General features: G+C 43.9%; 1 long non-coding RNA gene across 2 annotated transcripts; it reads left to right on the top strand.

Annotated features, from left to right (window-relative positions):
- The first annotated feature begins 25,053 nt into the window (after positions 1–25,053).
- On the top strand, positions 25,054–49,925 carry LOC132592348 (uncharacterized). 2 transcript variants are annotated; one of them, XR_009557819.1, is made up of 3 exons: positions 25,054–25,277; positions 48,268–48,522; positions 48,619–49,925. It is a non-coding gene; the product is annotated as an uncharacterized LOC132592348 (long non-coding RNA). The 2 variants fall into 2 exon arrangements; XR_009557818.1 differs by having other exon boundaries at positions 25,054–25,281.
- Positions 49,926–72,089: the final 22,164 nt, after the last annotated feature.

Raw genomic sequence — 72,089 nt, 5'->3', positions numbered from 1 at the left:
CAAGAATAACCGCCCTTTAGCACATGTGGTGTTGGCATTTGGGATTTTCTTTGACATTTAAAGCCTTCTGTTACTTTCTCAAAGGCCAAAGAGATGAGGAGTTGTATTGGGTGGGTAGAGAAACACCCTGCAATTGACCAGGCACTGCTGCTGCAATGCAGTTTCCTTGCTGGTTTTCTTTATGTATGTATTAAACTTCTTGCCTGACTCACTCCAAAGGCTCAGGATGAGTAGCAATATATAAAAAGCATGAAACCCAACAGGCTGTATGAAATAGACCAAACCTTATAAGCATTAGAACTCAAGCCTTTGATTCTCAGAATAGAGAGTGACAAAGGTCCTCTTGCTTTTGAATCTCTGGACTATAACAGGTCTCGGAGAAAATAGCACCCACACCCACCCACACACCCAGGCATGGAAAGGAGTTGCTCAAAGGACTTCTTCACCTGGACTGCTCCCATGGGTGTTTCTCACTGTTTTGGCTCTTGTTAGGCAGATGCGAGAGGCACTTGAGGAGCAAGGTGAGAGTGTTATGGGTTGTACAACCAGCATCTTGAATTGATACCCACCATTGATACCCACCCAAGGCCCATCTCATCCAACCCCAGGAATCTCAAGCAAAGCATCCACGATGCATGGCCATCCAACCTCTGCTTAAAAACCTCCGGGAAAGCAGAGTCCACCACCTCCCAAGGGAGTTTGTTCCACTCTTTTGTCTGAGGGTTCTTTCTACTGTTTAGTCAGAATCTCCTGAAACTTCAACTGGCACAGAATTCAGCAGCCAGGTTGCTCCTTGGGTCAAGATGGCTTGACCATATGACACCAATCCTAGCCTGACTGTACTGACTGCCAATTAGTTTTCTGGCTCAATTCAAAGTGCTGTTTTTGACCTATAAAGCCTTACATGGCTCAGAACCACAGTACCTCAAGGAACGCCTCTCCCCATGTGAACCGACCAGGACTCTGTGACCATCATCTGAGACCCTTCTTCATATGCCTCTTCCGTGAGAGGTCTAGAGGGTGTCAACATGAGAAAGGGCCTTTTCTGTGGAGGCTCCCTATTTGTGGAATGCTTTCCCCAAGGAGGCTCGCCTGGCCCCTTTGTTACATATCTTTAGACACCAGGCGAAAATGCTCTTCTTCTCCAAAGTCTTTGGTTAGTTAAAGCATTTATGGCCTTTTAAACTATGTGTGTGGTTTTTGTTTGTTACTATGTTATGTATTTTTGTGCTTTTATATTGTAAACCACCCTGTAATCCACAGATGAAGCATTTGAATTAAATTATTATTATTATTATTATTATTATTATTATTATTATTATTATTATTATTATTATTGATGTAAAGTAGATGCACATTTCATTGTCTGGACACCTGTATCTATATGCATGATATAACCCATAGGCAATGTGCTTATTAAAACTAATAATGAACCATAAATGAACTGCACAAATTTACTCCCTGGTTTCAGAAGTAATAATAACAATCTACGCAGACTTTCCATTGAACCAATAACCACGTAAATGCCCTTATGAAATATAGATATGAATATTGATTTGGTTTTCATCCTAGACTTTGATCTGTCAGGAAGCTTCAACTGAGGCCCATGTATTCAATAAGTTCTTACAAAAATCTGCTTCAGGAGCTTCCAGGCCAAAGCATGCAGTGGGGAGTTTAGTGCCCTTCCCCCTTTGCTCATTCTTCTGCCCACAGCAGACTCCTCAGAATTAATGAAGGCCAGATGTGAGTGTGTGATCACTACATTTTGCAGTAGGATTTGGCATGCTGCCCCTTGTCTTCTGTATCCTCAGCACAACTAACAGCAGGCAGAGCCTGCCTCCTTTAGCTGAGGTGGACCCATTTCAGCCTCAGTGGCTCTGCAATTTCAAAGAATTTCTGCTCCCCTCTGCCACATTTGAAAACCAGAAGATTTCAATCTCTCAGCCATAGATGTTCTTAGAAGCCTCTGGAAGCAGCATGCAGGAGGAGAGGCAGATGGATTTGGCATGACTCAGAATGGCTCACGTGTTTGCCACTAGAACATCAATGTTACAACATTTCTTAATATGAGAATATAAGAAGACTGCTACTGAGTTGGGCCAGTGGCCCATCTAGTCCTGCATCCTGTTCTCGCAGTGGCCAACCAGAAACCCACAAGCAGGACCCAAGCAGTAGGATATGCATCATTGTGCATCGTTGGGCACACTTTTTGTCACCTCAGAATTCAGATGAGAGAAGTGCAATTACCCTTTGGTTGTGCAAATGTCTTCCTAAAATATGCATGTCCAATATAGAAGCCAGTATCCAAATGAGTATTTGATACATTTGACTAGTCTATCCACTTCTGCTTCTCCTTTTTCCTATTTGAAGTTTAGTTTGCTTCATTTCTGCATCACTTTTTTTTTTAAAAAAAAGTTTGCATAAAAATTCTAGTTACAGGTAGGTTACATGCACACAAAAGCCCATACCAATGACAAACTTAGTTGGTCTCTAAGGTGCTACTGGAAGGATTTTTATTTTTTATTTTTTTGCATAAAAATTAATGTGCATTTTTGTGAAGTCAGTTGTTTCAGTTCACTTATTGCTTCAGGGAATGCGAATTAGATACAATGAATTTCTCTCCCATATTAACCTCAAACTGCTGAGAAATGCACTGCATCATTCAAAGAAGGACAAAACCCTGTGCATAAGTAAGTTCTAGTCTGTATCTGAGAAGAGTGGCTCAGAGCATTTTATTTAGGAATTTACAGAGATTTCTCAAGCATCCTTACATTCCAGGTGGTTGTGGTAGCCTCATGGGAAGCTTTTTTTAAAAAAATGACAGGAAGGTGGGTTATAAACATATTGAACAAACAAGCAAACAAACAAACATCCGACTCAGCTTCCCTTCTGCGCCTGTGGTTCCAATGTACCTCTGACCTTTAGGCAGGTTCTGCCTTGGCATGGTGATCCATCTGGCCCGCAAGGGAAACTGATCCAGATGTTCCACAGCTGTAAGGAGAAATGACCATGCAGAACTGAGTTTTAGGATCAACCGCACGGCTAAGGTACTGCTTGAATCCATCCTGTGTCTTTGAGGGAAAGGTATCATCCCATAAACATGCGGTAGCAGTTGGGCAAATGACCTCAACAACACATAGACACCACTGTTTCTCGGCTGCTCACGGAGTCTATCCAAACTCTTAGCTTGACTTGGAAACTCACTAGGAATATTTAATGAGCCATTTTACCCAACTCCTTCATCTACGTCTTTCTTGAGCTTCGGACACTCCCTGCATGTAGGACATCTATGCCTGTGTTTGTCTGTAGGTATGGGGGAGAAGGGAGTAACATTTAAACACTGAGCTCTCTCTTTCTCTCTGTTAGACCCTCTCACTTTCTTTCTTTCAGTCACCTTGTTAGAAATACCTGTGGGCAGAAATAGCATTATTGGAACAACCGCTTTGACTACGCTAACATTTTCCACTCAGATCCCTGACTTTTTATTTCATGTTTTCCTTGGACGGGCACACACGCAAACGGGTGAAAAATATTTTCAGCCAATGTCTCTCCAACAATTGGCCTTCCCCGATTCTGTCCCTAGAGGGCAGCTGAAATATAACGTATCTATTAATAATGTGTTCCAGTGCAAACACTATACTTCTATAGCAGGGAGTCTTGAAAGTTCGTCAATAACACACTCACTAAGAGTTGATTCACAGGGTCACTTCCCCTCCCTCCAGAAGCAAGCCGTGCTCCCGAGTTTTCCTTGGAAGGCTGCTCTTGTGGGATATTGGCATGGATGTTGCTGCAGCAATTCCTGGAACAGCAGTGCTGCTTTGACAGTTGGGATTGCTCCTGGCTGCGTGGCATGGTGCATTGCCACACTTATGGGGGTACCACATAACTGTGAGCACCCGTGAGGCCATGGACAGCTACAGTCGGTGGTGCAGCTAATGCTGGACCTCGGGGCAAAAGCCCAGGGGCTCCCCAAAAGGCCACCCAGAGAGCAGCAGTGGATGGCACCAGATCTAGCACCAATCAGCAGCTAGCTTGGCATGGGCATGCTGGAACGCACCAGAGCTGGCGTCCTTCCTCCTCCTCCTCCTCCTCCTCCTCCTCCTCCTCCTCCTCCTCCTCCTCCTCCTCCTCCTCCTCCTCCTTCTTCTTCTTCTTCTTCTTCTTCTTCTTCTTCTTGACAGAGGTTAGCTAGCTAGTTAATGAACATGGTTAAGTTGGGTCTGTTACTTTCAATAGGTCTACCTTGAGTAAAGCTTCATTGAATACCAGCCTTACTACCTTTTTCTACACCTCCTTCCCAAGTTTTAAAATGCATGCAGAGCAAATGGTGTTTCCTGCTTGGCAGGGGGTTGGACTGGATGGCCCTTGTGGTCTCTTCCAACTCTATGATTCTATGATTCAAATGCTCTACTCGTGAGCTACATCCTAGGGTTAGTGGGGTTTTTGTTTTTTTGTTTTTTCCCTCTAGCATATCAAGAAGGTAGAAGCGGCTGTAAAGCATGGGATAGTTGGTGAGAGGAGGAGCGGGAGAAGGGAAATGTCAGTTGTGCGTTTATTACGTCCAAGGTCTGCATCACTGCCTACCATTTCTCATGGTGGGGAGCAAGCCGCTGATGGATGTGGCCTGAGGAGGGGGGAATAGCTTAGGGAGAGTCCTGAGAGCAAAACAGAGAAGCTCAGAGAGGCCCAGATCTGTGGTGACCCACCACTGGTCTATAGAAATAATATACTGCTGTGGTTAACTGTTTAAACCCTGATCCTACTCAGTGGAGTGCCAGTCTAGCCCTGGCTTCCGAAGGGGCTTCAAGGGGCATCACAGTTCTCCTGCTTCCACTCCCACCCTATACTGGAGTCTGGAGATGATGTAGTCTTTTATGGTATGGTATGGTAGCACAGGGAAAGGAGGCTTCACCCAGCACTCAAGTTAATGTTTGGGTAGCTCCAGCCATTGGGTTTTCAAACTACAGTGAACTTATTTAGGAAATGATACTTCTGAAGTAGAATGGTGCAACTGTAGGTTTTTTTTATCCAGCTCTGGGAATGTTGTGCAAGTTGAGGAATTTGAAGGCATCTAATTAGCAAGATTTGACCCATCTGTCCAGGCTTGGTTAAATTTACAGAAACATGAATAAGCATCTGCCTGCTCTCATATGAACCCATCCATTGACCTTGGAGGTCCTGCTCTCTGCCTTGTTCTTACATAAGATCAGGCAGGCAGGAGAGTCAGGGAAAAGATTAACTTTTCCGCCAGAAAGTGGGTGGGAAGATTCTTACGCAAAGTTGTAGATATGCAGCCAGGAGGTTGCTTTCGAAGTGACTTGTGTAGCTGTCCCTTAATACCAATCTGACCAGCAGCAATTAGCAGGTGATAATGTCATGAAAACTTTTAGCCTGTGATCTGTCCATATCAAACCCCTGTTAAAGGCGTTAAGAGAAGGCCAGGTGATTTTCTCCGTCCCCACCCCCTGTTTTCAGGCCAGTTGGCAGTTGACGCAGCCAACTACTGCATGAAAGCATCTCTAGATTGTGGTCAGCGTGCTTAATGCTGGAGAGCCTGGGGTCCAGGTTAGTTGTTTACCTTCTTTCCTTCTGGCACCATCCTGGGCATGCATTTAAATGGACCAGAACCAGCCTAAGCTCAAAGGTAATTTAATGCTTAAAAGAATTAAGGCTGCAATACCAACCAGACATATTTGGGAATAAGTGAAGCTTGCTTCTCTGTAAACATGCATAGGGCTGGACTGCAAGCGGTTGGGTAGCAGAGGACCCCCCCCCCCACTCACCATCAAAACATCACCACAGCTGCTGGAGAAGCGAGGGGATGTTGCAATGCACCCAGCAAGAATGTGCCACACATTTGGGGGGTAAGATAGGAACTGATGAAACTGTCCTGTTTGTGGCAGGACGAGATGACGAAAACAAGAGCAGGGAAAGCAGTCGGTGCAAACCCCCAAAGCCGTGTATTTTCTCTGTTTGGTTGCTTTTGGAACAATGTGGCAACAGCCATCCAATATCCTAGGGCTCTTGTTTATCTGGGTTTTTTGTTTTTTTCCCCGTAAATGAAAAAAGACGAAAAAATGAGAGAAAAACAAGTGTTGCTTCCAAACGGAGAGTCATGTGTTTTGATTCAATCTAATTATACAAAATGATATTTTTATAACCCCTGGAGTTGCCCCTGCTTCTTTGTGTCTTTCTTCATTTGTTTACGTTTAGCACAGTCGAGGATCCAAGTCTTAGTGACTTTTGAAGGAAGGAAGGGGAGGGGGAAAACTTTGCTGGCCTTTGGTATTTGCTACTCTCCATTTCTTCTGGCCTTGTAAACAAACATTATGTTTTCCTTGCTTCACGGTCCTCCTTCCTACTTGCTGTGGCCTCTATTTTCATTCTTCTCAGGAGCACCTGAACAGCTTTCTAGAGCACTGAGTCAGTCCCTTGGTGCACTGCCCCCTCTCAGCCAACTGGCATGTCGGTTGGACAGCTCCCATGAGGCACAGAGCATATGTGGAACTGTGCTATGCGTGTTATAGGCACCATCAACTGGAACCTTAAGGGCCAAATATGCACCCTCAGACCCACTTGCTAGCCTTTGTGGCTATCCAGGGACAAGTGAGGTGTGTGGAGGTGATTGAATTCCTATCTTGCTGTCCATTTCGGAGAAGTGGACTTGGTCTTCGCTCTTTAAAATGACTCTTCTGTAAAAACTAGGCCCCGTCTGCACTACACAGTGGAAGCAGGATGGTACTGCTTCAGAAAGCCAATGACTTTCCCCAAAGCATCATGGGAACTGTATTTCGTTAAGCATCCTGAGAGTTTTAAAGAGACCTCAATCCCCCCCCCCCACAGAGCTACAGCTGTTTAGCAGTCAATCCCTATTCCCAGGAAACTCAAAGGATTGCAGCTGTGTGAGGGGAACGGGGACCTCCTAGCAGTTCTCAGCACCTTTAAGAAATTGCCATTCCCATGATTCTTTGGGGGAAGCCATGACTGCTTAATATGGTATGTCACTGTTAAGGAAATTATTGATGTGCTTACCTTTTTCCCTTACGGGCTCCTCTTTTGCCTATTGCACCTAAGATGGGCCATTCTGGTTGCTAACTGTCCTATTTGAACTCTGTCCCTCACATGCATAGTGTGTTTCACTGAAGCACAAGGCTTCTACTTGGCTGGTTGGGTCACATATTTGTCTCAGGATATTGTAGGCTTGTCCTTGCTTTCCTGCTGTTTTCTTCAGCTGTGCATCCTTTTCCTCCTCTGCTGATTGTTTGGCCTGGGCTAGGTATTTTATTGATAGTTCACTTAACAAGAATTGCTGATTGGCTTGCTTTATGCCGATGCAGGGTTGGTGTTATTCATATTAAATGCTGTTGATTGACTTACTGGTGTGCTTTAGGCTTCCGACCACTTTCAACATGATTTAAATCAGGGATGGAGAACCTCTGGTCCTTCTGATGTTGTTGGACTACAACTCCCATCGTCCCTGAACATTGGCCATGCTGGCTGGGGCTGATGGGTGAGACAGAGGTTCAAATGAACTATTCATTGCTGAACTGTCAATGTTACATTGTATTATAACATTTGTTAAGTATTACCATTTTTGTGTGCTACTTTGATTTTCTATGAGCTACTTTGAAAACAACGTGTTTGTAGGAACTGTAGTTTACAAATGTAACCATCACCTATAAAGATCAGTTGGTGTTTATTGGGTTCCCCAGAAGACATCAGCCTCTGCTTGACCACAGGAGGGCAGTAGTGCTCTACATGGAAATGCCATAGGGAGACGATGGGACATGAGGAAGACGTCCTTTTGCCTGTGGAGATCTAATAAATGACTGAGAAGTTTGAAAGGTAGGTGGTCTCATTGGCTGGTATCTTAGCATATCATTCATCCTCAGTTCGGCTGATAGCACTGAGACCTTCCAGATAAGGTCAGGTGTAGAAGGCTTCCTAAATCTCTGTGTATCTGCTTACTAAGAGAAACGATCTGTAGTTCCTCTGAAGCTGCTTTTGCTTTCAGGCAAGGGTGAATGCAATTCATGGTCGCAAGAATCTGATTGCAAAAAAAAAAAAAAAACCACCCCCAAACAAAGCTATTTTGTCAAGCAGATCACACTCTGCTTCTCGATAATATTTGTATTGCTTCATCTTCATAGAATGGTTGGAAAGGGACCCTGAGGGTCATCTAGTCCAATCCCTTCAATGCAGGAATCTCAACTAAAGTATCCACAACAGGCCCAATCTTGGCTTAAAAGCCTCAAGTGAAGGAGAGTCCACCACCTTCTGAGGGAGTTTGCATCACTGTTGAACAGCTCTTACCACCAGAAAGTTCTTCCTGAGGTTTAGCTGGAATCTCCTTCCTTGTAATTTGAAGCCCTTGGTTTGGGTCCTACCATCCAGAGCTGAATAAAACAAGGTTGCTCCATCTTCCATGTAATGTCCCTTTAGATATTTGAAGATGTCTATCATATCTCCTCTCAGTCTTTTCTTTACCAGGCTAAACATATCCAACTCCCTCAACTGTTTCTCATCAGGCCTGGTTTCCAGACCCTTGATAATCTTGGTCACCCTCCTCTGCATTTGTTCCAACTTGTCAATATCTTTCTTAAATTGTGGTGCCCAGAACTGGACACAGGACTCCAGGTGTAGTCTGACTAAGGCAGGATAGAGTGGTACTATGACTTCCCTTGACTGGGACGCTATACATCTGTTGATGCAGCCTAGGTTTTCTTTTCTTTTTGCTGTTGAATCACACTGGTGACTCAAGTTAAGCTTGTGGTCTACAAAGACCCTTAGATCCTTTTCATTTGTACTACTGGCAAGTCAGGTATCCTCCATCCAATATTTGTGCAGCTGGTTGTTCCTGCCTAGGTGTAAAACCTTACATTTGTCCCCATTGAAAATAATTTTGTTACTTTGGGCCCAGTTCTCCAATCTGTTAAGGCCATCTTGAATCCTAGTTCTGTCTTCTGTGGCATTAGCTGTCCCTCCTACCGTAATTTGGTGTCATCTGCAAGTAAGCATGTTGCTTTGTAGATCCAGTATGACTCTTTGCAGCAGGCAGTCCTAAATTCTGAAAAATGGCATTGAAGCTGGATCTAGTTTAAGTCCTGCTGAATTCATAGAATCATAGAATCATAGAGTTGGAAGAGACCACAAGGGCCATCCAGTCCAACCCCCTGCCAAGCAGGAAACACCATCAAAGCATTCTTGACATATGGTTGTCAAGCCTCTGCTTAAAGACCTCCAAAGAAGGAGACTCCACCACACTCCTTGGTAGCAAATTCCACTGCCGAACAGCTCTTACTGTCAGGAAGTTCTTCCTAATGTTTAGGTGGAATCTTCTTTCTTGAAGTTTTAATCCATTGCCCCGTGTCCGCTTCTCTGGAGCAGCAGAAAACAATCTTTCTCCCTCCTCCATATGACATCCTTTCATATATTTGAACATGGCTATCATATCACCCCTTAACCTTCTCTTCTCCAGGCTAAACATACCCAGCTCCCTAAGCCGTTCCTCATAAGGCATCGTTTCCAGGCCTTTGACCATTTTGGTTGCCCTCTTCTGGACACGTTCCAGCTCATCAGTATCCTTCTTGAACTGTGGTGCCCAGAACTGGACACAGTACTCCAGGTGAGGTCTGACCAGAGCAGAATACAGTGGTACTATTACTTCCCTAGATCTAGATGCTATACTCCTATTGATGCAGCCCAGAATTGCATTGGCTTTTTTAGCTGCTGCATCACACTGCTGACTCATGTCAAGTCTGTGGTCTACCAAGACTCCTAGATCCTTTTCACACGTACTGCTCTCAAGCCAGGTGTCACCCATCCTGTTTTTGTGCCTTCATTTGTTTTGGAAAGTTCAGATTCACATCATGAATATTTGTTGCATATGTATATTCCTCACATCAGAGTTGTGCACCAGCATGGAATGTGTAGCGTTTCCTAATGCGAACAGTTACTGTGCATTTGTATTTCATGTTCCTGTATACTTTATTAAGTATTCATGTAAACAGGCATAATGTTCAGCCACATTAAGCGTGTAACATATAAGTGTCTAAATGGTGATTAACCTTTGATGTTTATGTTTTGAAAGCTGTTACATGTAGCAAAGATGCTCTTCGTTAAGATTACTTGCTCTGGAGCAACTACTCCCCATTGCTTCTGAATATTAGTGCTAACACAACTCGGAACCACCTCTTCTACACCTAAGCATGCAGTGGAAAATCTGTTACTCTACCACTCTGGAAATATAAGCGGGTCTGTAGCCTAAGTGATTATGCAACAGGCTTGCTGTGGTTCAGCTTATGGAGGGGGAAAGGGCATCACCATGCTCCCTCACTATCACTACCCTTGCAAATTTCATAGAATTGTAGAACTGAAGAGATGGAAGGGTCCAAAAGGATCATCTAGTCCAACCCCCATTGCTGCCACCTTCATTCTTGACTTTGAATTTGGATTACCATATGGCCAGGTATCGATGTGCCTGAATTTATTCATTCTACAAACCAATTAATTCCCTGACTCCTTTTCTTCCATGAAAATCCTAGTCCTATACAGTATTTCTTCTTCTTCTTCATACCTAGGCAGTACCCCTTTGGAATAAGTGGGCCAAAGAGTTCAAGAGAGGTTTTTCCTGACAATCTCTCCACAATCAAACACATACAACCCAATCCCTTCTTCCACCATTCATCCTGCTTCATCTTCCCAGGATTTTGGAGTGGAAGGTACTGACTGATTCCATCTGCTAGCTTGACTGTGCTTCAAAGGCAGCAAATCCTGGGGACTTTTAAACTTACAAACAGAAACATGCATTGGAAAAAGGCTGAAAGAAAAGAGCAGCTCTCTCTAGGCAAGCTGGCTTGAGACCCAGAGCAATCTAAAGCAAGCCCTCCCAGGATCCAGTCTTCGGTGACAGCCATGCAACTTTCTTTTTGTCAATAGAGCCTGTGCTGCTTGATGCATCCAGTTTTACTCCTTAGGTGCTCTGTGTGTGTGATATAGAGGATGCAAAGGGAGGAATAAAGAAAAATGACTATATCTGGTGTTGTGAAATGTACTTCCATAAGCAATATTTTAAAACTACATATACTGTACAACTTAGGATGACTAGGAAAAGAGGATCAGGCCTGGAACATCACCACTGACCTCATTAGATTTTCATTTCCCCAGTTTGTGAATCATACGCATCCTAGAAATTGAACAGTTAAGACCTATAGAATGATTGATCTCCTGGAAGGGAGCCATATTCTCTTTATTCATATGGAAACTTATGGACAAAAATCAACCCCATATGCTGCTGTTTTACTATAGTTCCTCTAACTGCGTCATTTCTTATCTCAAGATTACATGTTACAGCAAATTGCACATCCCTTAACATGGTCCAGAGATGTCGTAAGTTTCTCCTAGTTGGCCCTCAAAGGCATATTGCTCAGGACCATCTGAACAGGCTTTTTTGAAAATAGAAATGGAACCCCGGTTGATGAAAGAATTGGAGACACATGGCCTTACAAGAAACATGAAAGGGTTTTTGTTTGTTTGTTTGGTTGGTTGGTTGGTTTTTAGTAATTCCTAATGGAATGGAATACATGATAAAAAAATAAATAAATTAGCTACTGGTATTTTATACCAGTCAGGTACCATATAGTCAGAGGGCATATAGGCCAATTCTTTTCTGGGGAAAGTGTGAGCAATTAGGAACATATTAACACACATGGTGGGACTGCCCCTTTGTCCAGTCATTTTAGGGGAAAGATTTAGGCAAGAAAAAATTTCAGCTGCGAAGTGAGACAGGGTCCTAAATTCAGTCTCCAGCTTTTTTTTGCTCAGCGATGTCCTACCTAAATGCAGAAGGAGCTTATTTATAGTCCAATGATAGCAGATCATTGTAAATCAAACAGGGACAGGAAGTCCTTCCAACAATTAAATACTTGACAGTGATTCCATTGGGAAAACTAACACATACCAGATCAGAGATGTCAGAGAATGGGGTCTGATGCTGATTTCTTTGTCTCCTGGCTTCCCTTTATTTTGTACACAAAGGCTTATTACATAGATCAAAAGCCTCCAAAATAATATATAATTTACTTACAGTTGAATACAATCTAAGGAAGCTCAAATCTGTACAAAACCACTGACATGTTTTAATACAAATGACACCCTATTTTCCATTTAGCAAGCATCAATCTGAGGGTTGATTGCAGTCTGGAAGCTTTGATTTTTTTATATATATATAAAAATGTCATTGTTTAATTATATTTGTTGTCATTATCAGGCTTTGACAATATGCAGAGTCTCTCCCCGCAACCCCTGAATATTCCATGATAATAACTGACTGTGACATCAGCACCAGCTACAACCTTCTATCACTTGCTGCTGTGCTTACTGGTATTAAACAAGAGATCTTGCCAGTCCCCTTTAAAAGCCCAGAAGCAGTGAGCAGGGATGATGACTGGAACTCCCATTCTATCCCCACCCAAAACCCCAGCACTTTCATTCAGCCTCTTCTCCAGCCAGATATGGGGCAAAACTAAAACTGTGCTTGCTACTGCAAGCAAAACTGTGCTTGCTACTGTCTTACTGACAGTAAGAGCTGTTCGGCAGTGGAATTTGCTACCAAGGAGTGTGGTGGAGTCTCCTTCTTTGGAGGTCTTTAAGGAGAGGCTTGACAGGCATATGCCAAATAATGCTTTGATGGTGTTTCCTGCTCGGCAGGGGGTTGGACTGGATGGCCCTTGTGGTCTCTTCCAACTCTATGATTCTATGATTCTAAGTTGAGTCAAAAGTTGGGTGGGTGCGTTTTGGTGGTTCAGTGGGTATATATTCTGTCAGAAAGCAAACTACATATCACAGGTTCCGTATTTCTGTAACATGTCCATCCAAAATCTTAGCCACCCACCCATAGTGCTTAGCATCTTGGAGTCTAATCTGCCTCCTGTTGTTCTTCTGGTTGCTTGGAGTATAACCTGTTTATACTTCTATATATATGGTGAAGCAACATTAACCCTGTTCACATATTACAGTTGTGTACACTCATTGAATGGGATGGGGGAGGGAGAGAGGAGATTTCACTCTGCTCTCCCTTCCTTATGCAAATTGAGCATATCTCATGAAAACATCTTTACACCTAGAAACTGTACACACAAGCTGTGGAGATGTGATGGGAAGCCCTGTTTTTGCAGGGTTCTCAACCTGTGAAGAGCTCATGCAAATGCCTTTCATATCCATATATGCTATTTTACCAGATGCTGAACTGACAAAAGGAGGGAAGTTTCTATCCTTGCTCTATGCATGCCTCTGTGTACATGACTGCAAGATTTGCAGAGGGCTAATGTTGCTTTGCCCCGTCCAAAGAATAGTGTGACCAGGCCCTTAACTGCTAGGAGAGGGGGAGGGGATAGGATAGACTCCCAAATATTAAGTGTGTAAGAGAGGGGCAGAACCCAGTGGGTGTGGGACTGTGCCCTCCTCTATGCCTGTTCAGTGGACATGATCTCAAAATACATTGAGTTTCTCTGGAGTGGCAGCCAGCCCTGTGAATGCATCCTCAGACTTCTGTGTTTGTAGCTCACCAGCTTCCCAGAAAACCCTTGGCTTGAGCCAAGAGGTAGTGAGCCATGATCTTCTTGGTACACATTGTAGGTGTGTTGGAGCAATGACAAGACCAGGCAGCACACTCAAAAGATCAGCTTTGGCCTTGAGGGGAAAAAATAGTGGATTCATGAGTCCCGTCTCATGAACTCACTCCTGTCCTGTCCTCTTCTCAACCTTGTCTCATGGGATGTTCAGGACTCAAGGGGAAAATACATTGTTTGCTGCCACACTCTAGTGTGTTGTGGTGTTGTGAGTGTCTGCCAGGTTAGGTGCCAGGATGTTACAACACTCGTGTGTGTGTGTGTGTGTGTGTATCCACTGTAGCATCCAGGAGTCTTTGAGTCCTTTCACACCCACCCAAACGCTTCTCTAACATCATACAAATGGCATGCTGTTCCTGTGCTTTCAGCATGGCCCTCTTGGGATGTGCTTGGTTTGTTTTCCAGTAGGTAAAATCATCCATGACTCAATTCAGCTCTTCAGGAGCTGTGGGATTGGAGAGGAGGTGGAGAAGAGGACTAGGCACACAATACACAGTTCTATGAACCAATAAGCCACAGGCATGAGTCTCTGGAATGAAAAAGGCCAGCAGTCTGTGTGTGTGGGGGTGTTCACAAGAGCTTTCCAGGCTTGCAGAACACAAAGGAAAGATCTGAAGTATCATATGATCATTGTCAGTAGAGCACTGCAGGCTACCAGGCAGTACTGGCACCAATGGGGATTTGTTCACTAAGCTTCCTAGCTGCTTGAGGAGGGTTCATTCTGATTGTGCTGGGGAGCGATGTGATAAGCACACTGCAGTCCAATGAGGATCCCTTTTCCAGCTGTGCCTGTAATTAAGTAAGCAGAAACTTGCCATGTAGCTGCATGCTACGTATCAATTGAGCAGCTACAACACTGGATGTTGTACATATATGTTTGCTTGTTAATAATCTGTTCTAATTTATTACATAGAATCTGGACCTTCATGTTGACGGCAACACATGGTACCAGCAGTGGAATACGTTGTGTGAAGGTACTGTGGAATATTTGAGAGCTCTGCATCCTTTATCTCTCTCACATGAGGCAGCTCAGATCTGGAAGAGGAAGAGGTTTGAGTACAACGAGAAGGGACTGACACTGAAAGGGGAAAGGGGACTGTTTCAAACAACAGCAGAAGCTTGAGGGATACTGAGAGCATGCTTTTTAAAGAAAACAAAGCCATTTTAAGAAGGAGGAAAAGCAGAAATGGGTACAACAAAGAAGCTAAAAAAATTTATTTATTTATTTACTGTACCTCAAACATTGTTTAAAACTGCCACTTTCCTCCCTTGGTGTCACTATATGCTTGCTCTACGCAACCCTCTGCTGGGTTCCGAAATCTCTGTATCTTTGTTTTATTCCAATCTCTCCAGTTGTTTAAAATGGCTTTCCCTTTCTCTGTATTCCTCCCTCCCTACTTTACTCAAACTTCTGCCAGTGTTTAAAATCACCACTTTCCACTCTCAGGGTTCGTCTCTACTCATCAATAGCAAGGATCCATTCTGAGTATCTTTGCTTCCTTGGTTAGGTTGGGAAAGAGTAGGAAGAGAAAAAGAGAAGCTAGAATCTGAATCATAAATTCCGCATGCACGGACTGTGTCTGTGATCTATATTCCTGCCACAGGCAGAAGAGTCTTTTACACTTCTTTATGGTATCATCTGAAACTGTTCCCAGACATGACAAATCACAAACTTGGTAAGATAGCTTTAACATTTCATTCACATTTAAAACATATGGCTTGGTTGGAATATTTTGCAAATGAAGTGTTATTTGCGTCACACAAGATTGTAAGCATGATGCTTTGTTTGTGTGTGAAAGCCACTGCCTTTGGGTTGATACGTTGTCGTTGTATCATGTGCTGTGATTTGAGGGATGGTGTTTCATACTGCATTTACTGGGAATCTGCTGCTACTTCAGTAAGGTGCAATCAGAGTTTGCCTGCTATATGAGGTTTGCCCTATCTAGGCTCAAAGCTCAGGAGAAGCAGAATGCAGCAACAGCACTTCAGGTGGAGCAGAATTGCATCAGAGAGAGCAAGGCAGGTGGGTATCAGGACCTTGGATAGCACACTGAAGAAGGTGCTGGCTGGGGAATTCTCCCAAAAGCAGAGCTGTTGATTCAGCAGAGTGATGAGGCCTACTGAAAGCTGACTGGTCTGCGTTTGCTGTTAGCTTCACTCCTTATGAAGAACTGCCTCTGTTTGTAAAAAGCATTTCACTCCTACAACAGGGGTCTGTTGGGGACTGTTTTGGGAATGTAACTTCTGAATCCAAGGAGTCCAGAAAGGTCACATACCCTAGCCTAGAGGGTCTCCCTGGAATGGGAGGTGATGGTTTCCTGAGGGTTGCCTCATCAGTATCCCTGTCTTCTTTTGAAGTTGAAGAGTAGCCATGATGTCATACAGACATCACAAGTAGAAACTATTGATCACCCTATCCACAAATGATGTGGGGAGTGAATGGAAGGATCATGTTCAGGGTTTTTAAAACTCCTAGTCACTTGAGAGACACGTGTGTGTGTGTGTGTGTGTGTGTGTGTGTGTGTGTGTGACAAATGACCAACAAGATCAATAAATAATTTCAATAGTTATTATCTTGTGAACCACCCTAAGATCTTTGGATGAAGAGTATATAAATTTACTAAATAATCACTATCAAGATACAAATCTGCCCCATGTTGGTCAATGAACACTCAAGCCCACCTTCCATCCCCTGAGCCCTTTATCCTCATGGGCTTATGCCAACTTGACTTTGTGTAAGAGAATGCAACCCTACCTACAAATGAGGCAGCATTTTCTCAAGTGTCTATTCAGAACCACAAGGTCCTACAAATGTTTGCTTTAAACTGGGGATAAGTCCTGAAGTTGGAAGACCCAAGGTGCCAGTTTCTATTCTCCAAATACAAAATTCCACATGCAAGTGCATGGAATGGATACAACACTGGCACAGCAATCTTATGCTATGGGAGAGAATCCTGTTGAATTCAGTAGCGCTTCCTTCCTAATGACATACATTTAGGATTGCACTATGCATGTAGGGTTTCCTGCTTCAAGGCAAGTTCATAATTGCCATTTCACAAATGAAGTTTGTGTGTACATGCATGCCTATTCTCTGGCAGCAACAAGGGAAAAGACATTCCAACAGGGATAGCAGTAAACTGAAGGCAGGGCTCAACATGTGAATACACTCCTCAGTTATCAATATTTTACTAAAGGGATGTCCTATGACATTTGCCAAGAAAGCAACATGTCTTGTTCACTAGCCTGAGAAGTGTTGATAAAAGGCTGGTTAAGAGTATGAAGCCTCAAGAAATTAAAGTGGCACATTGCTGTAACTCTGTCCTTACCTTACCTCAAGCAACACAGGGCAAGTTAAGGACAGGAAAGCAATGGGAATGACTGCATTACCATGCTTGTTGTGGTTTCAAGACAAACTCATAATGTCACTTTAACACAGTTTGATGAAATTTAATTTCCTTGGTATTATTACCATTATATTTTTATGCAGCAGTAAAAAAGGTTGATCCTTTCTCTTTCTTTGCCTGAAGACACATGGGCTTTCTGAATCTCTGCAGATTACAATAAAAGGCACCACTGTGTTCTCACTTGAATACTTTGGAAATATGTTATTATTGATCTGATGGTCAGTGGCACAGTGCTCTGTGGCCTGCAGAGCAGGACAGCGGTAGCAGAGTGTTTAACTTTACGATGAGAGAATTTCCTTCTTAAAATACATTTTGGGGCATGTGAAGTAGCTGTCTTGAGGAAAACACTTCTCTTGAAAGTATATAAACAAGGCAGAATGATTTGAATGCAGTATTTAAATCATTTAAATCACCAGAGCCTCAGCAATACAAACGTAAGAGATGGGAACTGGCTAGTCACATAAATGGCCACTGCTGCATTGCTTCACAAAGACCAGACCAAGATGTCATTAAAGAAACTGCATGCATGTATCTTCCTTTCTCCCCCCACAAAGAACTACAAAATGTGACATAGCTATGGTGTGTGTTTCCCTACAAATGAAACTTACAAGAATGTAGTGGGACAGTGAAATGATGTCCCTTCATGTCCTTTGTATGGGGAATTGAGGAGAAAGTGATGGCTGCTGCTTCTGTCAGCAGTTGCACCATTTCTGCAATGCCAGGTTCCAGCTTAAGAAACGTAAGCACTTAGGCTTTTTCCAGTCCTTCAAGATAGAGTGACTGTGCTTATGTAGCCAAAACAGTCACCATCACTCCACCCAGTGTGCAAGGGGGAAGGTATCAGCAGTATTGGAGCCTTGAGGTTTGCAAAAGCACACACACACACAAAAATATTCAGAGGAAAACCCCAAGGGCTGGAAAAAACCACCCAAATTCCCCAATGAGGGCTGAGCATTTTCAGTGGGCATGGGATGCTGAGTGACTGTTGGGGCATGAGAAGAAACTGTAACATTGTTGGTGGACATTTAAATGTAAGAATGCTGTCATAAAAACATGGTTTGGTTTGTAAATAGGTAACTGAGTTGACATCTAACTGGAGCCTGGAAGATTCAATGTAGAGGGGTTCTGCTGTTGGCATTCTGCTGAGAAGCAGATAGTCTGGCAACTATTAGGATGGATGCCTGAGCAAGAGGAGATTGGTAGTTATCAGAAATGCAGGGCAGCAAGGCGGAGGAAGGCTAGGCAGTCAGCACCTTGGAGGGAGATCAAGGTGGGGTTCAGGACCATGGATGGTGCTCTTGCTGCTGAGCCCAAGCATCTTAGGTTGTCTCAGCAACTTACTGGGGTTTATTAGAGGGCCTGGGAATAATTGACTAGTGACTCCACCCCCCTCCCCAAAAAAGTGCTGCCTCCTGGCCAGCTAAAGGGCTGACACATTCTTCTGTAGTTGTTGGCTCTTTTCGGGTCATGAGGTTTGGGGGGGGATCTCTCCTCAGGGCTCTGTTGATCCCCTGAGAAGACTGTGGATCAGCTGTCAGAGTCTGGCAACAGATGTGTCCCCTCAGGGCTCAAGGAGATGAGCTCTGGTATTCATTGACCTACATGGGACAGATTTTTATTATCATGATAATACGCATTGTAATTATTTATTGAACTTGTGGGTCAGTTGTTATACATACAAAAAGAGTCTCCCAGGTGACTAGGAGGCGGATCATCTGGTTGGACGCTGCAAGAACAGAATACTGGACTAGGTGGGCCATTGGTATGACCCAACTGGGCTATTCTGATATTTTTATCAGTTTCCTCTTCAGGGCTGCAGTTGCTAGAGGACTCTGCCTCCAAGAAGTTCTGTTCTGGGCTCTTGAGAGTTGTTAAAGAGATGACTAGGTATCTTCTGGAGTTTTCTGTCACGACAGTTGACAGTACCTTAGGCTTAGGGGCTGAATGTGGCCCTCTAGCCTGCTTTCTCCAGCTCTTCAAGCTCTGTCCAGGCCATGCACACCCTGACCGCACCTTCTCTAATTATGTTACCTGCATCCTTGATCTGTGATAATAATACCTCTTGATTGCTTGGATGAAAGGTGTGTCTGAACAAACCCACCCCAGGCATGGTTCCCCCAGACGTTTATTCAAGAGGCATTGTGGCCCTTGGGTTGAACAAGGCTCCCTGCCCCTGGCTTACCTCAATGCCATAATACTTGTTGTGCAAATCTATGGTGAGATGGCACTAGGAACACTGTATAATAATCTGCTTGGCACACCTCGAAAAGGATATTGTGAAAAAGAGTGACCAAACCGATCAAGGCGCTTGAGCATCTCCCCTTTAAAAGTAGATTAGAACATTTGGGACTTTTAAGTTTGGAGGGGAAGGGTCAGAAAGGGAGGACATTGTAGAGGTATCCAAAATTATGTGTGGATGATTTTGCCAATGAATTTGTTTGTTAGGCCTATCCAAACAAACAAATAACAAAAGCACACCAACCCCAGGACAGTGTTTTCCTATTAATTTCTGCATAGGGTTGTTTTTATATCTGTAACCCATCCTTGTGGTAGAACTTTTCAAGCAAAGGCATGTATGTATAACTGTTGCAGGGCTGCAGTTTTGTGTGTGCTTTTCCTATGGTCCTCCTGGCAGATCCTTTGCTATCATTACTCATGTTGACACATTCTGCAAAGTAACTGAGGCAACTTTTGGGAAACAAGGGTTTCTAATTTCCCTTTCAAACTCTGAAGGAAAAAAAAGAGAGAATCTGCACACACACACACACACACACAGTGCAAATAAAACAGATCATTTAAACTGAAATTTCATTGTGGACTGCCTCTGCTTTCTCTGTCGTACAAGGGAGTGGGAGTACAAAAACCCTTAGGTCTGGTTAGTAAAGGAGCCAGCATTTCTATACCTTAAACCTCCAGAGGTCTAAAAATTCCTGCATTCAGATCCCATTTCAGAAGTGTAGTACAATAAAACACTGTGTTTTGTTTAAAAAAATGGCCATTTGAACTTTCAGGCTTGCCTTTCAAGCAGGATTTTGTAGTAGTGCTGAAAAGAAACAGCAAAAGGTTTTAATAATAATAATAATAATAATAATAATAATAATAATAATTTGTATTTCCCCATTTGCCTCTGGCATACTTGTAAGCGGGTCTGCTTGCTTCAGAAATACCATAACGTTAGTGCAGCCTCCTTCAAGCTGGTGCCCGCTGGGTGCTTTGGACTACAACTCCCATCAGTCCCAGCCAGCTGGAGCTGATGGGAGTTGTAGTCAAAAACATTTGTAGAGCACCAGGGTGCAATAGTTGCATGGGTGAGTTAGATTGGCTCTTTTTTCTTTTCTTCTTTAAACAAACCTTCAAAATGACTGAGACAGGATGCTGGTGTTTACAATAAAACAGGTTTATGGACCTTGTCATTTGACATCTCACATAGGGATGACGGCAATACTGAACTGCAAAATAAGCTGGAAAGAGAAAGTCGTCATGTACCATTCGGAGGTCACTCTGATGGATAATGACACTTTAAAACATGTTTTGCACTTTGGGCTATAATTTCTTCTAAAAACGGGACAGCATCAAATACATTTTTGGGCTAATGAAAAACAGAATTGTAAATATATTAGCAAACAGGCCATCTGAATAGGCCCTGCTGGTGGTCTCTGTGGAGTCATATAACTGGGGCTGCTTGCACTTGGATAACCTCCTGGTAGCAAGAGAAAATGTTTATGAATCTAAAATGGCTCACAAACGTAAGAACAAATGATTACTTTATCCTGAAAAACTGAACTGCAAGTGACTTCTCCTGGCAGTTTGTCATTGCTTCGTCTCCCACTTTAAAGCATTTGGTCACCCCGCCAATAAGCAAAGATAATGTCGCTGAATGTTGACACCAAGTTGCAAGCAGACATTTGCAAGATGGCAGAGTGAAGAGCTCACAAACAGAAGGCAGCCTATGAATGGATCTTACTGCCAAGGAAGGAGGAATGGCAAACAAATGGGAAGAATCCATAGCTGGCTTCCGAATCCTCTGCCCAAGCCTTGATGCCTCTGCTTGTACAAAATGTCTATTACTAGGTTGAGAGAGATGTTCCAGGTGCAGCCTATTAAAGCTGATCCATGTTTGTTACTTTGGGAGCTCCTCACTCTGTTAGTTTTAAGCATCGTAGTATGTGAGTGTTTTGCAATCCTCAACATGTTCACCCGAAATCACCCTGCAAGGGAGGGAAAACTTGTCACTCCCACCCGGACAACATGGAGAACTGTATGACTCAGATCACGAAGATCTTATTCCCAGAGTAGGAAATTAAGAGGAAGGTCTTGACCCCGAATGGTCTTCCACCTTGCTTCTCTGACACGGCTTTTAGCTTATTATTTTTTATTATCCCCATGTTCAGGAGATGGGAGATTCTGAGCTTTCATTACATGTGTCAGGCAGCATACTGTTTCAAAAGAGGCAAAACCAGTTACCCTGAACTGGACATTGCACTCCCTGCAGTTTAAATAATCCCCGATGCTCTCATTCCACACCCCATGGCAAGCAGTTTCACGTCTATAAATAGACATACTACAAATAACAGTTAGCATTGGACTATTAACATATGCAAAGGCCTGCAAAGTTATCCGAGGAAGAATACAACAGAGAGGCCAGGCACCAATACACAATTGCTTCCATTTAACAGACTTCTTGCTCTGTTCTTCCCAAGGCCTGATTTATGTATGACACAGGGCAATGCCAAAATGATTACCCATGTAAATGTTTCACACATGCCTTGACACATTTAAATGCATCTGCACTATGCACCACTTGTTTGCATGAAGTGCTAATAGCATGACATCAGCAGGTCCATCTGGGCTACCCGTCACTGGCAGGCTAATAGTGCATGGCAATGGGCTGCCATTTGTGATGGCGAACTGCCTTGTGATATAGGCAGATGTTAAGGAGTCCAGTGTGGTGCAATAAGATACCGTTTGGCAAACGGTTGTCTTTCTTCATGCTGAAAGAAATGTTAAAGTAATGAGAGAAAATATTTCTGGACCCGTAGAGAGAGAAAGAGAGAAACATGTAAATGTATCCAGAGTAAGGCCCATTCCACTTCCTAGAGGCACAGCACCATGGAGAGAAAAGAATTATGGGATCTCTTTATAGGAATCCACTGAGCATACATCTTTGAATGGGGAAAATGGAACATATAGTGAGTTCGGAACAGTCTTGGTCATAAAAACATGCCCAACTCAAGTCCAACTGGTTTCACAGTAGGCCAATTGAAAACACAACTAAATCCAGATACAACTCAACCTGTAGGAAGTGTAGAAATAAGGCATGCCCTCCTGAATGACACTTATATAAGTACCATGCTGTTTGCCTGTGTCCATGTGAGTTCAGAAAGGAGATTGAGGTTGGAATTCAGTGTAGCACTGTGTGTGTGTGGGGGGGGGAGGGAATAAGGTCCGCTCGTGTAACAGGGCTTCTGTCTCTCCTCCTCCCACACCCCACATCACCTAAGCCTTTTCTGAGGCTTCCCCCAACCCTCCAGAGCAGATTTAGGGAATGCAGGGGATGATGAAGTCCTATTGCATGAGCAGACCTCATTCCACACATATATCAACTGTAGTTGAATCCCACCTGGAGTGTGTGTGAGAGAGAGAGAGAGAGAGAGAAGCAGGATTGGGGAGGGGAGGATCTGGGCCTTATTTCTGCAAAATGGGCATCTGAAGCTCAAGTTGTGTAAAAAGGACTTCTACAGAAGGAGAGGACCTGATGCAAACATCATTGCATATTGCCTGTCTCTGCATCTCCGTTGTCTTAGGATTGATGTGCATGTTTGTGGACATCACTTAATTTCTCATCATTTGAATAGTGTCCATTTAAATGCATTGCACTTGGAGGCAACGTCAGGTGATATGGAAGCAGACAATATGTGGTGGCTTTTTTTTTTTACAAATGCCATCACTTCATAATACAATCTGGATGTGCATGTGCCAACTCATCCTTGCATTCCCTGCCTCATAGCTTTGCTTTCTGACTTCCATGATGTGCAGGCTGCTCAGTATGTTCAGAAGCAGAAACTTAAGCCTGCCAAGTTGCTTCTCTACTACTACCTAATATAGCTACACCTTTTTTTTAGGGGGCAGGGCAATTTTCGAGCTGCTTTGCTATCCTCCTCCCGCCCCTGCCATGATGCAAGCATTGCATACTTTATGGATCGTCACTCACTGGTCATTTAATGACTTACTTTCCTCGCAGTGGGTGGTGGTCATCTGTAGCCACTGGTAAAAGCAAACATTATCCCACCCAATCCCTTCCCCCTTCACATCATGGCCAGAAACGACAGACGATCACCTCTCTATGCAATCAGAGCCTCCATATGGTATGTTTTAAAGTGGCCACTTCATGGCTGGCTGTCATCAGATTCCGCTTGCCGTCACTGGGAGACTTTGTTTCAATAAGAGCACAAAAACTATCACAAGACCTGTCTTGTTTTCGGGCAAGCAAGAGAAATCTGTAGGCACGGGTTTAAGTCCTGGCTAATGTGCCTGTCATGCTTGACTGTGCAGAGGGGCCATCTTTGTACAATATGGGGCTTCCCCTCCCCTTCTTAGGCACGATTCTGCTTTTTATTAGCGCAAACTGGCAATGAAGGAGATGGGGATGGTGTGTTGTGAGTTACTGGGGCGAGGGAAGGGAGAGCTGGTGCTAGTTCCTTCTTTAATGAAAACCAGCTTTTCCAGAAACAGAAAAGACCTTGATAAACCTCCTGGCTTCCTGCTAGGGGGTTTATTCACCCTTCCTCTTGGATCAAGCACCAGTTTTGGCTGGGATCTTGTTTTAAGACTTTCCACCTTAGGTAATTTATTTTGTTCACCACTGAGAATAACTTTAGGGCAAACAAAAGGATTTGTGCTTTACTGGTTGATCCAGTATGGACCACACATATATTTGGATGCTGTTATTGAACATAACGTATACCCTCCACCCAATAACCAAGCACCATAGTATTTATCAGCAGTGGTGTAATGACCAGTGATGCATAGAAGGGCATCTCAAGGACAACAAGAACCATAGCCATGGCCCCTCGGCTGCATGTTATTATTTGTAATTATTGTAGGAAATTATTTACATACCATAGTATCTACAATTATCTACAGTGGAAGAAGTGGAGAATTATTACACTGCTCAAGCAACAGGTAGGGGGGGAAATGACTGATGCCAGTGGCATTTGCCCACGTGCCTGTCTTATCACTTCCAATACCTGCACTTTCCTTTGATGCCTTCTAGGTGACCCAGAATGAAATCAGCTTGGCTATTAAAAGCAATGGGCTGGCACAATCACATTAGGCTAGGTTGTAAGCCAGATCCGGTCACACTGTTCTGTAACTCTGCCGTGTCAGTATAGGGATAGCTCCCGAGCATGGAATTCTAATTCTTAAAATTATTATTGTGGACATTTTAATCAGAGCCAAAGAAGACATGGCAAGCGAGCACAGAAAACAGCAACTAAGTGTCTAGTTCCTCTCTCCCCTTCTTTTCTATAACATCTAGTAGATAAGACCTCATACTGCAATATCAGGACATTCTGTGTTTTTTTGACCCAAGCCCCCCTCACATGGTTGGCAGTCTGAGATGGGAATGGAGTAGATGCAGGAGACGCAGAATGCCATGACATCGTGACATGAAGTAAGCTCTGTGATGATCTTGACTTCCATTGGCCTAATGGCCAGGCACCCATTTTTAACAGAATCTCCCAATGACAACACTTTAGAGCCAGTGGAATATTGGTTCTAGTCTTCCTCTCTGCAAATTTGTGATCTTCTGGAGAAACACACACTGAAACTTTCTGGGTGTTTCCCATTAAAATTTTTTATTAATGTGTTGCTAGGTTGAAATTCCCCAGCCATGGGGTATGAGTAATTCCTGGCCAGGCTGACCCAGAGATGATAATTTGGCCTTCTTCCTGATACCTTCTTTAGTATGGAGAATGGGAAACCATATTAGTATAGGCATTCCTGATTGGCTTTTTACAAGCCCCGCCTTTGAGAGATTGGTTGGTCTGTGTCACAGGGAATGGGTAATGCCCTCTTCTCCATCCTGAATATTCTGAGGTTTAAAAGGAGTCAGGATAGTTCCCCATCTCTCTTTTGGCTTCCTGGTTTCTGTGTCAACCTTATTGGGGTGGTGCTTCTTCGGAGCCCAGGGAACATGTGCCTGTTGCCATTTCAAAATGGCATGAAACAAAGACTCTCAGAACGTGTATGTAAGTTTTGCCCTCTGTTTGATATTCCCATATCTAGGCTAGGAAGGCATCACATAAGCATTTTTGTATTTAGTCAGCATAGAAGCATAGAATGGTAGAGTTGGATATATTTAAGTTACTTTATCTGCTTCTTTTCCATAGTAAGCTTCCTTTCTTTTTAATAAGAGTTTGGTCTAAGAAAGGGTTCTGTTTTCAGCTGTGTTTTATGAAAAAGTCTACCTGGATTGTTAGGCTATGTACTTTCATGGAGAGGGTTTCATGCCCAGATTAGCAAAGTGAGCTTGGCTTGGGCATACAAGTGGCTCCCAGGTCTTAAAGCAGGTCTTCCCCCGGAGCTTATGTTTACTTTCAAGTCAGCATGAACTATGTTGTTGGTGGCAGTAACGAAATATCTGCCCATGTTGCTAAATACCCATGTTGCTAAATGACACTGAAGTATGGCATGGACGCAGTGTTTGCCTCCTTCACAAATTCTAGCACATAGGTTAACTGCAGTTACAAAAGGGTAGAAAACCTTGACAAGCTCTACATTATGGAGTAGGAAGGGGTAACTATACACTTGGCATAGTATGTTCCTGGTGACAGCCAACCACCCCACTATAATCTCTTATATAGTTTGGCCCACAGTGGAAAAAAGCCCATTAAGACCATGCCATTGAAGTTTCCAGCGTGGAGCAGGGGGCTAAATGCTAGCAACTGTATTAGCAACTTAAAGTTTCACTGCAAACAGCCCTAGGTGTTCTGTATAAAAGCCTTAAATGTAAATAAAAGAGAAAGATGAGGTAATCCTGGCCTTTTAATTTCTTCGGCCAAGTAGAGTTGGCAAAAAGGGACATAAGTAACGGAGAAACGACTGTGCGGGAAACTGACGTGTTTTCTGTCACCCATCTCTTTCTAGTATTGGTACCATCATGATACAAAGTACTTCAAGTCTTGTTTTGGGAGGCTGGAATAAGCCTATGCATTTCAGTGGCATTTGGGGTGACTGGACGGGATTCTCTTTTCTGCTGGGAAACGTGTGAAAGAGAAAAAATGGCAAAGTGAATCAACTCGTCAGGCAGAAACATACATTGGGGAGAGGGAGAGAGATGGCAAATTTAAGATGAGAAAAGAACTTTGAGAAAATGAGGCTGCAAATGGGGAGGGGGAGAGCAAAGATGGATAATGGCTCTAGTGTATCTTGCCCAGCTGGAATGGTCTGAAGGGCTATCTGTCTTGCCTTTTTATTGTTTACTGCAGTGGAAAATCAGGGTTAATAGTACAAACAGGAATAGTACAAAGAGGAACAGCACGTTCCATGAGGAAATCTAGAGATGGTTATCCAAACCTGACAACTGCCTAAGAGGCATCGCAGGGGAGGCAGCCCTCAGCGCTGCTGCCGTGGGCAGTTCAGGTAGACACACACAATTGCCTCTTGCAGAATGGATGGCAGAGGAGAGAGATGCCCAGTGGGAAGCAAAGTGTGGGGTGGTCTGTTTGGCTGGGGAGCCCTGAACTACAACTTGGGGCTATTTTGTGGTGACCTCGTGGAGTCTTTTTGAGCTTTTCTGTTCCTACCTCATACTCTTTTCCATTCTAAACTGTGAGCTCCCTGTGGGCACAACAAATGTGTTACTATGTGTTTGCATAGCTTCTCATATTATGGTGACCTAATCTCCACTGGGGCGTCTAGGCATGACTATAATAATATAGGATAATAAAGGAAGAATGCCACAATAGAAAAAGGAAAGGAAGGCAGGGTAAAACAAGTGGTGAGGTTGGGCCGGGGGGCTGCAGAAATGTAAGTGAGAAAGATTTCATGGGAATATTTGACTTTGAATGTATGCAAACCAAATGCAGACTCTCAAGGATACAAGCCTTTTAGGAATAGTGCTTGTGCATATGACAAAGAGGTTTGCAGCTTGTAAAATTCTACTTTTCTCTCCAACTGTTAAATCTGTCAAGTTTCACACGTGCAAAATTTGAAAACAGTTGTACTGTACAGGTTTGTCATGAGTCCCTTTCAGTCCCAGCCGCCGCCGCTGCCACCTGCACCTTTCTTGTCCAATGTGAAGAAGTACTGCCTCCCCCTTTCCTTTCCCAAACCTTCACATTTTCAGTGGCTGACCTGCCAACACACTGAGCCAAGGAATTTGGTTGATGATGGACCAGTTCTGTCTAAGTGGTTTGCATCTCTGTTGTTGTACGGTGCCATACTTATTGCTTCCTCCCACCCATTGCTGTCCATCAGCCAAAATGTTACATTCTACTATGATCTTCGGCCATATCCTCACTTCCAGTAATTGCTGCCTTGGCATGACCTAAGAAAATAGAATTGTGAGGTCAGTCGAGCTTCACAGTTCAGGAACAGTATGACCCAGAAACCTTTGCTAGAAGACAAGAGCACAACGATAATGGTCATTGTGTTCTACCACTAGCTGAATCCTACCACCTTGGCTTCATCTCAAAATAACAATGTGGTGCACATCATCCAGTGGCAGTTGTGAAGTCACTGCACATCTGTCCCATGGAAAAAAATCAGCATGGAAATATGAGAGGCGGTGTGGTGTAGTGGTTAAGAGCAGTAGATGGACTCGTAATCTGGTGAACCGGGTTCGCTCCTCTGCTCATCCACATGCAGATGCTGGGTGACCTTGGGCTAGTCACACTTCTTTGAAGTCTCTCAGCCCCACCCACCTCACAGAGTGTTTGTTGTGGGAGGAAGGGAAAGGAGAATGTTAGCCGCTTTGAGACTCCTTAGGGTAGTGATAAAGGAGGATATCAAATCCAAACTCCTCCTCCTCTTCTTTTTCTATGTTAAAGGGCTAGAAGTGGGACCAGAGAAATTGCTATTGTGACAGCAGCTCCTGTACAGTATGCGGAATGTTTTCAAGGCCACACTGTGACTTACAGTGAAATATCTTCTGATTAGTTCTTAGAGCATCAGGTGACAGGAGAGAGAGAGAGAGAGAGAGATGAGTGGTTGAGGAAGAGGTGGCAGCTAGTTGCATGCCCCTAAATTTCATAGAATTAGACATAGAGCCTAATTCTAGTGACTTTGGGTCTCAGCTGCAAAGTCTCTTGTTCAAAACTGGCTCCTGTTGTGAACTTAAGGACAAAAGAAAAGCCCTACCAGATTAGGCCAAATGCCCATCTAGTCCAGCATCCTGTTCTTAGCAATGTCAATAAGACGCCTCTGGGAATCCCGCAAGAAGGATTTGAGTTCAATAGCATTCACCACTTCTTAGCAGGGGTACCATTCAAGAATGGCAAGTGACCCCTCATACCTGTCTTTCAAACCTCACAACTATTTCTCAAAAGTGTTACAAGGCATAAAAAGTAACTGCCACAAATATTGCTAAAACATGCTCCCTTTTTTTGCAGGTTACAGGGAAATTCCATACCTGTCTATAGAAGTATTACTGTGGATCTGCAGAGTGTTCCTACTATACTAATCCTCAATGTGAGGGTCACATAGCTTGCAGTCTCAAACTTCTTTAACCACCTGTGCATTTTCTGCTGTACCCTGTGGCTAACATGTTGCTTGCATTTAACCTCCCACCCCACCAATGGAATTTTTCCTCACACAGTGTCCCTCGTATGATTACATTAATGATATCTAGTCACCATTTGTGCCTTGCCTAGAGGAATAATACTCAGATCATCCTATCCCGTCTCCCCCCCTTCTTATCCTGCTATTCCTTGCCTGTAGGCACATCTGGTCTAGTGTTCATTGCTTGCTCCTGAGAAGGCCTGTTTGTGGCACATGATAATCTGGATGAGTAACGTTAAATTGTAAGAGAAGAGAAAGTGTGGCGTGGGCATGCCTGGGCAGGGCAGAGTTGTTTTTATTTCATGTAACAAAATGTATATACCGCCTGATTGTAAGGAAACCTCTGAGTAATTTTACAAGCTGATTGTGGACATCTCTGTCTGGCCTCATAATACTCCAAGAACGTTGTTTAACCTCTTGGCCTCCCAATTTTGCTGGCAAATCAGAAAGCTTGTGCATTCCTTACGTTAGAGCCAGAATGTGTGTGTTTATATGTGTGTGGTGGGGAAGGGGGAGGGTGTATAGTTAGTGGCTGTTGGGAGAGCCACACATATGGAACAAGTTATTTATTATTTGTTAAGGTTCTATTTGTGCTTGCATACAGCATATTAGTTACATTTTGGGCTCTTCTACAATTTATTGCATAAATGTAGTTGAGTAAGACAAGGTTTCCTAAAGGCAATGCCATTTCTCCAACACACTTGTGCAACAGACCTCCTGGAGTCTTTGACAACTTTTCTCCTTTTAACACACCGAATCTGCGCAAATACATAAGGGTGTGTGTTTTAGAAACTTCTTAGGGTAGGGTTTGATGAGCCCAGGATGCTGGTGCATTGTTCTGGCCCCCCCCCCATTTAGGAGATGCTTTGGTCAGAGGCTCATTGATTTGGGGCAGATTATGCACCTGGCTCCCTCTCTCCAGTGGCACTTTAATGTGTCTTGCTGGCTGGATTGCCATTTGAAGTGTGACCTGCATGTTGCACAGCAGGCAACCTTAAGTAAGGAAACATTGATAGCAAAGATGTCATCAGGAGGATGTGATTGACCGCAAATAAATGATGGAAGCTTTAAAGAGTGCTTAACTCTTCCCATGCCAGTCTTTTGTCTCTTGCAGTTTCCCTTCACCTCAGGTGCTCTTACACATTTAGATCTGTGTTTGTGAGGATAATCCAGCAAGCAGGGGAAGATGAATTAGAGCAGACCAGCAGGATTCAATACTGTGTACTTGGAGTCACAGTGAAGCATGGGGACTTTGATCTGCAATTCTTAGTCTTGTCACATGAAGCAGCAGGCTGCAGTCCCAAAGGTTCCCATTTCTGGACTTGGTGGAGTCTTTCTTGGCCCTGTCATTATACCAACTTTGGTAATCCAAAATCCCCAGTTACCCAAACTGCCCCTGTGCTGACTATACCTTCAACTGTTGTTGAATGAGCCTTCAATAATCTGATTTGTTGGTTATCTGAATATCTTTGGCATTACACCCCCCCCCACCCTTTTCTCTGCCCAGCACACAAATGAGGTTGCATTGTATCGTCCCTTCTAGCTAATTAGCTGTTGGTATTGGAATTAAACAGCTATCATTAACGAAAAACAGAGGCCACGCTATTTCCTGCATAAATTGATTTGGTATGGAGTTGAACAGCTGAGTGAGACACCAAAACAGGAAACATATTTTTTATGAATTGTTCTCTCTCTCTCTCTCTCTCTCTCTCTTGTTTTGCTTCTTGTCAAAGAAGAAAAAAGAAATTCCCCAGAAGAAAAGAATAAGGACAAAAGTATTTTCAAAGATTTTGGAGGACTCAAGTTGTTTTTGTTTACTGTGTGAGGTTCATCCCCCTCCCGGTTTCCCGTTCTCTGCCTTTGGGGCATGCATTCCAAACCAGGAGGGAGCCCGCAAAAGGAATGGTCTTTCTTGTATTGCTCCCTCCTTGTGACAGCAAAGAAGTGAGTAAGAATGGGAGCCAAAATGGGAGAGGGCAAAGGAGGAGACAGCATCAACCAAAGGGTACAGAGCCACTCATACTTTTGCAGAAAAATAGGGCAGAGGGTCAAAATGACCTGTACCTCACCCCCCCCCCCAAGCCAGATGGGCTAAGAAACTTCATGCTACCAGGAAACATTGGAAGCAGAGAGCGGTTCACAGGTGCAAATTCTCAGCTGGGTGAGGCTGGGGAGTGAGGCAGAAGAAGGGGAGTAAGTGATATAACTAGGATCTAAGAGAAGAAGGAATCAGCCTCTAAGGACATGCACTGTCAGAAGACATCCTCCAAGCTCAGTTCCTATCTCTGAAAGGGGCTTCTAATTAAGCTGTGAGAGTGATGCCCCCCCCCCAACTTAATGGATTGCAGGGCAGGAAGATTTAGCCATGCAGGGCATAAATCTTCGGTGACATGATATGTATCTTGCGAAGTAAAAGAGTATGGTAGACAGCCTACATGCAGTTCTCTAAATAAGCTCTTCTCCCCCTTTGATTCACGGCCCAGTTTATTTGCTACAGCCCAATCTTGGTTAGTGAATGAATAGAAAACAGTATGAAATTTCTGCAGACAGTTAGCATAGAAGGTTGAAACACTGTATTCTGCACACTGTCATTTCAGGGTTGCAGAAAAGAAGCAGTGCCGATGGATCTATTCTAATTCTCTCTCTGTGTATGTATGTGGAGTGGTGGGGCAGGTTCAGACAGATTGCCATATGGCCAGGAATTGCACACACCCACCCCACTCCGGGTACATGTATACTGGACTGAGCCTAGAAGACCCTAGAAGCAGTAAAATTCATGCAGTAAGGTTCAAAGACCTACTCAGGAGGAATTTACACACATATAAAAAGTGGTGTGAAAAATGTGTGTGTGTGTTTTCCCAAAATTTAGCCTGGGGTGGAGAGCGCCGTTGGGGAGGGAGGGAAACGAAGGCAGGAGCCGCCGCCGCCGCCGGGGCTGGAAGATGGCGGTTGGGATGGGGAGGCGGAGGTGGCAGCAGCAGCAGCAGGCGTGGGGCTGTGGGAAAAGGCAGTGGGGCTCATCGCGCAGGCAAGGCTGAGGGAAACGCCAATGCTGCATCCCCGGGAAGCTCCTCTCTCCGCCGCCGCTCGGTGCCGGTTCACCTCCGCGCTTCTCCACCCTCCATCGCGAAGTGGCAAGGCGATACTGGCTGGCAGGCTGCTGAGGGGGACGGGACACCCAGCACTGCTCCTCCTCCTTCACCGCCTTTCCCCTCAGGACCGCGGCGGAGCCTCAAGGCTTCTTCCGTGAACCTGGTGGTGGTGGAGCCATAGGGCTTAGTGGCTCATTGCACCCTGCAGGTGCGCTTGGGAGGCCGGCGCCCTGGCGTCACGCACCACTAGCCCCTATGGGGAGGACGGGGCTGTGTGTGTAGCAAACATTGGTACAGCCACACACACAAACCACTCCCTACCCTCCATGCAGGAAAGCAAGGTATATTATTACAGTTCCAGGATACATCCCATTTAGGTAAAAGCACAAAAGGACAAGGGCCAGTGAGGGTTGTGCCCTGGGAGAGTCTGGCCAGCACAGAGTTTTGAGGGCTAGATAGAGAAGTGGGTGGGAGGGGGGTTATATTTGCCTGCTGGGCCTGAGGTTCTTCACTCCTCCCATAGGGAAAAGCCACTTCAAGGGGAGCAAGTAGACACTGTGTACCCCAACGTATGTGTTCAGAAAATGGCTATAGAAAACACTATGGGTAGGGCAAGGATCCCAGACCCCTTGGCCCTGAATACTTCCCTAAGGCACCATCTGCACAATACATTTAAGGCAGGAGTGCCACACCACTTTGGATAGTATTGGCTTCTAGGAACAGTACTTTGTTAAGAGTGATTAAAGGTAAAGGGACCCCTCACCATTAGGTCCAGTTGTGACCGACTCTGGGGTTGTGGCACTCATCTCACGTTATTGAGCCGGCGTACAGCTTCCAGGTCATGTGGCCAGCATGACAAAGATGCTTCTGGCGAACCAGAGCAGCGCACGGAAACGCCGTTTACCTTCCCGCTATTTATCTACTTGCACTTTGACGTGCTTTCGAACTGCTAGGCTGGCAGGAGCTGGGACCGAGCAACGGGAGCTCACCCCGTTGTGGGGATTCGAACTGCCGACCTCCTGATCGGCAAGCTCTAGGCTCTGTGGTTTAACCCACAGTGCCACCCACATCCCTTGTGCCACCCACGTCCCTAAGAGTGATTACACAGCTACAATTCTCAGAGTGGCTCAACAGTCAATTTTTGTTTCCAGAGAATTCTGGAAATTGTAGCTCTCTGAGAGGAACAGGGGTCTCCTAGTGACCAACAGCACTCTTAGCAAAACTACAATTCACAGAATCCTTTGTTGGAAGCGATGACTGTTTAAAGTCGTATGACACCGCTTTAAAGTTATCGTGCAGATGGGGCCTAAATTATGAGCAGCTGTCCTTAACAGAAGCATCTGTTAGGGTTTTGTTAGTGCATTAGAATAATGTGTGATTCCACCCCACTCCCATTCATAAGATTGTTTTAATGGAGTTTCCTCTGCAGTGACATCCACACTGCTTACTCATTTAGATTTTAGAAAAATGGGCAAGACCTTGGGAAAGCTTTTTTAATGAGCAATTCATTGCCAGAGTAGAGTTCAGTTAAAAAAAGAAAGTTATTTAAGGACAACTGATTTTCATAGTGTAGATCTGATTGCTTCTATTATTCGCTGCTTTACATTTTTGTAAGAAATATAAAAATACAGAAACATATATAACAAAACAATTTTTTTTTAAAAAAAACCCACACCATAGTTAATTCAGGAAAGTGTGAATGATGGAAGTAAAAAACAAAAGTAGGAAAGGGTGGAAGTATATTGCAAATCTTCCACAATCCCCCCAAATAGGCATACAGGTACCCTATTTTGCTGTTATTCCAGTGAACACTGACAGTCGTCGTAAAGTAACCATCTGTTTTCTTCTGATGTGTCTCTGAGTTCCTTGACATTCAGAAAATTTATTTGAGATCAGGGCCATAGCTAGGGGGTGGTGAGGTGGGCCCCTGCCAGAGCGCAGGCAAGGGGGTAGGTGTGCAAAATCAACTAAAAATATGTCCATAAATATGTCTATAAATAAAAATATTGATTATTGACTCCTAAGAAAAGGTTTTAAAAAGAGGGTGAATTGAATGGGGGGGGGAGTTGGAGGAGAGGCAGAAAGAAGAGCTAACTTCTTTGTGGCTAAGGGGCGCAATCGGGACGGTTCTGCCAGGGGCGCAATATCATCTAGCTACAACTTTGTTTTTAAGTCCTTTTCAGGCTTTCTTCCATCACACAATTATAACTATATAATCATAATCATGTGGGGGGGGAGTGGGACTGTGCTCCCTGGCCCCACCCTCGGCATTGCATCCTTGCTTCCCCTCATTGTTCACATGTTCGGTGGGGGGACGGGGACGGACACATACATATTGGGTGTGTGATTAGGTTTCTAAATCACACAGGGAGTCTTTTGCATGTACACTGCGTGTGGCCTTGCTCTCTCCCTCATGCAGCTGCAATTGTGTGAGAGGAGAATGCACAAATAGGGCTTCAGTGGTCCAGGGAACTGGAAAGTAGGACATGATCTATGCACTATTGGAAGGAAGGAAGTGGGCAGGCCAGGGATATATCGAAGATGAGAGACTGTGGGCCAAAGAGTTATGAAACACAGTCTCTAGACCCTGACAGGAGAATCCTGCCTGTTTGATAGTTAGTTCAGCAATGCGACCTGGTTAACCTGAAGGCGGCAACAGTGCCAAATAGTTGTGTGTGCGTTTGAACTAGCCCATCAATTCTTTGGCTTCAGGATTCTAGTATTTTAATCATCTCTTTGACAGCTGCATAAGGGAAGGAGAGGATAGGGAAAGTATATATTATAGCCTATGAACAAATGTGCCAAAATGCAAGAGGGCGGCCTTGTCAGAGAATAATTTACAGCAGCTGACGTTTGAAATATATTGAAGCAGAAGTTAAAATTCAAGCTGGGAACTCAGCCCAGATTTGGTCATGAAGGGAATGCCTCAAAAAGTGTCCGGGAAATGAAGGGAGGCCCAGCAGAGTGAAATCAAAGTTAACAGGCCTTCTTCCCTATAGCCCAGAGCACTGACCAAAGTAGAAGTAAACAGCGCTGAGAAGATTAGAACAGCCAGGGAAATAAATGGGGCACAGCATTGGACAACAAGGCCTTAACAAGACCACTGGGCATCAACTGGCAAAGGCAAGGGTGGTATAATAGTGTTGGGAGTCTGGCTGTTGGAGTACTGTGAACGAGTCTGCCACTATAGTTTCTCCTGTAGTGTCACCTAATGAAAGTCAGGGATTTGGCAAAAGAAAGTTAATGTTTCTTTAATGGCTGTGGATGTTTCCTGAATGGGCAATCCACCTGCAGGGGGTCCAAGTCTGAGACTTGCACTTATGCAGATGTTTTTCAGTGGAGAGGGGGAGACATGAATGAGCTGAAACTGGAGTTGCAGCCATGGTACAAGTTGCTCTCTGGGGACCTGCTGCCTGCTGTAAGAAGTGCCTGTTTGTCTCCACTTATGTTCTGCCATATATTTGTAAATAAAACAGACATTACAAAGGCACCTTAAGTCCGCGCTCTTTTATCCCCCTCCCTCCAACATTCTGTAGCGTTGCTTCTGGAACTTCTCATTGCTTGAGAAGAAGGCAATGCTGGTGTTTGCAGTGGCATGTTTTGTGTCCTTGTAGAGAAACTGTGGGCTTATAAGTGAGCCATCCTAAGATGGAGCAAATGACAGCTCCATCTTAAAAGGCAGAAACTCACCCAAAGTCAGTAAAAAGCCTTCCTACCCGGGCCATGCATATTTCTAATTTTCTTAATTCTTCACTTTTTTGGCCCCTTGTTGGAGAGCAATTGTCCCCATATTGTATACTTGTGTCAGTCTTGTATATTTGCATATACCTTACTGATCCCCTGGGTATGCTGGGACCTCCCTTTTGTTGGTGGATGTCCCCATTTGACCAGAACGGGTCCATCTGAATATAGAATTAGAGGGAATGATTATTCATAGAAGGGAGTCCAGTCTTTTCCCACCATCAACCACCTCATTTTATGAGGAATGGTTGAGGGAGTTGGGCATGTGTGGCCTGGATAAGAGGAGACTGAAAGGAGATATGATAGCCATCTTCAAATATCTCAAGGGCTATCTCACAAAAGGTGGAGCAAACTTGTTTTCTCCTGCTCTGGAGGGTAGGACCTAAACCAGTGGCTTCATGTTACAAGAATGGAGATTCCAATTCAACATCAGTAAGAACTTTCTGATAGTAAGTGCTGTATGTCAGTGAAATGAACTCGTCGGACGGTGATGGACTCTCCTTCATTGGAAGTTTTAAAGCAGAGGTTGGATGGCCATCTGTTATGGTTGTTTTAGTTGTGATTCCTGCATTGCAAGGGGTTGGACTAGATGGCCCTTGGGTCCCTTCCAACTCTACAATTCTATGATCACTCAACAAACACTTTAAAGGGCAAAGACAGGATGATATATATGTGGCTAGTCACAACTGATGCAATATAGATGCATCAATGTGTTAGCTAACTAGAAGTTGTTATGAACTATTGGGGTAAATAAACCTTTATTTTGGGCAGCACATTCCACTGAAATTAATGGGATCCAGAGCTGCAACTAACTAAACTTAATTTGCGTGTTGCAAGTTGAATGGTGTTATATGGGGAAGGACTGTAGCTCAGTGGTAGAACAAATGCTTTGCATGCAGACATTTCCCAGGTTTAATATAGGACATCTCCAGGTAGGACCGGGAAACAGTTCTGCTAGTCTGTGTAGGCAATATTGAGCTAGATAGGCTAATGGAGTGTTTCCCAACCTTGGGTCTCCAGCTGTTTTTGGACTACAGTTCCTATCATCCCTGGCCACTGGTCCTGCTAGCTAGGGATGATGGGAGTTGTAGTCCAAAACAGCTGGAAAGCCAAGGTTGGGAAACACTAGGCTAATGGACTGACTCTGCATGAAGCAGCTGCCTAGGTTCCAATATATGAGACCGCCTTTATATATTGATGGGATGGATGAAATGCTGAATAAGCTCAAAAAACGGAAAAAGAACCCCTGTTAAAATCAAGCTCTTGTCTTGACTCTTCCTTCTTTCTACCCCAAAATATAGTACCATGAAAATAACACAGCAAGATTCATTTATGGGATGCAGAGGCAAGGTGGATAAATTTCACCTATGTTACGGTCTGGTTTAAGGGGGGGGGTCAAAGTCCCAGCTGAGGACGTTGGGACCTGGGGCAAGACAGCAGGGTGGGAGCAGGAACGGGAGTCCAGAAGCCAAGGGTCTGAGGGTCAGGAACCAGGAGTTAAGGGTCTGAGGACCAGGAAGCAAGGAGCCCAAGGCAGGAAGCGTGTTGCTGTGGCAAAGAGCCAAAGGGAAATGCTGGCCTTATATCCCTTCCCGGCTCTTGCCACCAGGTGCTGTGAGTTACCAATCAGCCTCACCTGTGCGGCCGCACCTTGCCTCTTCAGAACAAACTTAGGAAAGCCCCAGTCCTGCGAAGCCCTACTGGTCACAGGGCCTGGCTCCTGCACACCCTCCTGACAAACTAACACCCATTACCTGTGATTGACCCTGGCTCATTACAGTGGACAACACAGTCAACTCCCAGAGTTTCCAACTCCCTAGATCTTAGACAAACACTCCGCTTTGGTAAATCTTCATTACAATTATGGAAACAACCCACAACCCAGAAGCACTAATGAGCAGCTCTCACGCTGGAATTTGAGCAATGTATCTTTGTATGTCCTGACATTTGATATTGTAACCCTGAAATGTGAAGCAGTGTACGGGTAACCCCAGTGTGGGCCGAAGAGTGAGTCATTTCATGAGGGGAGACAACATTGTTTATAAATCATTGTTTCTTTGAAGTAGAAAAAATGAAGAAAGAATCCCCTAGACAGAAGTATGATTAACCATCTAATTGTTCTGCTGGTATGCTTGCTTTAGGGCTTTCCTTTGCTCCATGCACATAAAAGAATTTGTTTCTCAACTTGCCATCCTTGCACCCAGATGATAGTCATTAAGAAAGGGGCCAACTGAGCAGTTGTATATTTGTAATCCCAACACTCCCAGTCCTGTTTTCTTCATCTTATTCAGCTAAATCTAAGAGTGGAGCAATGAGCTCCAGGAGTTGCTCTGATTTATGTTCTTCAACTGTTCCACCTTACCAGCCCTGGCTGTGGATAAGGAAACACTATATGATTGGGAGGAAGATTCTGTGGAGCTAGTGGTTGAGTTGTTGTTATCTTGGATCATGGACAACAGGCACGCTGGCTTTCCCCCATGATGGAAGGGGCCAGCGTCGCATGCAGGGCTCACATCACGCACACATGCCGCAAGATGTGCTGATGTGTCAGGGGCACACTGTGCAGCTTGAGCATGTGACATGTGCATGTTGTGTGACATGTGCTAGTGATGTGAGGACGTCACATGGCATATGCATGTTGCTGCAGAATATTCAGTGGGCCCAACCCACTCCTTGAATTTTTTTGGGGGGGCCAAGGCCCCGTGTCCATCCCCCCAGTGCCCCTGATGGACAACATGATTTAGGGGGACGTAGTTGTGGTGACAGCGCGGGTGGCACTGTGGTCTAAACCACAGAGCTAGGGCTTGTCGATCAGGTCAGTGGTTCGAATCCCCGCGACTGGGTGAGCTCCCGTTGTTCAGTCCCAGCTCCTGCAGTTCGAAAGCACGTCAAAGTGCAAGTAGAGAAATAGGTATCGCTCTGGTGGGAAGGTAAACGGCATTTCCGTGTGCTGCTCTGGTTTGCCAGGAGTGGCTTAGACATGCTGGCCACATGACCTGGAAGCTTCTGCAGACAAACGCTGGCTCCCTCTGCCTATAGAGTGAGATGAGCGCACAACCCCAGAGTCATCCGTGACTGGACCTAACAGTCAGGGGTACCTTTACCTTTAGCTAGTTGTGGTGAATAATTCAGTGGTTTCATATCATCCTGTCTTTATCCCAGCCACAGTGGTTCTTACAGCATTCCATTGTAGGGTATGATACTCCCCCTCCCCTCCCTTCCCCACAGAATAGCTGAAAAAGTTGTGAGTTTCAGATGGAGTATTGTCATGACAGACTTCCTCAGGTATGAAGGAAGGCAATCCTGATCATGCAGGGAAAATAATGTGTGTGGATTGGCTACTGGCTTTAATAATGAATACTATGAAGGGGTTGGGTTTATGTTTCTGCTTTTTGTCTCATATGTTTATTTTCACTCACTTTTTAGCATCTATAAAGGAGACATAATACTGGCTAAAAACCTATAATTAAAACACAGTCTCCAATAGCATGTTGCTCTTTAAATAATGAGATTAAAATACCTTATAAGCTACACTAATTTCCTAGTATTTTGTGCTCAAAGGGTTGTTTCAACGACTACTTGAGCAGAATTTCTAAATAATGAACCACTATTACATGTTAATGGATGCATTCATTGGGCTTCTTATCAGAGTAATTTTTATATCATTTCATGTAATGTGATTAATTTAGTTTCCTGTTAAAAGCATATGGTGGCCATGGTTTATTGATTTATTGACTTAAGAGACAGGGCAGAATCTAGTTTTCGTCTAGCATTTACTAGATGTTTAGCTCAGAATCTAATTTTATGCCTTTGTTCCTTTTGTATAACAATGGATTCAAGCCAGAGTGACAGGCCTGAAACCGCTTTCAACATTCAGAAATCCTGGGTTCAGATCTGAAGTTTGCATATTATATGAGAAGCATTGAACTCTTAATTTGGCAAAGCGTTGTGTGCCAAGAAAGTAGACTAGAAGTTAAATCTATTAAGCAAAATACATCCATGATGCAAAGAAAGGAAAGCATTTGCACCAATCATTTTGCAGATCCTAGTTAGAATAGATTAAAAAAGGTAAAGGTAAAGGTACCCCTGAAATTAAGGTCCAGTTGCAGACTGGCCAAGGGAGCCGGCGTTTGTCCTCAGACAGCTTCCAGGTCATGTTGCCAGCATTTCTAAGCCACTTCTGGCAAACCAGAGCAGCACAAGGAAAAGCTGTTTATCTTCCCGCCAGAGCGGTACCTATTTATCTACTTGCACTTTGACGTGCTTTCAAACTGCTAGGTTGGCAGGAGCTGGGACTGAGCAACGGGAGCTCACCCCATCGCGGGGATTCGAACTGCCGACCTTCTGATTGGCAAGCCCTAGACTCAGTGGTTTAGACCACAGTGCCACCCGCTGTGAAATGGTTAAAAACTGTCAATTTCCTTTGGGCAAGCCTCTGTTCTGCTACCCCCAGATCACTTTGATTTCCAGCTTCCCATGGTATAGACCCTTATAATTTGCTCAAGACTGAATTAAACATAAAAACCTGCTTAAACAAAGTCCGCCCCAGTTTATGTTGCATGTTAGAGCCAAATAATATCCATAAAAGTATATCCTGTTATCAAGGTGATATTTTGCATTACAGACTTATCTTTCGGACTGAGCTAGGAGTCAGCCTTAACCTGCAACAAGCTGTTTGGGTTATGAGCTCCTCCAGAGGTATGCTGCAACCAACTGTTTTCACTCTCACTGTATTTACAATACACGTAAAAGTGTGTGACATGGGGTAGGGAAACTGCAAAAAATATATATAGTATTTTTCAATACTATCCCGAAAGGGAAGAGAAAATGATGAGCAATTTTAACTTAGCTCTAGCCCATTGTTTCGGAATATGCACACATATTCATATTACAGTCCCTCAGAACTGAAGAGCAGGGCATTATATAATTAAAACACAAATTTAAAAATACATATTGACTAAAGAGCATAGTGCAGCTGCAACAGTTTTTCTTTCCTACTGTCCTTTGACTACCCTTTACTATTTTTGGCATTTGTGGGGACATTTAGGACATAGTGAATGCGATAAGCCTGTGGAGTTCATGGAGTGAAGCCATGGCTGGCCAGAGATGGGATCCATGTGTGCCCGACATCACCAATGTGGTGACAAGGGAGTGACTCCAACACCACCACACATGTTTTGCTTAAAGATCAAAAAAAGACAGTGTGTACACTGAAGAAAATGACCAGAATCTCAAGAGTCCAAAAAAGCTTGAAGTAAAAGGAGAAACTATGGGCTAGGTAAAATCCAGCAAGACCAACAGATAGTTCTGGAAATCATTTTATGAAGGCATCCTGAATTACTGATTACATAACATTAATTCTGCAGGGGAGCAAATAACGCAAGTTTTTCTTTTTTATTATTCCAATAAGGAAAATAATCTGCATTGCCTTCTTTCCTCAGTTCAGTTTAGTAGTAAGCAAACCCTTCTCAGCTTAACTAGGAATGGGCTCAGCAATTGCAACCTTTCTTTAGGAGCATTTTTTTGGGGGGGGCAGGGGGAATTGTCTGTTCCCCCAAACTTCTCCCCTAACTTGTAATGATGGTACATGCATGTTCATGGTACCCTGTGTGCAGGGAAATAGAGCTCCCAGCAGCATCAACCATGGTCATTTGGAAATTCACCCCTGATTTCCAAAGTGAAGATACAAGGGATAAAACAACCACATAAAACATTTGCCTGAAACTATAGAACAGAGAAAAGGGACACGGGTGGTGCTGCCACTGTGGGTTAAACCACAGAACTTAGGGCTTGCCGATCAGAAGGTCGGCGGTTCAAATCCTGAAACGGGGTGAGCTCCCATTGCTCGGTCCCTTCTCCTGCCAACCTAGCAGTTCGAAAGCATGTCAAAGTGCAAGTAGATAAATAGGTACCGCTACAGCAGGAAGGTAAACGTCATTTCCGTGTGCTACTCTAGTTTGCCAGAAGCTGCTTAGTCATGCTGGCCACATGACCTGGAAGCTACGCCGGCTCCCTCGGCCAATAACGCGAGATAAGCGCCGCAACCCCAGAGTTGGTCACGACTGGACCTAATGGTCAGGGGTCCCTTTACCTTTTTATAGAACAGAGAATTGGTCCAAATAGAGAAGATTCTCTCTCTCTCTCTCTCTCTCTCTCTCTCTCTCTCTCTCTCTCTCTCACACACACACACACACACACAGCCATTGAGGCATATTTCCAATTTTCACATGGGGAAGCATAAAGGCTAGAAGACCCACCCCCATGAAATGCTAAAAGGTACATTGGAGCCTATTTGTGCCACATGTAAATGTTGTTAATGCACAACAGATGCAGTCCTTCAATTAAGACTGCATTAGATTTTAATATATCATTAGCGGGTAGTGTTGCCCATTATTTTTACTATTCTATTTTCACCACTGTGGGAGCAACACTGGGATATTTTGCCTCCGTCACCAAAGTGACAAGGGCTGTCTTTGACATGTGATAGACTAGACAGAGCATGGAACAGAGACTGAATGCAGACTGTAGCCAATGTAGAATTTATACATCCATTATAGACCAACTTAAGCCTCGCACATGAAAATCCCTTTCATGTAGGAAGCAAGGATCACAGTATCTTGGACTGTCAATTGATTTATAGGTACAGGGGCAAAGGTGTATAAGCTGAGCAACATTTCATTCCCTTTCACAAATGCTTGCCCGTTTCCCTCAAATGGCTAAATTTATTCTGAGGTCACAGTTATGGCTCGGCTCATCTGCAATAGCAATGACAACAGACCTATACAATGCGTTCCAAATGAAATGTTAAGCCAGCCACACTGAAGCACTAACATCCTTCAGAATGGAATTTTGATCTCCTCAGATCTCCTCCAGACCCCAGTGAAGCAAATGTGATCCATGTTATTGATTTCTGTGGGTTGTGGAGCAGACCCAGAAAGTTACAGAGAGTTCAGAATGAAGCAAGACAAGCCCGCGCCAGTTCCTACTGTAACTGAATTATGCATTTCAAATGATATGAATGAAACCTCATTTTGGCTAATTTGTTTCACAAACATCTGCTTGCATTTACACATTTTTATGACATGATATCAGGCCGATTATGCGTCTGCTGTATCTCTCCAGCATATGGTACGTGCTACAACAAATCGATCACAGTTATGTGATCAGAGTGTGCGGTAAACATCTTCACAGCACATATAATACTAGCATGGCTTTCCAGAACTCACTTTGCAGTTTAATCTCTAAAATATTCTTGGAAGGATTAACCAGTGGTTTTCTGAAATGCTTGTCACTTAAAGATCTTTGCCCTGTTGTTACAACCAAAAAAAGTTGGCCTCCCCTGAAAAATAGAAACACACCTTTCTCACAATCTTGCAGAAAAGGTCTGAGGCTTAGTCACAGCACGCATAGCAGCACTGTCATTTTTGTAAATAAATAGTTGTAGAAATCTTAGAGGGTGCGGGGCCTCTTTCTTTTCCTTGTCTGAGGCACTGGATTTCTTCTGTTTGACACTATACAGCAGTATTATCTGAGAAGTTTTAATTTGAGCAGAAAGACAAGACGCCATGTTCTTAGAAAGAATCTAGAAACAGTAACCGTTTATTCAGATGTTGCTTTGTTATTGGGCACATGGTGGCTGCCTGGTAATTAAAATAAATCTGCACAGCGTTTGTCCTGAATTCCTGCCTAACTCCCTTCAATCATACCTTGTTTTGTGTGATCCAACATTGCAGTCATTCTAAGTCAGATCTCAATAGGACAATGGAGATGGTGCTATCTTATAAATATAGCAGCGCCACCATGCGTATTGATCCCTATCTAACATGGCACTGCTCAGTTAGACACAGGTGCCACCATTAGAGATGTGGAAGTAGCATTGCCACCTTATCTGTCCCAGTCCAATCTAGTGTCTTCTCTTCTCTTATGGAGAGGCACAGAGAAAAGGTAGAGTCCAAGCTGGATTTCCATGCCAACCAAGGATGAGTAAAGGGTTAGGGAATCCAAAACTTGCAAAGTTTGATGCATATGTAATCCGGGAAAAAATTAAATCTGCTCCAAATGAACATAACTTGCCTTGGCTTATGCTGATCTGAGCTTCTCAGAGAAAGGTATAAAAAAAGGGTTTTTTGTGTTTAATGGGAGGTTAATCTCTTCATCTCCCCAATTATTTTCAGAAACAAAATGGGATAAGAGTAATAATTTCTGGGTGTAAGATTTCAGAATTCTAAAGCTGATGGCATCACATAGTGCAGGCACGTCCAACAGGTAGATCGTGATCTACTGGTAGATCACTGGACATCTGTGGTAGATCACTGGTAGATCACTGGCTCCCCCCAAAGAAGCTCAACAACTTTGGTTCCCCTAAAGAAAAGCTCAACACTTTTGCCCTGCACCCTCTAAAATGTGGCATTCCTCCTCCCTAAAAAGCTCAACAACTTTGACCTGAACCCAAAAAACAGGGCTTTCCTTCCGAAAAAAAGCTCAACAACCTTGACCTGAACCCCAAAAAGGGGGGGTAGATCACTGCCAGTTTTTAACTCTGTGAGTAGATCGCAGTCTCTTGGGAGTTGGCCACCCCTTACATAGTGGAACTACAGCAAATCCGATTTATTCATGAAAGACCCTCAAATGGGGTGTGTGTGTTCTACACTATGTAGTTCCACATGCACTGGGGGCAATGAGCAGTAGCACTTCTGCAGTGTCTTGGGTACATCTCTCCTATTGGTTGTGTCTCTCATGCTGAAGTGTCTCAGGTTCCTCTCCTGAATGCCCCGTGGTACAAAAAAGAAAGAAAGAAAAAGGTAAAGAATTATAGCAACAGGTTTAATGTAAACCACTGGCTGGATTCTTCCTTGCTTAAGGAAATAGACACTGTAGAGGAGGAACTGGGAAGACATATTGTCTTTAAAAAAAAGGCACTATGTCTCCCCTTTTGATTAGATTATAACAACAAAATGTCTGAGTCGATACAAAGTGATCACCTGCAGGCAAACCAAAACCATGCATTTTTCAGCTAAAGAGCTGGTGACTGTGGGGAGAAGAGGACCCATTTATTTTCATTCTTTTGGCTAACCCAAGTTTCTTCTATTTCTCATTAAGCTTTTAAAAATAGAGCTAGCTTTCCTGAGGGAGAAACTGTGCCTTTTCTCATCGCCGTTAGCTTTCTTTAAATAGCTACGTGCTGTTGGACAAGTGATGGGTAGCATTTTTGCTGTTGGTGGTAGATGGAAAGAGATCAAATATTAAATCCTGCCCAGGGAGTATTGGAGGCTGAAGTACTTATGTGCTTGAGATAAAAGGTAAAGGACCCCTGGGACGGTTAAGTCCAAAGAAAGGCGACTATGGGGTTGCGGTGCTCATCTCACTTTCAGGCCAAGGGAGCCGGTGTTTGTCCACAGACAGCTTTCTGGGTCATGTGGCCAGCATGACTAAACTGCTTCTGGCGCAATGGAACACTGTGCCAGAAACCAGAGTGCACAGAAACACTGTTTACCTTCCTGCCACAGCAGTACCTATTTATCTACTTGCACTGGCATGCTTTTGAACTGCTAGGTTGGCTGGACCTGGGACAGAGCAATGAGAGCTCACTCCATTGCAGGGATTTGAACTGCTGACCTTCCGATTGGCAAACCCAAGAGGCTAGTGGTTTAGACCACAGCACCACCCGTGTCCCCTGTATGTGCTTAGGGCTTGATCCTTAGCTGATTGCAAGAGATGGAAGACTTCCTCTTACCTTCAGTGAATTTGGACCAAGCTGTGGGTAGTGAACACAATCTAAGAATGAAGGTCTGGTGCCAGACTTCAGGTAGCTCTCAGCAGGGTTCCTAAACACACAGTTTCAGTGCACATATTCCATTCCCAAAACATCTGTGGCATATTTTCTTCTCCCATCTGTCTGCCCGCCACTAGAATAGCTATGTGCTGTGCAGGGCCCTGGAGGAGAGGGCAAGGGGTGGCAGCAAAGCTGGTGTGGGTCGAAGGGTGGGTGCTTCTGTTGCCCAACCCAGCTGACTGCTGGCATCAGATCTGTATTAATGTAATGGGCAGCAAAGACAGGGAAATAGGCAGTAGGTGGAGAGATGTCTAGAGGTATTAATCAGTGCTCTCTCCTCCAAAAAGAGAATATAGACATATGAGGGCAGTTGAACATGCATTTTTTTCATTCCTGAAACTGGATGCAACCAGCCCAAGATAAGAGAGCAAGATATGCTATTCCCGTCCATTTAAATTGGCCCTGCCATGGAAGAAAAGCCTTAATTTACAGCCTTAGCTTAAGAGATCAAAGCTGCAGATCTTTCATCTTCTCCTGCCCTTGGAATCACTTGTAGCAGATTCATGAGTGAAGCAGGTCCACCTTTATTTATGTGCAAAGCCCAGTGGCCAGTTGGCTTCTAGGCAGAAAAGTGTGCATGCAATATATCCCAAATTCAGAATTTCCCCTCTGCTACAATGTCTTTGAAAGTCAAGCTCATGATATGTTGGTCAGACGAGTTCAAAGGTCAAGGCTACCTAAGCCCAAAGAGAGGCCTTGGAGGCCCAGTTCACAGTGGTCATATCGAAATGAGATTAAAGTCTCAGTCTTTTGAAAATTCCATACTGATGGTATGCATTAAAAAACAAAACAAAACTGTGAGGCCAGGATAATGTGTGGGAAAGTCCTGAGTATGGATCAGGACTGTGGTATTCTACAACAAGAAATAATAAGTATATTGGCAGGACAAGTGCAAGAGATCAACTTTTCAGATATAAAGTATGGCAACATTTTGCAGCAGAGGGCAACCCTTTAAAACATGGGGCAACCAGAAACACTATTTTAATGTACAGGGTAAAGGTAAAGGTAAAGGGACCCCTGACCATTAGGTGCAGTCGTGACCGACTCTGGGGTTGCGACGCTCATCTCGCTTTATTGGCCGAGGAAGGTGGTGTACAGCTTCCAGGTCATGTGGCCAGCATGACTAAGCCGCTTGTGGCGAACCAGAGCAGCGCACGGAAACACCATTTACCTCCCCGCCGGAGCGGTACCTATTTATCTACTTGCACTTTGACGTGCTTTCAAACTGCTAGGTTGGCAGGAGCTGGGACTGAGCAATGGGAGCTCACCCCGTCGCGGGGATTTGAACCGCTGACCTTCTGATCGGCAAGCCCTAGGCTCTGAGGTTTAACCCACAGCGCCATCCGCGTCCCTAATGTACAGGGTACTAACATAGTAATCAAGGGGATTATGAAGGACAAATAAAACTGCCTTCTATGGAGTTGGACCTTTGTTCCATGTAGCCTACTGCTGTTTAGTAAGGCCACAGGCTTTCCCAAATCTTTTAAACTAAAGATGCCCTGATTGATTATAGGCCATTCATTCTACCTGCAGTGCTGGTGCACTGCCACAGAGCTATGAACCTCTTTCTGTTTGACTTCTTGCTATGTCTAACACAGTGTTTCCCAACCAGTGTGCCTCCAGATGTTTTGGGACTACAACTCCCATCATCCCTAGCTAGCAACACCAGTGGTCAGGAATGATGGGAGTTGTAGTCCCAAAACATCTGAAGGCACACTGGTTGGGAAACACTGGTCTAACACTGGAAAAAGATACTAGGAATGCATATACTCTAATTACCCTCTGGGCATCATTAGCATATTGATGACACCCAACACCGTATCCTCTGATGACTTTAACCAGTGGCTTCACGCAAATGTTGAACAACATGGGGGGGGGCAGACTGGATCACCAAGGGACCCCCAAACTCGATAGCATGGGGCTGAATGCCACCTCCTGGAATGAGTCCTCAGGGTAAAAATGGAGCTGCCAAAAACAGTACAGTGGTACCTCGACTTACGAATGACTCGACTTAAGAATGTTTCGAGTTACAAACAGAGTTCCGTCCGCCATTTTGGATGCGGTTTAGATAGGATTTTTTTCAACTTATGAATTTTTAGATAGGATTTTTTCGAGTTACGAATTGTTTTACTTCCCCCCCCATTGGCTTCGACTTACGTATTTTTCGATTTACGAAGGTCCGTTTGGAACGGATTAAATTTGTAAGTCGAGGTGCCACTGTACTTGCAATCTCCAACCCACAGAGTTTAAAGTTGGGAGACAAGTTACCATCACCAATGGTATCAAATACTGCCAAGAGATCTAACAGAACCAACAGGGTTGTATTCTTCCTGTCTCTCCCACTGCAGGTAATTCATTAGGGCAACCAATGACATTCCAGAATCCAGGTTCAAATCTGGGCCAGAATCCAGCTTGAAGTCAATCCAGTCAGTTTCATCTACTAGCTCTTTGAGTTGACCAGTAACCACTTGCTCCCAACAAGTTGCCAAAAAAAGGGACACCTGTCACTTGGCATCAGTAGTTATAATCCTCTGGGTTCAATGAGGATTTCTTCAGGAGTGGGCTGCACGATGCTTGGTGAGGGGCATCATGGGAGCAATATAAAGCAACCACCGCTTTTTACTTACCATATGTGAAGCTTAAGACAATCCTTGTAAAGGGTGGGAAGGAGGGCTGAGGTACCTAATGAATTAAAGGTGTATATTGCTTGATATAATCCCATCACCTTTTTTGGGTGAAGTTTGCATACTTTTTTTTTATTAAAAAAGTATTTTGTCTTTTTTTTCTAGTGAGGATGGATAATCCAAAAACATGGCAGCTCTCCCTCCTCCTGTTCCCATTGCTATGATGACTCAGACTACATTACTGAGATCATGGTCACCATGACCTGGTAGTGTTCTGATGAGCAAGACCCATCTTGGAAGGTGAGCAGAGTTCCAATAAGCTAGAGGCCCCATCTCTCCCATCTGCACTGTTGGGAACTGAGGAGGAGTTAAGATTTCTCCAAGAGCCATTTAAAACTTACTGGGCCAGCAGGGCCAATGGTAAATATTTAGTTTGTAACCACAAATAAAGCCTATAAAATATACCACCATAACAGAATATTTGTTGATTTTAGGTCACTGCATTGTGTTTTTCAGGTCAATGATCCAATCTATCACTGTCTTCTACATTTCATATACCAACAATGCAGTCCTACATATGTCTACTCTGAAATAAGTTCCATTGAGTAACCAAGCACAGGATTCCAGATGGAGAATCCCTATGAGAAAAAGGAAATGCTATCATCCTTGTTCCACTTATGATAATGGGACAGGGTTTCAATAGAACCCATTTTGAATTAATCAAGAGCTCTTTTTGAAAATGTAACCCTGCCAGATAATACCAAGTCATATAATTTGCTGATGAAGTGTTGAATGCGTTGCAGTTAAGTATTACATACAGATTCACAAAAATACCTGCAGTGAAGTTGGGGAAATTAATACAGACACCCCAAGTTTAACCACTCACTCTCATTTAACCATGTTCAAATATATAAAAGGATGTCATATGGAGGAGGGAGAAAGGTTGTTTTCTGCTGCTCCAGAGAAGCGGACACGGGGCAATAGATTCAAACTACAAGAAAGAAGATTCCACCTAAACACGAGGAAGAACTTTCTGACAGTAAGAGCTGTTTGGCAGTGGAATTTGCTGCCAAGGAGTGTGGTGGAGTCTCCTCCTTTGGAGGTCTTTAAGCGGAGGCTTGACGGCCATATGTCAGGAATGCTTTGATGGTGTTTCCTGCTTGGCAGGGGGTTGGACTGGATGGCCCTTGTGGTCTTCCAACTATGATTCTCTCATAAGAACGTAAGAGCAGCCTGCTGGATCAGGCCAATGGCGCATCTAGCCCATCATGCTGTTATTATAGGGGCCAACCAGAAGTGTGTGGAAAATCGGCAAGTAGGGCCTGAGCACAAGAGCACTCCCCCCTTCTATGGTTTCCAGCAACTGGTATTCAGAAACATTCTGCCTCTGACCATGGAGGCAGAGAATAGCCATTGTGCCTCCTGTGGGAGAGTGTTCCATAGCTTTACTATGCATAGTGTGAAGTACTTCCTTTTATCTCTCCTGAATCTTCCAACATTCAACTTCAGTAGGTGCCTGTGAGTTCTAGTGTTATGCGAGGGGAAGAAAAACTTTTCTCAATCTACTTTCCCAAACTCCTGCATAGTTTTATAAACTTCTACCATGTCCCCTCTTACTCGCCTGAACAGCAGAGTGAGCAGGCACGCAGGTCACCTAGTCACAGTTTTCTCCAGTATGGTGAAATATATTGCATTTCTATTTCATTTATAGTAATTACTTGTAAATTTGCATCTACTACATATAATTTATCATATGTAAATGCTGTGCAAACTTGTGCCTTCTTTTTGATGAGGAATTTCTTCATTTGGGGCAATGCCTAAGTGGTCACCCTAATTGGTGACTCTCCTGCCTGGCTAATTTGGGAACATCATCTGTGACGGGCCTCTTGATTGGTAGGTGGGCTACTTGGGCTACCTTGGAAGGGTCTGTCAGTGTTGTTGGGCTGACACTTGTTTCAGTAGCTGTCATTGTGCTGCTGGTAAGATCACAACTATGCTAACCCTGAGGTGGCAGTAGCAGGCGTGACCATCCTTTCAGTCTGCATGAGCAGGGACAACACCTATTCCCAGCTGTGCCTCCTGCAGATGCTGTAGGTAAGCATCCTGTTAAAATGTCTTAACACAGCAGTAACATCCAAGTCATTAAGTGCAAACTAGCTCTAAAACAAAAACGGGCAAAGCTTGAAGCCAACACAATGCTGTTTTCTGCTTTGTTTTCTCGGATGCCAAAGCCACGACTTTGTGTCTGCCTTTTTCAAGGCCCGGTGCCTTCCTCTCATTTTTTCCAATGAGAGGTAAACAGCTGGGGGCTCTGCCAATTCAATTAAGAATGCTCACACACACATTATATAATGAGACAGGAATTTAGCCCCCTGAAGCCTAGTCCTGCAATCTAATCTGCTATTTAGTGGCCCCCAAAGATTCCTGAAACCTTTGTGGAGGGCTCCCCGCCTCCCTTTGCACACGCTGGTCTCTCCACACTTTCCCCTCTGTTTTTCTTTCCTCTTTGGCTTCCCTTCTCTGTATTGTTTTAAGTTGGTGGCTGGGCTGCCTGCCAGATTAAATTTCATCTGCTTCTCCTCCTCCTTCCCCCCCACCCCCAAATCTTCCCCAGAAGTGATACTGTTTACTTTCTCTGCTTCTTTTCTGAATGTCTTTGTACACATTGCAAGGGATATAATCACCAGCTGTGGAGAGCTTTGTGAAATGTTAACTTACTCCTCAATACCCTTGGGCTAGTGAGTGTTTTTACACACACACACACACACACACACACACACACACACACACAGAGAGAGAGAGAGAGAGAGAGAGAGAGAGAGACACCCCGTGTGTGTGTGTGTGTGTGTGTGTGTGTGTGTGTGTGTGTTTCAAATACAAAATAAAACAACTGCTTCTAAAAGACATCAACATATTTGTTACATTCCAATGCAGGGGGGAAACCCCCTCAATTTCTCCTTCAGGTGGAATTCGTGTGTGTTCTATTTACTCCTTCAGTATATTCCAAGTGGAAGTGTGAGCTTATAAGGAGCCCATTGTTTCCCTCCACAAAACTTTGAGGAACAATGGGAGGCAGAAGAAAGATTAAAGTAGAAAAGTGTCTCTTCCCCTCCTTTTCCTCTTTGGTGGGTGAAAGAGAGGTCAAGCTGTGCCCATTGACCTTTGCCCTCTGGCCCCTGTGAACCAAAGGCGAGCCTTTTGAAGTAGTAAAGTGCCCACGAAGAAAAGAAAACCAAACAAGCTGCCCGGTCTTTTCCCTTCCACCGACCAAACTGAGTTGGCAGATGCTTGAAAGACGATGACACGCGGTGTGGTGGGGGGCAGAAGGGAGGCTTCGTGCACTGACCTCCCACCTACCCCAGCTTGCCGTTAATTGGCACCGTAAAAAGCAAAAAAGCAAAAAGCAAAAAACCACCACCCACACACTGGGAGAGGGGGTGAGGCAAAGGGGGGAGGGTGACAGGCCTTTCCTCCTCTTTCCCAGTCCCTACCTCCTGCCACCTAGCACACCACTGACAGGGGCAGTTATTTGAACTCTCTGTTAAAACAGGCACAAATGGGAATGCTATATGGAGGGTTAAGGGGGAAAGCTTTGTATGGGAAGAGATCAGCTAGATCACCAAAAGCTTTTCCTGTTGTCAAACAGATAGGACTTGTCAGTTGTGTTACCTGAATTGATGCCGTCACATGCATGACCCCTGCTGGTAATATGCTGGAAGGTACCTTTGTACACTTCAGAGATTCTCCCTGCCTCTTCCTCCCTTCATTTGACCCTTAAATTAAAATAAGGGAAATGGTTTGTTTTCCAAAGCTAGGGGAAAGTGGAATTTGAGGGCAAAACCCATCGCAATGGTTTGTTTCTTCCCTGAAGCCCAAACCCAGGGTGAATCCTGTTGTCAGTTTTTAGATGTAGTTGCAACTTAACTGACGGTAATCAGGACCAATCTTATGAATGTTTCTGTTGTGCTCTGCAGGTTCCCCAAACATCACACTGTGCATCTGAATGAAGAGGGAGGGCAAATGGGGCAAGGACGATGAGAAGCAGCTTCCTCAAGCCAGCTTGTAGGATATCGTGACAGCTGTATGTGTATGGAGATGGCTTTGAGGGAAGACCTGTAGGTAAACAGGAACTAAATTATCAGCAAAGGAAGTTTTTATCATAATAACGCATGTAATTATTTACTTGGCTGTATCATGCTATCTTTGTGGAAGCCTGCTGCTAACACCGGCAGCTTCAGGGACCTTAAGGAGAGGGATTTCCTTTCTCCGATTCCATTGCTTTCAAAGGGTGCAACCTTTCTCTGTTGAAGGGAAGATGACAAGTAAAAGGTAAAGGTAAAGGGACCCCTGACCATTAGGTCCAGTCGTGACCAACTCTGGGGTTGCGCGCTCATCTCGCATTATTGGCCGAGGGAGCAGGCGTATAGCTTCCAGGTCATGTGGCCAGCATGACTGAGCTGCTTCTGGCAAACCAGAGCAGCACATGGAAACGCCGTTTACCTTCCCACTGTAGCGGTTCCTATTTATCTACTTGCATTTTGACGTGCTTTCGAACTGCTAGGTTGGCAGGAGCTGGGACCAAGCAATGGGAACTCACCCCGTCACAGGGATTCGAACCGCCGACCTTCTGATCAGCAAGCCCTAGGCTCAGTGGTTTAACCACAGCGCCACCTGGGACAAGTACCAAGATGCAATTCAGAGGAGAGTGCTCTCACTTTGTGGTACCTCCGAAATGCTCATCCAAAATTCTCTCTGGATTTTTGGGCTGGGTTGTTTTACCAGTGCACAGGAGCACAGGTGTGCAGTAGTAAAATGCTTCACAAAAGCATACAAGCTCTGTTCAGGTGTTCTTTTCCCCTACCCTGCAATTAGCACCAGACGATTTATGCTCCTGAATACCATTTACTGGAAACTGCAGGGGACAAGAGGGCTCTTGTGCTAACATCCTGCTTGTGGTTTCCCACAGGCATCTGGTTGGCCATTGGAACAACAGGATGCTGGACTAGATGGGCCATTGGCCTGATCCTGCAGGCTCTTCTTATGCTCACAAACTATAGTTCCAAATATTCTTTTTTGGGGGGGGGAGGCAAGGTGGCACGGCAGTTTAAAGTACGGTAGTATGGTACTGCTTTAAATGCATGGTGTGGGTGTGGCCTTAGAGAATAACTCTCCAACTTCCTTACTGTAATTCTAGCCTATTATGATTAGCAGTGGAAGTGTGGATGTTCCCACTTAATCAGTTTATTGAATGTAGGCCAGAATTCATTTTTGCTTTCCCCCTTCTTTTAGCACATATGGAACAGAATTTGAGGCTCCTGGTCTGACTGCACACAATATTCAGTTGGGTGCTGTGTATCATGCCAAAGTGTACTGAACTGTGTGATAGCAGATGTTTCTTCATTTAAAACAATTACATTTGGGCCATTTTAAACCACATTTTTCTATTTAAAAAAGGTCTCTTGCAGCTGCACACTGCCATTGCCATTGGATAGTGTCTGTGACATCCATGGCAACAGGTGGTAGAGCTGAACCTGGCTGTAGTAGAGCTTCATATTTCAGTGGAATTTAATTTTAAATACCTGGATTTTATATGCAATGCTCCCCCCCCCAGCTGCGCCTTCAGAATGAACCACTACTTAAAATGTTCTATGAAGGCACTCCACACCTCTGAGAATAGATCCTTGACATTTCTGAAGCTGTACAAATGTATTAGATAGATGAAATCATCATGCATAGAAATAAACAGTTTGGTTCACCTCCAGATCACAGTGGATCTCTGTGTTCTTTTTGGATGGCAGGCTTTTAGTTTAGGTTTTGCTGAAACAAGCTCCCCTCTGGGAGACAAAACAATGGCGCCAATGCCAGGATGTTGGGGCCCCTGTTATATGCCACCCTCTCATCTATTGGGAATGGCATTTCAGTTCTTTATGAGTGACCTCAGTCGGGGCCAGCTCTGGGATATGTTGTTACAGGGATAGACGCACACATTTGAGCAAACTCTCAAGGATTATTCCTGGAGTGTTTAAGGGCAAGCTCAAACCTGCCTTGAAAATAGTGTTGACTATTTAAAGCTTCTGAGGATGAGCAGAAAGGATCAGATGGCAAAGGGAAGGCAGGGAGGTATGAAAGCAAGGAACTTTATGAGTATAGCCAAACTGCTATATCACAGCCTTCCCCAACCTGGTGCCCTCAAATAATTTGAACTACAGTGCTCATCAGTCTCAGCCAGCACAGATGTGCTACTTGGAGTCAATGGCACTCACCCTATTGCCCTAGAAGGGCTACATTCCTGGGTTGGCAATCCCCATCTGTCCCTCACTTCCCTGTGCAGCTTGTGCAGAAACTACCTTCTCAACCAATGGACCCACTATTAGTCTCATCTGCTCAATCTGCCAGAGCCTGTCTTCACATGCAGAGGAAGTCCTTAACTCACTGAGGGTTTGAGACCCATTGGCTGCCCTTATCTGGTTTAGCCAGCCAGTTGAAGCCATCCCAGTGATGTGACCATTGTTGCATGCTGACAGCTTCTAGGAGCCACAGATGAGAGATCTGTGCAGGATAGGGACCAAAGGTGGACATAGTACCCTAGAAGGAGCACAGTGTGCCCCCCACCACAGGTACTATCCCTGGCATGCATACTGAATTAAATTTCTATACAATCCTGAATAGTCACAGGAGATTTTTGTACAGTCTGATCTTCCAGACATACCATGCTTGCTTAGAATTGTAGCGTGTCACTTTATATTGGGGGGGGGGTGGAGAGAGAGAGAGGAGGGGGAATATTAAAAATGTCACTAGCTGATGATACTGGTTCTGTGTTTTGTAAATTTCACTTTATTTAAGAGGGTTTTTGCTCTCTTGTATGTTAGGTGATACAGAAATAGACTGAATAAACAAATAAAGTAATACTAAAGAGGCTAGGGATGCAGGTGGCACTGTGGGTTAAACCACAGAGCCTAGGGCTTGACGATCAGAAGGTTGGTGTTTCGAATCCCCGCGATGGGGTGAGCTCCCATTGCTCGGTCCCAGCTCCTGCCAACCTAGCAGTTCGAAAGCACGTCAAAGTGCAAGTAGATAAATGTTGTTGTTGTTTAGTCGTTTAGTCGTGTCCGACTCTTCGTGACCCCATGGACCATAGCACGCCAGGCACTCCTGTCTTCCACTGCCTCCCGCAGTTCCGTCAAACTCATGTTCGTAGCTTCGAGAACACTGTCCAACCATCTCTTCCTCTGTCGTCCCCTTCTCCTTGTGCCCTCCATCTTTCCCAACATCAAGGTCTTTTCCAAGGATTCTTCTCTTCTCATGAGGTGGCCAAAGTATTGGAGCCTCAGCTTCACGATCTGTCCTTCCAGTGAGCACTCAGGGCTGATTTCCTTCAGAATGGATAGGTTTGATCTTCTTGCAGTCCATGGGACTCTCAAGCGTCTCCTCCAGCACCATAATTCAAAAGCATCAATTCTTTGGCGATCAGCCTTCTTTATGGTCCAGCTCTCACTTCCATACATCACTACTGGGGAAACCATAGCTTTAACTATACGGACCTTTGTAGGTAAGGTGATGTCTCTGCTTTTTAAGATGCTGTCTAGGTTTGTCATTGCTTTTCTCCCAAGAAGCAGGCGTCTTTTAATTTCGTGACTGCTGTCACCATCTGCAGTGATCAAGGAGCCCAAGAAAGTAAAATCTCTCACTGCCTCCATTTCTTCCCCTTCTATTTGCCAGGAGGTGATGGGACCAGTGGCCATGATCTTGGTTTTTGTGATGTTGAGCTTCAGACCATATTTTGCGCTCTCCTCTTTCACCCTCATTAAAAGGTTCTTTAATTCCTCCTCACTTTCTGCCATCAAGGTTGTGTCATCTGCATATCTGAGGTAGTTGATATTTCTTCCGGCAATCTTAATTCCGGTTTGTGATTCATCTAGTCCAGCCTTTCGCATGATGAATTCTGCAAATAAGTTAAATAAGCAGGGAGACAATATACAACCTTGTCGTACTCCTTTCCCAATTTTGAACCAATCAGTTGTTCCATATCCAGTTCTAACTGTAGCTTCTTGTCCCACATAGAGATTTCTCAGGAGACAGATGAGGCACTCATCAGGCACTCCCATTTCTTTAAGAACTTGCCATAGTTTGCTGTGGTCGACACAGTCAAAGGCTTTTGCATAGTCAATGAAGCAGAAGTAGACGTTTTTCTGGAACTCTCTAGCTTTCTCCATAATCCAGCGCATGTTTGCTATTTGGTCTCTGGTTCCTCTGCCCCTTCGAAATCCAGCTTGCACTTCTGGGAGTTCTCGGTCCACATACTGCCTAAGCCTGCCTTGTAGAATTTTAAGTATAACCTTGCTAGCGTGTGAAATGAGCACAATTGTGTGGTAGTTGGAGCATTCTTTGGCACTGCCCTTCTTTGGAATTGGGATGTAGACTGATTTTCTCCAATCCTCTGGCCATTGCTGAGTTTTCCAAACTTGCTGGCATATTGGGTGTAGCACCTTAACAGCATCATCTTTTAAAATTTTAAATAGTTCAGCTGGAATATCATCACTTCCACTGGCCTTGTTATTAGCAATGCTTTCTGAGGCCCATTTGACTTCACTCTCCAAGATGTCTGTCTCAAGGTCAGCAACCACACTACCTGAGGTGTACGAGACCTCCATATCTTTCGGGTATAATTCCTCTGTGTATTCTTGCCACCTCTTCTTGATGTCTTCTGCTTCTGTTAGGTCCTTACCACTTTTGTCCTTTATTATGGTAATCTTTGTACGAAATGTTCCTTTCATATCTCCAATTTTCTTGAACAGATCTCTGGTTTTCCCCATTCTATTGTTTTCCTCTATTTCTTTGCATTGCTCATTTAAGAAGACCCTCTTGTCTCTCCTTGCTATTTTTTTGGAAATCTGCATTCAGTTTCCTGTATCTTTCCCTATCTCCCTTGCATTTTGCTTGCCTCCTCTCCTCCGCTATTCGTAAGGCCTCATTGGACAGCCATTTTGCTTTCTTGCATTTCCTTTTCCATGGGATGGTTTTCGTTGCTGCCTCCTGTATAATGTTACGAGCCTCCATCCATAGTTCTTCAGGCATTCTGTCCACCAAATCTAAATCCTTAAACCTGTTCCTCACTTCCACTGTGTATTCATAAGGGATTTGATTTAGATTGTATCTCACTGGCCCAGTAGATAAATAGGTACCACTATAGCGGGAAGGACAGATCGTGAAGCTGAGGCTCCAATACTTTGGCCACCTCATGAGAAGAGAAGAATCCTTGTGAAAGACCCTGATGTTGGGAAAGATTGAGGGAACTAGGAGAAGGGGACGACAGAGGACGAGAGGGTTGGACAGTGTTCTCGAAGCTACGAACATGAGTTTGACCAAACTGCGGGAGGCAGTGGAAGACAGGAGTGCCTGGCGTGCTATGGTCCATGGGGTCACGAAGAGTCGGACATGACTAAACGACTAAACAACAACATAGCGGGAAGGTAAACGGTGTTTCTGTATGCTGCTCTGGTTCACCAGAAGCAGCTTTGTCATGCTGGCCACATGACCTGGAAGCTGTACACCAGCTCCCTCGGCCAATAGAGCGAGATGCGCGCCGCAACCCCAGAGTTGGTCACGACTGGACCTAATGGTCAGGGGTCCCTTTAACTTTACCTTTAAAGAGGCTATCTCTGTTTGAGCCACTCTTAGTATACGATATTCCTATGCATCTGCATAGTCCCTTGACAGCTTTTGTTTTAGGTTACTATTTTTTGAAGTAGAAATTGATTTATGTTGTCTTGTATTAAAACAACAGACATGGTGGGCGCAATACATGATTCTTCTGTTTGAGACTATGGTAAGGGCAATGGGCTAAAAATATACCGGAGGGAAAACAACAATTTTGGGCCCTTCGTTTGAAAGTGATGGAGGAACAGCCAAATATAAGGGGATTTCTATGTACTTGAGGGACTCCTTAGTATGCAGAAGTATATTAGTTTTTAATTTAAAAGGAAAGGAAAGGAAAAATAGAGGGAGCAGGAATAAAACTGACCTGCTCAAGCCCTTAACAGCTTATAGTAAGTATATTTCAGGTGGGGATTAGGTTCAGTGGAATATGATTGGGAACATCCTAAAAATCTGCTTCATCCTTTAAGGCAACTTTACCATAGATGCCAAAGTCAACTTGATTCTCCCTATATCGCCACTCCCACATTTATAAAACATGTTCCATGTCACACAGTTAATACACTTGACATTCTAATAGAAATTGGCAAGTCAAGTACTCTCTGGAGTTGGCTGGCTAGTTGACTAACAGACTGTGAATCACATTAATAAGAACAATAAGCTCAGAAACAATGCTTATATTGAAAGATCAATCAGGAGAACTGACCCAGACTCTCTGTTTCCTTTAACTGGTCAACTCAACACATGGCTTGGCTCATATTAATGACAACCTCTCATTTTGATTTATTCAGTTATATGTATTCTTCTCACCCTTCTAGCTTCTTCTTTGAAAGAGGATAATTGAAGTTTATTGTGCTAAGGAAGTGTTATGGAAACTGTCTATATGTTATTTTTTTTAAAGGAAAAATGTTTCTGCGATTTATTCTCTCTAGCCCCAAGCCCCTATATTATTTTTGTTGTTCCTTTTTGTTCTTGACCTCTTCTTTTCCCAAGTCCTTCTTGACTTATCTTCCTTCTCTGCTCACTCATCCCGTATCATCCTGCAACAAGGAATGAATGAAGGCATTCTGATTAGGTGTTTTCTTTTGCCAGTCAATCTTTTCACTAATTTCCTGTAAATGATTAGGTATCATATTTTAACATAACATGATAAATTTCATAACATTTTTTTCAGTGACTCATTTACATTCTTTCAGTGTTTGGTTTCTCTCTTTTTTTCTGGGAAGCTTTAAATATTCAATCACTCCTTCCTTAACCATTTGTATGAGAGGACTGCAATAAATGTATTATTATAAATGATGCAGGACAAATAAATATATTTGAAAATTACATCTGCTAATGTGCCCAGTGTTATATTTGTTCCTCTTTTCTGGGATAGGAAGATGCCTTGGTTGTCAAAACGCACATTTAAGCATTTTAACTTGCATGGGTGGGTGGGTGGGTGGAGGAATTAGCAAGAGTATGAAACATTTGACTTTCCTAAAGATTTTGTAAACAGAGGTCTTGGAATTCTGTTCTCTCATGCACCCAGAATAATGAGTTTACATGTAGTGTGTACGATTGCCTAGGTCTCTAACTGGTGGAACATTTCATGATCTCCCCCACCCCTGTCAGCCATATTTGACAGGTGGGTGAGGTTGTCCACCTGTCAATCACCAGATTTGATAGGGCTGTCAGCTGATCCTTTTTTGCCCACATGGTTTGCCATCTAGCTGTGCAGTCAAAGGCACAGCCTTCAAAGTTCCCATCAAAGGGTTCTGCAAGACCCCATTGGAGATGCTGTTGATAAGCCCCTTGCAGAGCATTTTGCAAACTGTGTGGGCAAAAAAGAGAGAGAAATCTCCAGTGCAAATTAGGGCAATTTCCATTGGGTAATGTGCATCAGAAAACCTTCAGCTTGCATTGGAATATTTTCTGATGCCTTAGAGAGCGATGTAATTTAACATGTTTATTTTGCTGATATTTAGTAAACAAAGATAAAAACTTTGAAACTGATACTGTATTTGAAATTGGCATCTATTAATTTCACTAATGAATTTATGAAAAGGGGGAAAAATTCTGCAGAAAACCAGAACACTGTAAAAGTCTCCACCCCCAATCACTGCCATAGTCCTATTATAATAGTGGTACAAGAGTTTCAGTGGGAGGGGGAGCAATTTTGGCTATTATCTGGGGGAATTTCAAATGTGGACTACCGGTATGTGGAACACACGTGCTCTTACTAGCTGAACCACTACCTCCCACCATATTTCATTCCCCATGGAACAATAAAAGGTCACATGACTGCACTATTCCAAGGGGTGCTGTGGGAAGAAAGGAACACCATCTCTACCACTGTGGCCGCTAGTAAAGAGTGGCAGCAGAACCTGTCACTCTACCCCCATTTTTTCACCTCTTTCATGCCCGCAGACCCCCTCCCCTTACCCCAAATTTTTTGAAGTCCAAATCTGTGAGCTTCTGACTACCCCAGTTTACATGCAATAAGTCCTGTTCAAAACCAAGATCATGGCCACTGGTCCCATCACCTCCTGGCAAATAGAAGGGGAAGAAATGGAGGCAGTGAGAGATTTTACTTTCTTGGGCTCCTTGATCACTGCAGATGGTGACAGCAGTCACGAAATTAAAAGACGCCTGCTTCTTGGGAGAAAAGCAATGACAAACCTAGACAGCATCTTAAAAAGCAGAGACATCACCTTGCCGACAAAGGTCCGTATAGTTAAAGCTATGGTTTTCCCAGTAGTGATATATGGAAGTGAGAGCTGGACCATAAAGAAGGCTGATCGCCGAAGAATTGATGCTTTTGAATTATGGTGCTGGAGGAGACTCTTGAGAGTCCCATGGACTGCTAGAAGATCAAACCTATCCATTCTTAAGGAAATCAGCCCTGAGTGCTCCCTGGAAGGACAGATCGTGAAGCTGAGGCTCCAATACTTTGGCCACCTCATGAGAAGAGAAGAATCCTTGGAAAAGACCTTGATGCTGGGAAAGATGGAGGGCACAAGGAGAAGGGGACGACAGAGGACAAGATGGTTGGACAGTGTTCTCGAAGCTACGAACATGAGTTTGACCAAACTGCGGGAGGCAGTGCAAGACAGGAGTGCCTGGCGTGCTATGGTCCATGGGGTCACGAAGAGTCGGACACGACTAAACGACTAAACAACAACAACAACAAGTCCTGTTCAAGCAAATAATGCTGGTATCTTCAATATTACATGTTGAGCCTGTTTTATTGCTTCCTGATGATTCTGGCTGGGGGATTAAGGATAACTAGCCTGTTAATTGCCCCGTTGAATAGCCTTTCTCAATTGCTCCAATGACAGATTCTGTTTCCACAGAGGAGATGGCTTTGATTACTCATTTCCTTGAATTTTTTGTTCTTTTCATTTTCCCCCAGCAAAATAATGCTATTTCACTATTAAAAGAAAGAAAACACACACACACACACAAGCGATTCAGCTATTAAAGTCTACCCCTCCATGAGAACAGATACTGAAATTGAGGCAATTAGGAGAGTCTAGTCAGAAGGTGATTAGCTGTCCATTCATCACTGATCCCCTGGCCAAAATTAACAGGAAGAAATACAGTTAATGGGCTGAACCTGAAAACGGCAAAATCTTAAAATGCAAAAGCATAGAAGTAAGTCCCGAAAACCTTGTGAGAGCAATCCTGCAACTGTCATTCAACTGGCTATGGGGCTGTTGGGATTGGTGTAAATGCCACTTTGCCAAAATTTGCCAGTAGGGTGGCGCTTATTTCCCAAGGTGCACTGGTATACCCTCTGAAAGCTCTGCATGTGCAGATGTTCGATTGACCAAAATGGTGTGTGTGTGTGTGGGGGGGTGTCACCCAGGATCTGAAAGATGTTAAGCACTTTTGTTTCCCTAGCCTGGGTGAAAAATGAAAGCTCAAGTATTCTAGCACTGGATCTGGTGTAGTTCATTCCTTCCCATGGATTGCAAAAGAAAAAGAAAATATGGGGCAGGGAGGAGGGGGGAGGGAGGAAAACCATCCCCAGCCTTCTGTCCTTGCCACCGAGACCTGGCAGATCTTAAGAAGTGGCAGTAGCTCTGCCATGGAATATTCTCACCCCCTTTCCGCCATGTAGCACTATGCACGAGTGCTGAAATTGCCTTTTATTACAACTGCGGATTGGGGCTGACAAAGTATAATTTGGTATTCGGGGTGTCTGAATACTATGTTAAAAGTGAGTGAAGAAAGGATGGCAGTTCCAAAGAAAAGGCTGGTATTAAGGCAGCAATGCATACCACAATTCTTTGGCAGCATGAAATGTGCCATACATATTAAGGAGGAGTCTGTATGGAAGAATCCAGCCTGGTTTTCCAGGAAACTTACTGGAACAGGCTCCTGACTCCATTCGTCCACATAACACAGGAATGCAAGTGACTTGTCTGATTCAGAAGGGTTTGAATAAGGCCTGAGAAATAAAATGATTTTCTTTGTGACCAAGAAACTGCTAGATAGCAGGACCCGTGTCATGACTACCCTTTAGAGTTTCTTTTATCTTCTGACTCACACAGAGAAACAAACTTGACCTAGCTATGTTTGTCTGCCACAGGGATGGTTTAAGGATCACATATACTTCATGGAAGAGCAATGATAAAACATCTTTTAATATTCCAGTAAATGTACCCATCTCTGATTAAGAATATTGTTATTCTGACTTGATGTGTGTATATGTGTGTATTTACTGAGCTGTAAACAGGAGTGCTAACACCATTTATATTATATTTTATATAAGATCTCTGTAAATCACCTTTCATCAAAAAATTCCAGAGGAGCATACAAAAGCCTGGGAGAAGGGAACTAATTCAGATACAACATATAAATACATTATACCATTTAAATACATTAAAACCAACAAATGAACATAATAGCGTACAGAATAACCAAAGCAAACCAGAGCATAAGAGAGAGCAAGCAAGCAAAAATAACCTAAAATCTAAAATGTCTGGGCAAATAAGAAGGTGTTCAGATAGCAACAAAACACTTGTATTATTGGAGCTCAGCATGCCTCTTTGGGGAGGAAATTCCAAACCAGAGAAAAGGTTACCTTGTATGTATTTAAAACACTTCCATATTTTTCAGTATACTTTTAAGTGGCAGAAAGAGAGGTGGTAAGGTGCTGATAGATTATCTGGAGGGCTTCCCATGTAGACAATGCAGGTGCCAAAATTTATATCAAGGGGTTTGTTATCATCACAAGTACACAAGAATTGGAGTACACCCTAAGAACACATTTGGACTACATGCTTTCTTCAATGCGATCCACTTTGTAGGATTGTTTTTAGGAAGGAGAAACACCAGGACATAATTTCCCCACTTTAGATTCATGTGAGAATGTGGGGGAAGAAACAGGAAGGAAAGGGAAAAGTACACCATCGCAAAAGTGTGCATTTGTAACTCAGATCTAGGGTGAACCCCAACTCGTGTCAAGCTCTTGCTCTTCAGCAAAGGCATTGTATTTAAATCTCTTCTGAAAATGCTCTAATGGATAAGCTTCAGCAAGTTTTCTAAATGAGCCCCATGCGACAATATGTTTTCTTATCAAGTAAGGGCATTTTCACAAGACCCTTTGACACTGAGAGGAAAAGCCACTCCACAGGGACTCATTCATCTCAGAAATGGCCTGTGTGAAAAGGCCACTTGATGGAAAGGGCGATGTAGTGGTAGCATGCTTTTAATTAATTTATTTAAATATTTATTGGCCACACTTGCCTAAAAATGTAGCAAGGCAGTGTATAGCACACTTTTTAAAAAAAGCAATAAAAACTGTTTGGTAAAAAGAAATTCACATTGCAAAGGCCTGTCTGAATAACACGGTTTTTAGGAGATGTCTAAATGAAGCCAGGAATGATTCCTGTTGAATCTCTACTGCCAGGATTAAGCCATGCTAAAGTTTGCTCCCTAGTAATTAGACAATTGAACTTCAAGGGCATAGGGAACAACAAGGAGTGCCTCATCGGAGGATCTCCGTGACGGAGACAGAGCATAAGGAATAAGATCCTTAATGTACTTAGGGAGACATTTCCTGATGAGGGAGAATGAACTCTGCTGAACCACAGCAACACAACCTCCATAACCCTCTAGCCTGGACTACCCAGTGGTAGTCCACACATACTTCTGCATGAGCTCTCCAGAAGATTGCCTGTGATGGAGGGCAGCCCTTGCTATAAGGAATGGGAATTCATACAACTGCCATCCTAACCCTGCCAAACGACATCTAGGCATGCTCTTCTTGATGCACTGATGAGAAGGCTAAGCAAGACACACAATATGTCAATGCCCGAAGGACTGCCTCTCCCCACATAAACCATCCTGGACTCTGCGTTCATCATCTGAGGCCCTTCTTTGTGTGCCTCCTCCATGTGAGGTTCTGAGGGTGGCAACACAAGAACGAACCTTCTCTGCAGTGGCTTCCCATCTGTGGAATGCTCTCTCCCGGGAGGCTTGCCTGGCACCTTCATTATCTACTTTTAGGCGCCAGGTGAAAACATTCCACTTCAACCAGGCTTTGGGCTGATTAATATTCTACGGCTTTTAAAATGTGTCTGCGGGAAGGGAGAGGTTATTGTTTTGCTGTTTTGTTTTACTTATTTACTTGTTTAAATCCTGTATTTTATTCTGTGAGCTGCCCTATGATCTTATGATGAAGGGCAGTATAAAAATCTAATAAACAAGCAAATAAATGATGAAAATATGTCTCTGAGTGTGGAACCCCACTCAAGTTTTTTTTAAAAAAATAAGCATGTAGAAACTCCTTGCTTACTGCATCAAGCAATAGGCAGGATCCACAACATGGCCCCTAACTAACATGAATAATCAGCATTTTCAAGATTTTGATTTATTTATTTTTTAGGCTTGTTCCTTTGTTCCAGTGCTGAGAAACTCATTTCCAGATGTAAACCACACTGTCCTTTCCCTGTGGTTGGGACGAGAAGGATAAAATTAAAGTGATGAATGAATTAATGAAAATAATTGAAATAACAATGGTCAGGAATCTCCTTTGTTTGCTGCGAGTGAGTCAGCACAGGGACTCCTGCTGCGAGTCCGCCTCTGATGTTAGCCACAGACATTACAGCAGGGGTGCATACAGTTAGGGAGGCCTTGTTTCTGCTTTGTTTATTGTTTTGGCTTTGCATATTGGTAATGGAGAAGTCTTGGAAAGGGACTTAGGCACAGATTTTTCTGCCATGATTTGTTCACTCCAGATGAAAACCTACCTTCATTGAAATATTCCCCCCCTTTTTGCAAAGGAATCACCACTGGTCTTGAAGTAGGGACAGAGGACTCTCAGGCCCAGGGTCAGGAGCTAGCCGCCAGTAAATCACACCTTGCAAGTTGGAGTTAACTATTTATTAGCCAAAGCATGATCTGCACAGACTTGGCGGAGTGTCAGGCCTAAAGAACACAGCAACTCATCCCTGGTAGGTCTTGCCCCATGAAGCAGTTGCTGAGACTGAAGGTCCCCACCTCCCCACAGCTTCCTAAGTACCTTCCTTTCTAGGGTTCCCCCCCCAAAAGCAATCAGAAACTGCACTTGCATGCAGCCAACCTCTCCTCTGCCCTTTTTGTGCCTTTTCTGGTTTGGGGAGAAAAGGAAAGAGGGGAGCTTGATGCAGTAGGAGGGGAACACACACGTCACTGTTCACCAGTCTGATCCACCTATGCTTCTTGGCCTCCCTTCTCTCCTTCTTCAGCTTCTGGACTTTTCTCTGTCACAGAGTGCCAGTGTTGATACATTGCTGGTCATGGAAGGTGAAAGAGGCATAGCAGAGAGGGTGGGGTGCACACATTTTTGAAAACAACAGAAGTAATGGTTGGTGAGGGGGGATTTTCTACAGTGGAGAGTTCTGGCACAAATAAATGCTTAGGAGACCACAAGATCTCTATAGACCACAAGTGGCCATGACAGTGGGTGTGGGAATCAATCCAAATTTTCAGGCCAGGTTCACAGGCCAAAGGAGGAAGTTAGGGAGAGAAAGCAGAAGGCCACTGGGTCAATGAGGTTATCAGTGTATATGTTGAAGTCACTAAGGAGCAAAGTGGGAGTAGGAAACTATGTGTCAGTGTCAGATAAGAAAGTTGAAATGCAGCCAGGGTGATTCTGTAGCACAGGAAAGGACAGCAGAGTCATATGGAATGAATTCTGAAGCTTGGGTAGCAGTGAGAATTGGGGGGAAATCAAGGGTTCGAGATGGCAGAACTTGGGCAAGAATACCGACTCCACCACTGCAGCTCTGAAAGGGGGGGTAGTGGTGGGTGTTGGTTGAGGGCATGGAGTTGGAAATAAAGATAAAAGAAGTCATGAGGAATGTGGTTATTTTCTAGATGAGGGAGAAGACCTTCAGAAGGAACAGAATAGAACAAAGGGGCAAAGGCAGCAAATGGTAATAACTTCTGAGACTAGGGGGGAAAGCATCAAAAGGCTGGGTATAATAGTAAAAGGACTAGATTGGAAGCCCCAGAGAACCAAATTGGCCCCAGTGCAAGAGATGGAAGAGGAATTGGGCAGAAAGGTGAAAGTCAGTAGATGTGGCTCACTGAATGGAATGGTAGGCCCCTGTTGTCAGTATTCTTGGAGAAGTCAAAGCACAGCTACCCCTTCATGCAAAGCAGCCAAGTATTGATTAAATAACAGACAATTCACAGGTGAGAATTGCAACAACGATGAAACAGGCCAGGCCAGGCCAACTTAGAAATCCTCCTCCTCCTCCTCTTGGTGCTTGCTCAGGTGAGGAACTGCTATCTCAAGTTCTTTGTTTAAGGTGTATCAATCATTGTGTAGGAATTCCTTTGTTATATAAATAATAATAATATTTTTTTATATAAAAATTTGTACCCCATTTATAGGATAGGTCCATATATAGGAAGGGTGCAGGATATCCAAAGTAACTCAGGACTGTCTCATTATAGAAGTCATCATAACTAAGAGCTTTACTTTGGTATCCAGAGAAAGCACGTTGCTGGAGACATAAAGTCTTAAATATGTTTACTGTCACAAGAAAAACTCTATATGCCCCTTTCTTTCTAACCAAATGTTTTTGGAAAGTTGGGCAAGCAGGATATCAGGGTTGTAAGCAGTCTACAACAGTGTGGACACATTCTGCACAAGAGGTCTGCTGGCTGGGGAAGTAAAATGGTTCACTTGAGAGATAATATATTCATGGGGTTAGAGTGATAGTCTGCAATGTTGAGGAAAATGGGTTCAAGTCCAGGCCAAGCTATAGCATCTGTGTGACATTAGCCATTCACTTAACCTCTCTGCACTTACATTACTGATAGGAAACGATTGAGCTAATAATAACTACAGGGGTGTTTTGAGGATGAATGCATTAAACAGCAGTAGGTGCTAAGATTCTACAATAACTGGCTCCATAAGCATCATTGGCAATTAGGAACACATACATCTTTAAAGGCCATGTAAGGATCCCATTAGCCTTCCTGGGCTGTTTTGATTCAAACATCTGTCCTGCCTGCGGCTTTGAAAGCTCAGTAAATATGTCAGTTGTTCAAGCTATTGCTCCAAAATCATGTGGCCCTCTAAATTGTTTCCTTGTCTGTGCTGAGGGATGTTACCAAGGCAAGTGGTGGTATTATGTTCACATTTCCTCTTTGTAACAGAGCAACAAATCTCAGGACGAAATGTTTTTAATAACCAGTTGTTACTCAACATGCAAGAATAATTTAATTTGGAACACCTAATAAGACAATGGACTTGTAATAGTATTTTGTGTGCTTGTGTAAAAGTATCTGTTAAAGGGACAAGTGAGAATTAAGTAAGAATCCATTATCCATGTTTGTGTGTTTGTAATGTCCAGAAGTATATTACAAGACTTATGGATCATACAGCCTGCACTTAATGTAAACAAAGGGGTGATCTGAAACCTTAAATCCACAAATCCTTGGTGGTTTTATCCTTCACTTCAGTGGGGTATGGACTGAGGTCCCTGCCATAAACACACTTGTCTTCTTCCTTTTATTGTATAATATACACTTAATTTTGATAATGTGTTAAGTTACTATGACAGTTCATTTATGGGCCAAGAAGCAGGGTAGATATTGTAGAGCAAATAAAATACATATGAGAACAAACCGCTCTGCCTTCAATGGAACATTATTATGAGTGAGTTTGACGTAATAGCCTATGTTCACTGCTAAGAGCCAGATGCTGTTCTTGACTACATCCAGGTATAAAGTTTGCATCTTTCATTTTCGTTTCTCACTGATCACTGAGCTGATCCCCTGCTTGTTGTTGACTTACACTGCAGGACATCCAGCTTTTCCTGTCATGAAGCTCCTAAAAACATGGGCACAAGTTTTAAGAGGTAAATCCCCATAACTTCAACTGAGTGCTTAGTCTGGAGCTGGGCTGAATGTTTGCTTTCTTTGATTTCCAAACTGAAAGTAGCTCTTTGATAGTGAGTGAAATGATGGTGATTTGAAAACTCCTTATTTTTTTTATTCCTGCTTTGCTGCCATTTGCTACCCTTTTATGCTACTTCCTGGCTAGGGATTCCTTCTCCTTCTTACAATGATCCAGCCAATCAGGGATCATGTAGCAAATGTAATGTACTCATGCAGGCCCAGCCCTGCCACGCAGCAGGTTGAAGCAACTTGCTTCAGGCAACACCACAAGATAGCCAGGGGGGTGGTGTACGTGCGGAGAGAATAGATGAAGGCAGGAACTTATGTCTGATTGATGTAACAAGACTCTATAGTCTTCACACAGGTGAGGGGGGGGGACCATTTGGGTAGCAAAATGTATTGGGCTGGCACTGATGTCATAATGAGACTACATGGCCAGTTACATTGGTAGTATGCCGATGTCACTCTAAAGCCAATTTAGGGTGAAGGTAATGCTCCTTTGACTAGTCACATGAATAATCCTCATCAAACAGAAATCACATAATGCATGTGAGGGCAAATTGAACCTATTTAGAGCATATGCTTCTTGAAAAGGTAGTATCTCTTCCCGAAAAGGTCACAAAACAGGAAGGCATTTTTTAGTGGGGATTTTTTATATGCTTATGAAAATCACTCTCCTTTCTGCCTGGATATTGGTTAGATGTGTGTCAGTTTTGTGTATGTTTCATGGGCCAGGATGCAACATTGAGAATGGATAAGGGTGATTGAGGATACCAACCAGCTGTGTTTAGTGTTGTCCGTTATTGAACATTGTGTGCGAAGGTTCAGCAGTCCACACCACATCCTGTGATCTGTCATTGCAGCCTTATTAAGTCATAAACTCAGATTGCATTTTTATGGCACTATCCCATCTTTGTGCCTGGGATATCATTCCCTCCCCTCTTTCAGCCTCATCTAACCAAGCTAAGCATGTGGGGCAGCCAGACAGCATAGGGCCTCCCTTTGTGGCTAAATCTGGCAGGGGAAAAGGATTCCTGAACATTATTGAATAAATGTCCCTCTGAGCTTCACAAATTCTGATCATTTTTCTTGCATTTTGCAGTGGTAACTTTTTCTTTTGTCCATTCTTCAGCCACCTTTGTGATCACTGCAAACCACAGTGTTATGAAAACTGAGCAAGTAGTGGGATTGAAGCCTTGCTTGCCTGGCAGACCAAGGACAACTTCAGAGTCATTACTTTTCCTCACTTGCACAAAGTAGGGAAGTAAGGAGACCAAAACCAAACCAAACCTCTGAATCCATATTGCAAATCTGATACGCAGATCTTGTTGACTAACTCAAGAGGTCTAAAAGTAAAGCTTGAATGTAGGAGAGTCAAAGGAGGTAATCCATGTGCTCTTTAGACAGAATGATGAAGATGGGGCTCAACATTCTGTGCAAAGAGCAGTAAGGATCAAGCTACATAATAGATCAAATATGCTTTATGTGACGAGCCATTTCTAATTGTCAGAGCTGGTGTTGCTAGGCAGTGATATGGAGGACTTTGGGTGGGTGGGGGAAGGAAAGAAAAGAAAGAATAAATGTTCTTAAAATTTAAAAGTAAGACCATCAGAAGAGCCCTGCTGGATCAGACCAAAGGCCACTTGTCCAGCATTCTATTCTCACAGTGGCCAACCAGATGCTTTTGGAATACTGTACCCAAATTCAATATAACCCATCTGTTCCTTTTCAGTGCTAATGGTGACCTTGTTGTGCTGCTACGAGGGCCCGGTAAAATCAAGTTGTATGTTCCTACTGAAGCCCTCTCTCTTTTACAATTCTGTGTGTGCTAAATAGAAAGGATGCACCTTCCTATCATACCTGCATTTCCCATCTCATGGCTCATCCTGCCTGTGAACCCTTGACCTTCCATTTCTCTTTTTCCCGCATAGACTCCCCCCCCCATTTTCCCAGGCAGGAAAGACTAATGTTTCTTGGAATCTGGCAGTGTGAGATTTTTATTTTTTAATTGATTGGTATAAACAATCTGAAAGGTCGTGTTTCCCCCCCCCCCTTGCAATTGGGAAGGGGGGAAATAAAAGTCTTCTCTCAAATTAACAACCACAGTGAAGTAAATATAGAAGCAACTGGCCAGGCAGTTCTAAATCTGCCCAAGAACTTGAGATGAGTGCTGCCTGATCAGACAAAAGGCCATCAAGTTCAGCAAGCTATTTCCCATTGTGGCCAACCAGATGCCTCTGGGAAGACCACAAGCAGGACACGAGGACAATAGCGCTTTCCCACTGTTTTCCCCCAGTGTCTGGTATTCAGAGGCATCATGACTTTGATCCGGGAGGTGGCATATAGTGTGTGTCTGTGCACAGGCCCCAATGTTTACCTTGTAGCTCTGCAGTTTTTTTTAAAAAATCCATTCTGTTTCTGAGTCACTCTGTGATCTCTCCATTTGATCTGTGGTTTGGATTCTGAGCCAGTCTGTATGAAAGCTCTGTTTCTCCCTATTCACTGGAAGAGGGAATCCAAAAATATGTATAACCTCCTAGCTTTTGGCAAAAGTGGATGAAATTTACAGGCACACAAGCCCCTCGAGAGTGTATTAAGCATGCCAAATGCTGAGAAATAGCCCAGTGCTACAGCCCAAGCATACAAGGGCTCCATGAAGAAATAATTGGGCAAATAGGTCTACGGTAGGGCAGGGGGCAGCAACCTTTTTCAGCTGCGGGCCAGTCTACCGTCTCTCAAGACCATGTGGTGGGCCAGACTTTTTTGCGGGGAGGAAATGACCTAATTCCTGTTGTTGTTTAGTCGTTTAGTCGTGTCCGACTCTTCGTGACCCCATGGACTCTTCGTGACCCCTTCATGGATCAATGCCTTGTCGTGGCGAAGGGGCTTGAATAACTCAGAGAAGCTATGAGCTATGCCATGCAGGGCCACCCAAGATGGACAGGTCATAGTGGAGAGTTTGACTAAACGCGATCCACCTGGAGAAGGAACTGGCAAGCCACTCCAGTATCCCTGCCAAGAAAACTCCATGGACAAAGAACTAATTCCTATGCCCCGCAAATAACCCAGAGATACATTTTAAATAAAAGCACACATTCTACTCATGTAAAAACACCAGGCGGGCCCCACAAATAACCCAGAGATGCATTTTAAATAAAAGGACACATTCTGCTCATGTAAAAACACCTGATTCCCAGACCATCCGCAGGCCGGATTTAGACGATGATTGGGCTGCATCTGGCCCATGGGCCTTAGGTTGCCTACCCCTGGTCTAGGGGATTTTGTTGAGAAAGTAAAGGGTACTGGTATTTACTTTCCTCCACAATCTCTTATGAATGGCCCTCCATAATCCCCTATGGACGGAAAGTGGGGACAGGGTTTGTCTTTTTCTTATCTTTAAATAATTAAGGGGTGGCCAAGTGGTGTAAGTAAACCTTACCAGTTTATTTAGAGCAAGGTTTTTTTTGGGGGGGGGAGGGATACTGAGACACAGGCAACAAACTTTCATGTGGAAGCATAGAAAACAAACAGGTATATGCTATGACAAAAACTAAACAAAAGTTGAACAAATGCCACTAAACTTCATCAAATATTTTCTAGGAGACAGAACTTACAAAAGAGTTGAGCATTTTATGATTTCACCATCCCTCCCCTACAAGCTGTGTGAGCAGTATGATCTAGCCCTACTGCTCTGAATTTGGAAAGTGCAGCTCTCCCTCCTCCCCACCTCCCCACTTTGGCATTCTTCTTATATGTTGTAATTAATAATTGTTTTTAGACAGTCTGTCTGATTTTCAGCGACTATTTCCAACTACAGATAGGCATAAATTACTACAAACCCATTCTGTTGTGATTTGAAGCTGACTCAACCCAATCTGGATAGGGTATCTCAAGCTTGTTTTTACCAGGACATGTGCTCTTGAAAAATAGAGTTACAGAGTTATGGT

The sequence above is a fragment of the Zootoca vivipara genome, chromosome 1 (genome assembly GCF_963506605.1).
Source record: "Zootoca vivipara chromosome 1, rZooViv1.1, whole genome shotgun sequence".
NCBI lineage: Eukaryota > Metazoa > Chordata > Lepidosauria > Squamata > Lacertidae > Zootoca > Zootoca vivipara.
Note: the sequence above shows the minus strand (reverse complement) of the source record. Positions and strands in the feature narration are given on the sequence as shown.